The sequence below is a fragment of the Mauremys reevesii genome, linkage group 19, assembly GCF_016161935.1.
Source record: "Mauremys reevesii isolate NIE-2019 linkage group 19, ASM1616193v1, whole genome shotgun sequence".
Taxonomy (NCBI): Eukaryota; Metazoa; Chordata; order Testudines; family Geoemydidae; genus Mauremys; species Mauremys reevesii.
The window spans coordinates 5,845,763-5,906,710 of NC_052641.1; the positions used below are offsets into that span (position 1 = coordinate 5,845,763).

The 60,948-nt window shown below is 49.4% G+C and overlaps 1 protein-coding gene and 1 non-coding gene across 6 annotated transcripts; one reads left to right on the plus strand and one right to left on the minus strand.

The window, feature by feature from the left end:
- The first annotated feature begins 13,352 nt into the window (after nucleotides 1-13,352).
- TOR4A (torsin family 4 member A) lies at nucleotides 13,353-56,008 on the plus strand. 5 transcript variants are annotated; one of them, XM_039507164.1, is made up of 5 exons: nucleotides 13,353-13,436; nucleotides 13,908-14,092; nucleotides 17,182-17,282; nucleotides 26,185-26,250; nucleotides 51,799-56,008. In XM_039507164.1, exon 5 carries the CDS (start codon nucleotides 51,836-51,838, stop codon nucleotides 53,114-53,116), a length of 1,281 nt encoding a protein of 426 aa, XP_039363098.1. In that variant the 5' UTR covers nucleotides 13,353-13,436; nucleotides 13,908-14,092; nucleotides 17,182-17,282; nucleotides 26,185-26,250; nucleotides 51,799-51,835; the 3' UTR covers nucleotides 53,117-56,008. The 5 variants fall into 5 exon arrangements, with proteins under 5 accessions (XP_039363098.1, XP_039363097.1, XP_039363099.1 ...); XM_039507163.1 differs by lacking the exon at nucleotides 13,353-13,436 and having other exon boundaries at nucleotides 13,807-14,092; XM_039507165.1 differs by lacking the exons at nucleotides 13,353-13,436; nucleotides 26,185-26,250 and having other exon boundaries at nucleotides 13,807-14,092.
- On the minus strand, nucleotides 20,205-20,297 carry TRNAR-UCU. The gene is made up of 2 exons: nucleotides 20,261-20,297; nucleotides 20,205-20,240 (listed from the first exon to the last, which is right to left on the minus strand). It is a non-coding gene; the product is annotated as a tRNA-Arg (tRNA).
- Nucleotides 56,009-60,948: the final 4,940 nt, after the last annotated feature.

The window sequence follows — 60,948 nt, forward strand, 5'->3', positions numbered from 1 at the left end:
ATGAGAGAATGGAGGGCAGAGCTGTCCCTGGGGGGTGCAGGGCCCAGGACATAGCCGCTGAGTTTCTATCTGCCGGGGGGTGCTTCCCCTGGCTCCGCCCAGGCCCCATCCCCACGCCCCCCCAAGGCCCTGCCCCCATCCTATCTCTTCCCGCCCCTGCCCTGCCTCTTCCCTGCCCAGTTCCACCCCCTCCCCTGAGTGCGCTGGGCCCTCGCTCCTCTCCTCTCCCCCCAGCACCTCTGAGTCCAGAGGCAGTGAAACAGCTGATCAGCGGTAGGTGCTGGGAGGGAGGGGAAGGCGCTGAGCAGCGTGGGCTGCCAGTGGGCAGGAGGCAGTGGGGGGAGGTTGGTAAGGGGGCTCCTCCTTGGCCCTCCGCTCTCCCACCCCCTACCTCACAAAGTGCAGGGCCCAGGGTGGTGGCCCTGATTCGCTGTTCCCTAGGGACGGCTCTGATGGAGGGGACGCCGACTTTCAGCTAGTGGAGAGTCAGACATCAGTGCGTGGCTGGAGCCTCCCAATGCAGGGAGCAGAACTGTCATTTTGGATAGTTCTAGCAGACATCCAGTCTCAGTGAGCATGGCTCAGAGGAAAGATCCCTAGCTGGCCCTTGCAATCATCCTGTCTGAGCTCCTGCATAGCCCAGGCCAGAGAATCCCACCCAGGATCTCCAAAGGGAGCAGTTTGGGTTCATTTAAAAACCAAACGGCTGCTAACTGGCTTCCCCTGCACGCAGCCAGAGAAAATGGAGGCCTGGCCAAGGTGCCCCTGTGCTCCATTCCCAGCTGCTAGAACAGCCCCTGGGGGCTATCGGAAGCTGGGTGTAAGTTATGCCAGGGACCAGCCTGAGCTTCATCTGGCCTGGGACTCTGGAGGCTGCAGAAGTGATGTGCAGCCACCTTTGACCCACCCCACCCTCCCTAGCTGGGCTGGGTGCCATTGTTATGCAGCTACTCGTATGGGCCTGCAGCTCTAGCCCCCAAGGGTGTGAAGGAAACGTGGCACAGTGCTTGCCTGGCTGGAGCACACTGATGGAGCTGCCAGCGGCCAGAGCTCCCCAGGCCAGAAGGGACCATGGTGACCATCTAGTCTGACCCCCCGTGTGACACAGGCCCTAGAACCTCCCCAATAAATCCTGTTTGAACTAGCGTAGAACCTGGCCAGTTGTTTCAATGGTTAATTCCCCTCCCTGGGGCTTTGGCTACACTTACACTTCAAAGCACTGCCGCGGCAGCGCTTTGCGCGTATGTAGTCAGCGCGCCAGCGGCTGAGAAGCTCCAGCAGCTGTCACCTCCCCTCCTCCCTGGGGAATAACGGACAGCGCTGGAGCTTTGACCACACTGGCGCTTTTGGCGCTGCAATGCAGCGCGGCTGAGAGAGTGTTTTTTTCACTGCTGCAGCGCTGCAAATTTGTAAGTGTCTTATTTCTCAACTGAATTCGTCTAGCTTCAGCGACAGTTCATGTTTCTCTGAGAGCCCCAGCCTTGGAGCTGAGCGGCTGAGTCTCTCTCGCGCTCTCTCTCTTCTTGCTTTAATGGATGTGGAGAACCAGGGAAAGTGCTGCTCAAACCCCAGAAGGCAAAGGAAAAGAACCCAGCGTGATAGTTGGAGGCAGAGCCACCCAAAGGGGAGCGAAAGGGGCAGTTTACCCCAGGCCTCCCATTTGAGAGGGCCCCCAATCCGAGTGCTACTGGGACCTGGCTTGCACACCACTCAGGTTTGGCCTGGTGGCCTCTCCCTCATGATGCAGGGGCAGCTGGGTTAAACCTGAAAGGCGCTTCAACCCCAAACACCAGGTCCCAATGCCGGGAGTAGGACCCAGCACCTTCCTGTCCCCATGACAGGGGCTGCCGCTGCAGAGGGAGTGTGGGGGAAGGCTTGATCTCCTGGGCCTCCCCTCAGGGGTGAGTCTTTTGGACGGGTGGGGGGTCCTCAGTTTCAGATTTTGCCTCAGGCGCCTGAAAACCTCTGTGCAGCCCTGTCTGTGTCCTGACTCAGGTGTTTGAATGCTTGGCGTTGGCAATGCTGCAACTGATGCTTTTGCTGAACTGGTGGGCAGGGAAACGGGGGCAGTTTAGTTTTTCCGCGCTGAGGAGAGATTATTAAAATGTTGGGCTTCCCTTTTGCTGGGGAATACGAGGGGCAGCTGGAATCAGCCAGCACTCGGCAGAGCATCCCGCTGTTGACCACGAGGGGATGCTATTGCCTTTGCATAGCAAGCAGGCACCCAGCAGCCTGTGGAGCAGGAGAGCGTCATGCAGCCAAGGTGCGGGGAGCTGGCCAGGTGTGGCCCTAGGTCCCTCCTTTCATGCTGCTGGAGGGGGTTAGCACAGGGATCCTGCGGAGAAGAACGGGAAAGCCCAGGGGAGCAATATCCTTCCTGCTACCCCAGCCAGGTGGGGCTGGCAGCGATGCCCCGGGGCAGGAGGCTGCCACAGGGAGACGGGCTGCTAGGGGCTGCCCTGGAGAAGGGAAGCAGAACTGTGAGCCAAGGCCTGGTGTCTGCCGGCTGGTGGGAGAGCAGAGTGGGGCTGCCAGGGGCGGGGAGGGCTGCACCGCCCAGCTGTGCGTGCCAGGGAAGCAGCATCCAGAGGAGAGGGGAAGTGCCATCACCAGTGCCAGGCTAGTGACACACAGACGGAGGCGAAATGGGCACTCGCAACAGCAACAACTTCATTGTTTAAAAAAGGGGGGCGGGAGGTGGGGAACGTAGCCGGTGTCCAGCACTAGGTAAAGACAGGCTGCAGTACAGTGTTCGTCACACAGCACCCCCTAGTGATGACACGTTACAACGCAGCTTCACATCTTCTCTTCCCTTCACCCCCCCCGCCGATTTTGACAGTTTTAAAAACTATACAACTATTTTTTTTAAACTAACTTAAAATTCCCATGTGTCCATCTGTTACTTCTCCCTAAGTCATGCTGGTTTTTTAACTACACGGCTAGAATGGGTAACACCATGGTGGCTAGGTTGTCTTTTATTTGCATCAGCTCTCCTGGCAGGTTTAGAATCGGTGAATCGTCTTCCCCTGGTTCTGCACCTGCAATTTGTAGAGTTAGCTCAGTTGATTGAACAATTGCTGGAACAAACTGAAGATGGGGAAAGATTTGTGTTGAACATCCCACTATCGGGCTCACTAGCATATGATGAGCAGGGCATTGGTGGTTCAATGGCTGAAGTCTCATGCAGGTGTTCTGGGTTCAATTCCTGGCCAACGCAGCTGCTCTTTTCTAGGGGCCCCAGCAGTTCTGTTGTTGGCTCCTAACCTCTTAGCGATGGTCTAAATAATACTTAGTCCTGCCATGAGGGCAGGGGACTGGACTAGATGACCTCTCGAGGTCCCTTCCAGTTCTATGATCGGGCCATGCATTCTCTTTCTTTACAACAGCAGGGGTTCTCCATCCTTTTTCCTCCATCCAGTTTGATGCAAATGTGCTCAGTTAGATTCAGATCTGGCAATTCTTTGAGAGGAGTTAGTTATGAAAGTGTTCATGAGCTACTCTTCTCTGGTCTGGGCACTTTGGGGCTTGGTTCTTTTCTATTCTTGGAACAGTTGTTCTGAGTTGCCTTCCCATCAGGAGCTGAGCTGGGCTGTAGCTGGTAGCTACTAACAGTGTTGATTGGTGGTTCAGAAGAGCAAGGAATGGATCTTCCTGCTTCAATATTTTCTTAGCTGTCTGTACAGCCTGCTCAGACTCTCCCTTTCCTTGTGGGCAGTGGAGGCTGCTAGTGATGAACTCAACATCACATGTTATTTGGAATGACTTAAATTCAGTTGTGGTGAGTTGTAGTCTGTTGTCCATCAGTAGTGGTTCTGGGATACTTACAGAACACATTCACCTATTTCATTTCTCAATAACACTGCAACATGTTCTGTCTTTCAAATATATTATTTCAATATATCTAGAAACATAATTCACTACAACTAGGCAATGAGGTCCTCAGAATTCACATAAATCCACTGCTAGCCTCTTCCAGGGTCTGTCTGGTACAGGTGTTGTTATCAGAGGCTCTTTGCATTGTGTGGTCTGTTAGTTCTGTAATGTTTGCCTGAAGGGTCTTCATTCTTCATGCCCTTGTTGATGCCAGGCTACTGCCCTGAATAACTGGCCTTTTTGTGCTTGTGACAGGGTGCACGCACCCCGCACTGGATGGGGAAGGGTTAACTCCTCTCTGTGGGCTGTGGAAGCCATGCTCCCACGTCCCTGCTGGGCATGCTCCAGGTGCAGCAATAGTATGAGAGAGCAGCTGACCACCGAGGAGGAAGGATGCTCCTTGCTGGCTCCAGCCTGAGAACAGCGGGAACCCCTGACTGCGGAAGCCGGAGGTGCCGAGACGCAGACAGATGCCCAAGTACATGCGTATTCCCGAGAGGGACGAGAGTCACTGGGAACCGCATACGCAGAGAACCCTGGAGATCCCAATGACGGCTCAACGGCAACTCCAAGAGACATGGTATGAAGCGGCTCGTGGGGACTAGTTATAGTCCTGCGGGAAGCCGGAATGTTTCAGTTGGAGCCCCGCTGGCTCAGTAGTGATAAGGCCCTGGGCTGGGACCTGGTGGAGCAGGGTGGGCCTGGGTCCCCCTACCCCGGCCATCGCCCATTCCTAGGTGGTGGCCCACTTCCCCTATTGGCCGCTGGGCTGCTAATCCCTGAGAGAGGGGGTAGCCTTATTGGTTCTGACCACTAGGCCTTATAGCCCTGGGAGGAGAGACAACTCCATTGGCTCTGACCATTAGACCTTACAGTCTTGAGACCAAGGACCTTCTGGTGGACTTATTCACGGGGTGCACTCACCCCACACTGGATGGGGTACCCCCACCCTGTCACAGTGCTTCATGGATGAGGTCTGGTCCCTGCCCCTGACAGAGTTTGTACAGGGCCGCTGCCATTGAGTGGGCTCTGTGGAGATCATCGAGCACAAAACGCCTGGAGGAAGGCATTCTAGTCAGTTAGCATCAGGCTTCCTCATTCAAGCAGGAGAGCGTCCAATCCAATGCATCTCTCATCTTTAATGAGTCCTATTTTGGTGTGGTAGGACCAGGGAGATGGAGCAGAAACTGCAGTCAGCATTGGTTAAGAAACCCTCTGAATTTTTGGTGATCCCCATTAAAATGTTCTGGGAGGGGGACTGGTGGCCCCAGGTCTGGGTGCGTAGCCACAGTGTATGTCTGGAGTGCAGTGTTCTCGTTCTGTAGCTGGGTCACCTGCTCGCGTGGCAGTGGGTTATCTGCAGCGTACTGTTCCACTTGGGCCCACAGTGCCACGTTTTCATCATGGAGCTGGGCGCATTGCCTGTGCAGTGCTTGGTTCTCTGTTGCAAGCTGTAATACTTGGGCTCGCAGAGTGGGAGTAGTCAGCCTGTTCTGGCATCTCCACTATCATCTGGAGCACGCTGAGTAGGAAGCGGCCCATTGCCTCCATGTTCCCACAGGGTAGATCTTCACCCTGAGCTAGGGTGGTCCAGGCAAACTGTCAGAATCCTGGCAAAGGAAGAGTCAAACCTGAGGCTGAAGGAAATGGAGCAGAGTTTGTCACCAACTTCCAGGCAGGGATTGATCCCGAGGATCAGAGACTGAGTTGGGTTTTAAGAGCCAGGTCAGAAGGCGAGGTCCAAATCAAGCTGAGGTTGAAGACTGGAGTTCAAGAGTAAGAATGGTCAGGCACCTACAGAAAATCCATCCTGTTACCTAGACACTTCCTGGCAGGGGTCGGCACCATGTTGCCCGACGGACACTTGACAAAATTACTTAGTGACCGACATGGGAGCGGGGGGGGGGGGGCGTAATGTCATTCAGTCATTCAACGTTTCTTGAAAAATTACCACGGACCTCAAAATTTTTACCACGGACCCTTGTGTCCACGTACAGACACATTGCTGACCCCTGCTTCCTGGAACCACTTGGGTTTATGTAGGGCAAGGAGCCATGAGGCTACTGCCTCTCAGACCACTTGCAGTGGGACTTGTTGGGGTCTATGCCCGCAGTGGTGCAGTTGGTTGTATGTAGTGGAGCATAAACTGGCAGCTGCTGCTGGTTGGCAGCTTGGAGGTGTCGTCTGCCTGGCAGCTCTACAGGCCTAGGTTTGAAATCTACTGGGCTTTATAGTTAATGGGTCAAAACCTTGGAAGGAAGGGATTGTATTTTTAACTGTGTTTAACTGGTGCTCTGCAAGTCCATACAAAATGCAACGTCTAGGAGACATTCAGGATTTACAGACCTGGCAGAGTCTGCAGGGCAAGACTTTGCTGCTTTGACAGCAGAAGAGTCCCTTGTTCAGTATGTGTGTAATCCGGGGTTGAAGGAGCTCTCCCCTGACATCTAGTGATGAACTAAGGGAAAAGACCTCAGGAGCAGACTATTTGCATAGTCACAGCTACTCTGACCAGCAGACAGACCTGCTTTCCCGTAAGTGATCAATTTTGGTTGTTTTGGATTAAAATTTACTTTGGCATTGAACGCCAGGGTAATAGACGTTGTTGTTCTTATTGTATGAATAAAAGGCAGCAGACGTGTCCTTAGCATGCCCTTATTGAGGAGTCACCCTAACTTTAACCTCATTGATCACTAAAGCTGAAATCACTGATTTAGGGGTTGAGCCTTTGACATGGTACAGAGACAGGGTTTCAGTAAAAAGATGAGGTGGGACCAGAGAGGTTCCCCACCAGGTGAAGTGGTAGACCCTCGAACACAGCATTGCAGCAATGGCAAGCAGCAGCAGAGACACTGACAAGCAGTGGCAGAGACCGCAGTGACAGTGGAGAGCAGACGCAAAGGAGTCACTCAACTGCCCTTCGGGTCTGGAGAAGGACCAACCCTGGACTCTGGGTCATTGCTGACCTTGGACACCAAACTGTGAGTGTGGTACAGCAAAAGGAGAGGGGAGCGGCATGTTAGAGGAAAACTCATCCATTGGACTTTCACACCTCAAGGTGGGAAACAGGCCCAGGGCATTGCACAAGATACTCTGGGCCAGCTGTGCTACTTACTGTTTGTGTAACTTCAACTCATTGTTGCAGTGTTTCCCCAAATCCATGCTGTGGTTTCTTCTCATGATAAATCTTCTTTGGTTGTAGAGGGACTCTGTGTTTGCAATGGGGGGAGTACTGCCTCCTAGAGATGCCTGGGGGGGGTGTATGCGGGGGCTCGAGCCGTGTCTGTTTTATAATGTTAAGAGGGAACCCCTGGATATTGAACTGGGCCCTTGTTACTGCCGATTCCACCTGGCAGAAGGGTTCCACATGGAATTGTCGTGCTTTTGGGGCACGTTGACCTTCTGGTCCTTTCTGCTCTCGGAGTGCACCCACTTCAGGTGTTCGGCTCTTGCCGTTCCTTATCTTGGTGGGGAGTCACAGGATACTTCAGCTCTTAGACCGGCCCCTGGTGTGCACCAACCGCTTCTCACTCTGCAGGCCTGGCTGGGTCGAGGGCAGCCGTGCTTCCTCCCTTCAGGAACCCGGGCCAGTGACCAACAGCCTCCTTCCAACAAAGTGGTTTTATTTAGCAGTTGGAACAAAGCATCCGAGAAAAAGGGTTTTAGAACAATGAACTCCCACCATGCACATTCACTGCACGCTAAGTTAGACTGGCTTCCCTTTTATGTCACAGGGACAGAACAGTGCCCGTTTATATTCCCTGAGCCAGCCCCCCGAGCCTCCTGTGTGACTGTCTGCGTCTCTCGCTCTTCAGGCTGATTTCAGTGCCCCCCAAGGTGAAAGGGCTAGAGCCATGGGCAGCCTCCCCTGACCCCGGGTATAGCCCCGCCCATGTGGAGTCCCAAGGCCCTGCCCTCCCACTCTACCTGAAGGCCTGGCAGCAGCATGGGGCTGCGCAGGGTGGGGTGAGTGGCTCAGGGTGGGGGGTCCTCTGGCTGCAGGGGCTCCTCAGGGGGGCGCTCAGAGCTCTGGCAGGTAAGGGGGGTTCACCCACCACCCATGGCTAGAGCCAGCATTATCCCTAACAACCCTGCTAGGTGACTATTGGAAAGGGCCTCCTCCCTCTTTCCAGACACTGGGTAGATCCAGACACGGTATTAACGAGCACCCCCAGTAAAACTTGTCTGTGCCTGCAGGGTTCCTGTACATTGCATGTTGTATGTTCTCCTTTTACTCCGGTAACAACAACGTGGACGCTGAGTCAACAAAGACTGTATTGCAAACAGCTGTTGTGTAGCTCCCATCACTTGTCTCTCCTCAGCCTGCACCAGCACCTGTTCTCCAAGGCAGCTCCACTCGGCATCGCTCCATTCCGGGCTTGGGCATAGGCCTGCACAGATCACGGCAGAGTATGACTGCATCACAATTCCCAACTCCTTAGTCGGCTTCCCTCCTGCTTTTCCTGTTGTAATTTGTCTGCAGACCAGGATGACCCGTGTGGGTGGGGAAGTGGGAGGAGTTCTGCTGCAAGGTTGTGAACATGGAGGGGTTTATGAATATCAGAAAGTGCCCCTAGCTTCCCTCCAGGCCCCTTGGCAAGGGTTCACTCATTCTCCCTTTTGTTTCATGCTCGCTTCCTCTCCCCATTATTTTATCCGGCGTTCACGTCTGAGGTCTGTTTTCCCTTCTTACGCTTCCTTTCACCCTTTCTCGACACTTCTGTTTACAGCACGCTTAAGCTGTGGTTCAAACAAAGGAAGGGCTGCCTCATTGTGACACGGGGACTCAACATAAACCAAACTCTGTGTTTATAACGTCGGCGGTGATTCTCAGCCTTGTGTGCGCACTCGCTACGTGCCGCGCTGTGGAAGTGGGGCCAGGCAGACTGGAGCTGCTGTTGTATAGTTTGGGGCTGAGAATGAGGAAGTCCCTGAAGAAAGGCGGAGAGAGTGTGGCCTTCATAGATATAATGGACCTTTTTATAAAAACCACAAAAGCATTTTCAACTTCCCTGCCTCATACAGCACACACAGCATGTTGGAACTGCTCACGGCTCCTAGACAGGAAGACAGAAACAGTGACACTGCAGAAAGCAGCCTGGAAAACTCTGAGTAAAATGATTAGAAGCCCCAGATATTTGTTCATTTCTGAACGAAGCTATTGGAAAAAGGAAGCAGAAGTACTGGAAAAGGAAACAACTTTGCATTTACCTCAACCACTCTATAATCATCTTCCTGCATAGAGCTCGGTCCGATGGTTAGGTCTCAGTCCCTATCACTACCCAGCTGAGAAGGAACTAAGTGAGTTTCTAAAAATCATATTGCTTTTGCCCAGCACTAATGTGACCAGGGTCAAGTTGTGATACACAAGGTGTTGTCCCTCAGAGGCCAGAATAGCATTTGGGACATCTAGTTTCATCACAATTTGTGAATTTTGTGTAGGAGCGGGTTAGGGGTGTGACCATTTTATAATATTATTGATATCGCTATTACAAAACGGCAATGAATCTTACAAGATATGCCATGGAAGTGGAAAAGGTATGATTTGCTAAGTATGATAATCTGGTTTATATGTATGTGGCATCTTTGTATTGTGAGTTAGAAATCTGTATGATATCTCTGTATCTCAAACCTGTGCTGTGCTCCCGGGTGACACCCCCCAGGCAGATTGGCATCAGCACTATCCGGACTGCTTAATGGCCCATCAAGGGCAATCAGCTGTACAATGAACCCATTGAGAGAAGCCAGGGGGCTATGCCTATGCGTCAGCAGGACATGTAAGGACATGCCTGTGGACAGGGGACTCCAAGAACTTTTCCATGCCCATGTGCTTTGAGTTTGTATTTGGGACAAAGGAAATACAAGCCACATGGAAAAAGATATAAAAAAGGCAGCTGCATCTTCTCCATTTTTCTTCAGTTCTGCTTCTCTCACCTTTGGAGTAACTTCTCTACAAACTGAAGCTTTGAACAAAGGATTGATAGACATATCCAAGCTGTGGATATGTTCCAGAGGGACTTTACAAGCCAGCAAGCTCACCAATGCTGCTAAGAACCTGATATATGGACCCTGAAGTCATATGTATGTATCTGATTGCTTTGACCATTTAACAACTCTCTTCTCTTTCTTTTCTTTTCTTTTCTTTTCTTTTCTTTTCTTTTCTAAGAAAAGCTTTAGTTTTTAGATATTAAAGGATTGGCTGGCAGCATGGTATTTTTGTTCAGATCCATACTAGTATTGGTCTGGTAATGTGGCTGGCCCTTTGGGGAAGAGAAGAACATTTTGTAAAGTGAATAGAGTTTTAAATAACCTCTCACTTTACTGGACCTATTTGTTGATTGGGAGCCAGAGACTGACTACAATAAAGGGGGCTGTGTGATTTCTTTTTTTCAGCTTCTTGATAAGCAGTGTGGGGGACCAGGAGCAGTTTGGGACTGGGTTGGTGAATCCAACTACGGTTTTAACCACCAGTTTTTGGGAGAATCTGCTCTCCTTTTTGCAACCTGCTCTGACCTTGGCATTTTCAGTGTGGGTTACCCTAGGCACCTCAGGTCACAAGTGGTATTTCCTCTTTATAAGCATTAATGAGACCATTTCTGGAAGAGATTAATAGATGTTAAGACCAAAAGGGGCACTTATCTAGTCTCTCTGCCTGCATAACACAAGCCAGAGAAGCTCGCCCAGCAATTCCTGCATTGAGTCCATACATTCTGATTGAGCTAGAGCAGGGTTTTTAATCTTTTTGATATCAGGGATCGGCTTGCTGCCTTCCTAAACTGTGTCAGAGAGATCTCAGGGACTGGTGCCAGTCCACAGACTGGTGGTTGAGAAACTCTGAGCTAGAGCATATCTTTTAGAAATACAGCCAATCTTGACTTAAAAACGTCAAGGAATGGGGAATCCACCATCTTACAGAGAGGAACCACGAATGTAGGTCACAATTATAGTGGGGGGGGGGGGGGGCTGTAGTTTGGAAAGCAGTGACTCACAAAAGGTCGTTCGAGATCACGGTGCAAACCAACTCAATATGAGCTCGCAGTGCAGTGAGGTGTCTAAAACCCCCGAATGCTATTCTTTAGCTGTACGAGCAGAGCACTAGTGAGCGGCAGTAGCCCAGAGGCTCTTACTGGGAACTCTGTCCAGTTCTGTTGGCCACACTTCAGAAACAATGTTGATAAGTTGGAAAGAGTTTAGAGAAGAGCCCCAGGAATAATCAAGGTCTGGAAAACCTGCCTGGCTAAAGGATTCGGGTCTATTCAGCTTGTCAGAAAGGAGGCGAAGAGGTGACTTGGTCACAGCATATGTACCTGGTGTTGGGCTACCTGCACCTCTGCCTCTTTTCTTGTCTCTGGTGTTCAGCCTCTGGCCCTTACTGGTATCAGGGTGAAATCACATGATTCTTCCACCTTAGCCTAGGCCAGGGTCTAGTTACACTACGCGGTGGGTTCCAACTGTTAGTGCCCTGGAGGGCGGGCTGGTGACCTGCATTTCTTCCCTTCAGGACCCTGGGCCCAGTGACATAGTGACAAACAGCAAATGGAACAAAATACTAGAAGGAAAAAAAAACAAAACAGATTTTGAAACAAAGAAACAGACACATGGAGGCTCCTTTTTTTGTTTATCTTTAGCTAAAGTCCTACCTTTGCAACCTACAGAAGCTTAGATTCTCCAGACACGCTCAGTGGTTCCTGTGTTTTAGGTAGGGTGACCAGATGTCCCGTTTTTATAGGGACAGTCCCATTTTTTGGGACTTTTTCTTATATAGGTGCCTGTTACCCCCCTATCCCCTGTCCTGTTTTTTCACAGTTGCTATCTGGTCAGCCTGGTTTTAGGGCATAGCTACATGAGCAAATGCTTTGGACTTTGGGGAATGCCAGGGGTGTTAATTGACCAATTAGCTGTAATTCACCGCCAATTATCACACCTGGATTTCCCCTCTCCCACCCCGCCTCCCACCCGAAGTGTTTGATGGTGTGTATGCTGCCGCTGTGAACTGAGATCAGGTTAACTAGTCCTCTAAAAACTGGGATCACCACAATCCAGGGCCAAGAACCGGATGCACTTCAGCTGAGAGCCTGGTGGGCTCTGTTCCCGGTGGGGTGCCGGTAAGTGCTCCAACCCACAGCTGAAGGGCAGGAATCATTTCCTAGGCCTGGCGGTTAAGGAACGGTTGTAGATACCATGGGCAGTTACATAGCTAAAGATAGAGAAAGTCCCTAGCTTGGCCAGGTGGGGGCAGGCCAATAGATTGTCTCCTCAGGCCAAGTACCTGAGGCACCATTTCTAATTCATTCCTAGATATCTGACCGGTAGCTCTTCCTGGCCAGGGCTCAGCCCCACAGTCTGTGGCTCATTGCGGGCCCTCCTGGCTGCTGTATAGAGACTGTTGCGGGCTGATTTCCCATGAGGAAGATCAGGCTGTGAATTCCCAGGCCCTACAGTCACCCCTTTTGGAGCACAACTTCTGCCCCTTTCCTTTGAGCCGAAGACACAGTCAGATCACATGGGCACCTCTCCTGTCTCTGAGGCACCTGGGAGTTGTGCCCTGGCAGGGCTCCTGGATCTGAGAGTTTGTGTGTCTGAAAGCCGCATGGTCTACGCGGGCACCGCAGGGAGATGCATGTCTCGGCCTGTCACCGAGGGGAAGTGGGCTGTCTCATACGCTTCCTGCATCGCCTCCAAAGGCTTCTTTCTGTCTATGAGGCATTGCACTGCCCTCCTCACTCGGGCACTGAGGAAGCCGTCAAGGCAGCGAGAGGCAGAAACGGACTGACTCCAATGGCACCCATGGTCCTGGGAAGGACCTAGTGGGCCGCATGCCCAGAATGGTGGTGACCCTGGCAGGGCATGGCTAATGCATCATCCTTTCCAGGTTCCCATTCAGCTTCCCCGGGGTTCTGGGGTGAGCCTGTGCCGCTGGCTGATCTGCACCTCAGCGAGGCCAAGGGAGCCCTTCCTTGTCTCCTAGATTTGTTTGGAAAGTATTGGCCTGTCCTTTGTCTTTGAGCCAGGGGCAGCCTCACCCACCTCGTCCTCTCCCGCCGTTACTTTATCCGCTGCCCCCATGGCATGTGGGGTGTGGTGCTGCAGTGCATGGCTGGTACGCCTCCCATTGGGAGCTGCAAAACCCTGGATGCACCCGCCCCTTCCTCGCCCTTCTCCTGGGCCCCAGCTGCTGGGAGTTCCTTCTCACTGCCCAGCTGATCCTTTCTCCCTCGGTCTCCTACCCCCAGTGTGGAGTGGGGTTCCCAATGTGTGACGTGCAGAGTACCCTAACTTCCTCCCTCTGGCTGGGCTGTGCACCTGTGGCATGTGGGGAGCCTCCGCACTGCTGAATGTGCCAGTGGGGTGCCCAGCCCCCACCCTCAGGGTACTGAGGAACAGCTAAACTCCCCGAAAGCCGCAGGCTGCACCGCGCCCCTGCGGAAGCATGCAGAACACCACCTGCCAGTGGTATGGGGCTCTCTACCAAAGCGAACCCCTGCAATCAAAGAGGAAGCCAGCGATGTTCCTGGAGAACGGATGTTAATAGTCCCCCGGGGCTGAGTCCTTCGAACAGGCAGGTAGCCACGTTCTGCGAGAGCTCTAGCTTCCTGACTAGGACAAACACAGCACAGGGGGCCGTTCGCGCAGTGAGACGAGCAGCCCAGCTCAGCGGGAGGGGCAGGGGTGAGGAGACCAAGGCTGGGGCTGTTCCTGAGAGTCGGGCAGCCCTGGCACAGCCCGGCTGGCTGGTGCGTTCATATTTAGAGCAGAGGCCAAACTTTGAATCGGGTGCAGTTTCGTGCAGTCCCACAGCAGCCTGACCCGTCTGTCTGCAGAGAGCAGGATGTGGCCAGGGGTGCAGGCAGCAGCAAGCTCGTTGTGTTCAAATGCTGCAGAGTAAAGCGCAGCAGAAGCACCGGGGAGTAGAGCAGGGCCAGATACCCCACCTGGCCCCTTTCCCTGGCACAGCACAGGCTGGAGGTGCGTTTCCAGGAACTGGTCAGTGGAGATTTTTGTTTATGCACGATTTGCATTCTTTGCCTGCCTAGCGCTCCAGGAAGGGCAGGGGGACTTTATCTCACGCCCTCAGCAGAGCACTGCGGGGAGTAGTGGTTTCCTCTTCCCTGATGACTGAGCTCCCTGCTGCTCTGGTGTCACCCAGCTCGGGGACCCTGCTCCGCGGAGCCAAGGAACCGAGGGCTTGAAGACGTGCAGCTCGTCGGGATGCACTGAGGTGAGACCAACCGCGAGGGTTAGATTGGGGGCAGGTAGAGCCTGTGGCTTCCAACCTCTGTCCTCCAAGGCCACTCCATAGAAAACTGCCCTGAAAATGAGAGCGAGGAGCTTTAACCAGAGGAGGGGCAGGGGCTCCACAGAGAGGAAGAGATGAAGGATTCCGCCCCCCCATCCCAGCTGCTCACGGAGGGAGGAAGGAGAAAGGAGGAACTGCATTTTCCTCCCCTCCCCCTTGCTCTGAGCAGCTGGAAAGGCTGATACACAAGTCCCTCAGAGCTGCCTCTAGCTTGAGATAAAATGTAAAAGGTTGATACTGCAAGTAAGACGGCGCCCTGCTCTGCCACCCCTGCCACAGCACAGGCCCCCGGGCTCCGATCTGCCACCCCTGCCTGAAACACCGGTCCCGGGCCCTGCTCTGCCATCCCCGGCCATGGCACAGATCCCCGGGCTCCGATCCGCTGCCCCCAGCACAGGGCCCTGGGTCCCGCTCCGCTCTGCCGCCCCTGGCTGCAGCACAGGGCCTCGGGCCCCACTCTTCTCTGCTACCCCCAGATGCTGCACAGAGCCTCGGGCCCCACTTTGTTCCTCCGCCCCTGGCCATGGCATAGGGCCTCGGGGCCCCACTCCACCACCCCTGGCTGTAGGACAGAACAGGGGGCTTTTCTGTGCAGTTTTCAGGCCTCTCCTACCAAAGAAAAAGTCAATAACCCTCTGGCTGTGGCTGTTACATCAGCGTATGATAATGTTTCAGCACAAGGGTGCAATGTTGCAGGCTCCTAAGGGCATGTCCTAACCAGCCTCAGCAGTGCAAACATACATAGGAAATTCAGTGAAGGGGGAAGTAGAAACGATTGCTGGAAGCCTGGGGGTCAGTTCTGCTCTCCAGTGCCTGTGCGTGGCTACTGCCTCCCTCTCTCAGTGTCTGGCTGAAGGCAGGGGCAGCCCTGTGGCTGTATGAACAGGAATGATGGAGCGAACCCGAGCAGTGTAGTCATCAACCTGTTCCCTTAGTGTCCAGTCCAGGCCAGGGTTTAGCCAGACCATCCGCAGTGACAAGGTGCGAGCAAGTTGCTCCCTCTGCTGTTTGCAAGCTAGAAAAAAGGGAGCACAGAATCCATGTGTGGCAGCCCAGCGAATGAAGAGCCCCGTCCCATCAGAGCGGAAATAGGGCATCCTTGTTAACAGTGATGGGGAGGCTCCGTTGGAACAGCTCACCAAGGGCCACGGTGGGTTCTCTGTCGCTGGCAATTTTTAAATCCAGATTGGATGTGTCTAAAAGCTCGGCTCTAGTTCCAAAGGAATGAATTCAGGGCAGCGCTCTGGCCTGCAGTATACAGGAGTCAGGCTAGAGAGCACAGTGGTCCCTTGTGCCTTGGGATCTCTGTGTCTATGGACACGCTGCCCAAGTCCTGTTACTGCTCCAGCTGGAGAGCTGTCACTCATTTCAGGCACCAAATTCCCTGCCTTTCACACCGCTTTGTGTCTGTCTCTGTTATCGCCACTCATTACTGGCATCAGAAATAGACTTCATGCCACGAAGGTAACAGCTGGTCATTTATACAAAGGGGTGGGGGGCGGAGGGGCGTCCTCACAGCATTTCCAGTCTCCTGCATGTATGCTCCTTCGGGGTATCGATGTGGGTCTTTGTCCCACAGCCGGGCGGTGGCACATTGTGAGGTGGGTCGTGAGGGATATAACAGTTTGCAGCAGAGTGAGCGAGATCCTCCTCTGGACCAGTGCTGCCAGCCTGACTGCTTGGGCTTTTGGTGCCATAGAAAGCGCTGTCCTATGGCACCACCATTTCCTTTGCTTTCCAAATACGCAAACGAGCCAGGCTGGCAGGGTTTCCTGGTGCCTGTCTGCCAGCAGAATGGGTTTGCTCTCTCATGGCTGGGATACCAAGTCCTTGCAGACAACGTTAGACATCACTTTGAGTCTCAGGGACTTCCACGTAGGGTTCCCTGCCTGACAACAGCACTGGCCCTGCACCTGCACCATTCCTAACCATCTTTGTGGGCACTTCAGTGGGGTGTTCTGGGGCCTTATCCCCCAGCTCTCCAGACCCCTTTTACAATGGCCCCATGGTCCCTCTTCTCCCTCAGTCTACCAGTTTTACCTGTAAACCAAACAGGTTTATTTCACAACGCACAGTCAGCCTGTGGAACTCATTGCCACAGGATGCTGTGAAGGCCAAAACTGTAACAGGGCTCAAAAAAGGATTAGATCAGTTCATGGAGGATAGGTCAATCAATGGCTATTAGCTAAGATGGCCAGGGGCACAACCGCATGCTCTGGATGTCCCTAGCCTCTAACTGCCAGAAGCTGGGAGTGGGCGACAGGGGACTGATCACTCAATAACTGCCAGGTTCTGTTCATTCCCTCGGAAGCACCTGGCTTTGGCCACTATCAGAAGATGTAGCATTTGTCTGGCCCAGTAAGGACTTATGTTCATAACAAAGAATAGAGAGTGCCTAGAAGTGAGAGACAGTCAGGGGAAACAATTGGTTCCAGCTCAAAATAAAATCATAAAATGCAAACTTGGCTCTACACTGATCAGTAGTTACTGTTGCTATCTAATGAAGTCAGCTTTCCTCCCAAAGTCCAGTCCATGGCACAGCTGACTGGTTTCACAAGCATCAGGATCCCATTATTCATGAAAGGCCCACCCGCTCCTGGAGGTATTTCCTCAGTGAATGGATCCAGAATGCCTTTCCCTACGCTCTGTTACACTGAAACAATCTTTTGTCTTTATTCATGGCCAGAGCACTCTCCTGCCTGCTGTATGACTCCTGATGAGTTATGAGTTTTCTGTAGGTACCTTTACATGTTACTCTTTATGGATAAATATCCTATAAGACATGTTTGGTGTAGAGAGTTTGTCAGGTCTGAGAAAAGAGTTGTTTGCAAAGAACAGGGGACCATTGCCAAGGAATCCCTGTGTCATGCCTCCCCCTGGACATTGACACATTACGGTAGCCACTGGCTATTCCGCAGGCATCGTTCTGGGCTCGCTTTTCTGGACAGGACAATTACTACTATGTTTTCCTTCCCCTTGATGTTCACAATCTCCATCTCATTTTCCTGCAGCGCTATGCTCCAGCACCACAGCCTAGAGTTGGTACCTTTGGTCCTGTGCAACCACGCCAATGGAGAGGGAGCTGTTAACACCCTACATTTCTGCTGAACAGGTAACGTTTTCACTGTTTGCCTATCCACACAATCACACAGCACTCTACCTCTAGGCTGGATTAATTGTGTTCAGTGGTGGTCAATATTTTGCTTAAGAATGCAGTGAGGTTGCTCTCCCCTGCTCGTATCAGAACTGTCCCCACATCTGTTCACAGCTCAAACACTATTCAAATCAGGACTGGCCAGAACTGACTCTTTGGACAGGACCTTTTTGACAGGTCTCAGACCAAACCACTGTGGTTAGTTTATTCTTTTTACAGAGATCGGTGATAACTGATACGATATCACTAGAGCTTCTACAAATCCGTGATCCTAGTTTGGGGTATAGGCCAGTTAATAACAGATTCTGCTTTTAGGGGATCAGGATGAATTTGCATCCCCTGACCTAATGACCAAAATAAGGGACTTTAGCTGCTCCTATTTTGTATTTTGACACCTAAGCCAGCAAACCTGCAACTTCGAGTCTTTCCCCCACAATGCCCACGTGATTTTTGTGTCTTGCCAAGTGCTGATAAGAACGATGATATCATCTACATACGTGCGTGAGGTCCTGTAGGCCACAGAACATCTGGTTACTTTGCCAGTATCTCCTGGTAAGGTCCAAAAGCTCAGGAATTTTGCACGGCCTAATACGTCTAGCGTGTCCTCAGAGTCTGTGAGTCCTTGGCATAGGGTAAGGCGCAGGTACTGTGACAACATTAAGTTTTCTGTAGTCAATGCAGAATCTGATAGATCCATCCTTTGGGGGGGGCCATGACAACTGGGGATGCCCAGGGGCTGCTAGGCTCTATAAGTGCATGAAAACACCTGCTGGTCATGTTCCAACACAGCCATGATTTCCAACCTTTCCCTTGGGATTAACCCTTCACCTATATCACCGTTCTCCCCGTGGCTCTCCACCAACAAATCTATGAGAGAGGCCGGGCTGTCGTCTTCCTCTTTACAATGCATCATACTCCTACAGCCTCACAGGTGTGATAAGCTTTTAGTCTCTGGACACAGTCTACGGGGCAACCTCACTGAGGGGCTTCTGCACGTGATAAGTAACCTCATTAACCTGCCCCACAGCCTCCAAAAGTCCTTCCCAAGAATTTTGCATCTTGTGCTGCTTTACTGGGAATAACATCAGGACCAAGCCTCCCACATCAAATGCTCGTTCACAGGTGTTTCTGTTGTACCACTCTTCTTGTGAAGCCTGGATTTTGCTGTGCTACAGCCATCATGGATTTTAAAGCCTCTCTGAGCTTGGTTACGTATTCAGCTAGGGGCTCCCCACTCTGGTTCAGAGCCCTCCTCCTAGGAGTCCCTAACAATATCTAGGGGGCCTCTGCCCTGTCGTCCATAAAGGGAGTCAAACCCTGTGAGCTCTTGAGGTACTTCTCTGTAAGCAAATAATAGCTAAGGCAACAACTCATCCCAATCTCCAGCTGTTCTGTCCATGTACATTCTTAGCATTGGATTTAAGAGTCCTAGGGAACCTTTCCACTAGACTGTTTGTTGGGGGGGTGGTAAGGGGCAGACTAATTGTTTTACCCCACACTTCTTCCTCAGTTGACTAAATATTAGGGGTATAAAATTTGACCCTCTATCTGATAGGATTTCTTTTGCAAAACCCACTCTGCTGAATATAGCGACCAGTGCGTCTCCAATTGTCTCAGCTTCTACATTTGACAGCGCAACTGCCTCTGGATATCTGGTTGCAAAAATCAACCACTGCTAATTTTCCCATTTTTGGATGGCCTGGAAAATGGCCCTAGGATATCCTGGCAAGCCTGTGGAATGCTTCTTTAATCACAGGTAAAGGCTGGACTGGAGCCTTGTGGAGACAGTTGGGTTCCTTCCGCTTCTGATGTAAGTCACATGCCCTACAATACTCCTTTGCCTCATCAAGAATATGAGGCCAATAAATGTTTTTCTTAAGCCTTTCAAAAGTTCTTTCCCTCCCCAAATGGGCCATCGTGCGCTAACCTCAGTAGCCCTGCACGATACCTTTTGAGCACCAAAAGCTGTCTTCAGGGTGCTCCCAGACCCCTATTCTTGCCCACCCGGGCTTCCCTGGATAGCTGCCCTCCTGCATAAAGATCTTACCCCTGCTTTCCTAGTGGGCATCTCTGCCAATAGCCTCCCTTTGCCTCCCTTAGCCTCCAGCATCTCACTCTGTGGCAAACATTGCGGGGCTTGTGCTCAGACCCAGAGCTCTCACACAAAGAAGCTGATTTCTCAGCCCCCTCCTCTGAAGACATGGGTGTTCCTGCCTGCTGCTAAGGGAGCAGTGGTCGCCCTGCCCTCTACAGGGTCCATGGCTGGGGACTCAGGAGTTACACTTCTTCTTCCTGCGAGTTATAACATTAACAGCTTTACACAGAGACAAGAGATCAGTTCCATTTTATATCTGTTGGAACGCTATCCAGTATACCAGCAGTTCAATACGTTTTAAACCTTCCCACGCCAACTCTACTTGAACTCAGGGAACAGTGGTTTCAGATTTTCCCAATGCAAAGAATTTTACATTGTCCCTGGAGAGCATCACAATTTCCATAACCGCGTATTTTCTGACCAGTGAAATCTGGGCACCAGTATCCCTCCAACCTTAAGAACATAAGAACAGCCATACTGGGTCAGACCAAAGGTCCATCAAGCCCAGTATCCTGTCCTCTGACAATGGCCAATGGCAGGCACCCCAAAGGGAATGAACAGACAGGTTATCATCAAGTGATCCATCCCCTGTCACCCAATCCCAGCTTCTGGCAAACAGAGGCTAGGGACACCATTCCTGCCCATCCTGGCTAATAGCCATTGATGGCCCTATCTTCCATGAATCTATCTAGCTCCCTTTTCAACCCTGTTATAGTATTGGCCTTCACAACACCCTCTGGCAAGGAGTTCCAGAGGTTGACAGTGCATTGCGTGAAAAAAAAATATGACTCTGGTGGGACTTGAACCCACAGCCTTTGAATGGCTTCACCTGTCATTGATCTAGAAGTCCAATGCGCTATCCATTGCGCCACAGAGCCTACAGCTTGGTGTGCTTTGCCATTCACCTTAGCATCTTTGGTTGTCATAAACAGATAGTTAAGGGTTAAGGTCTCTTTTACTGTAAAGGGTTAACAAGCTCAGTAACCTGACGGACACCTGACCAGAGGACCAATCAAGGCACAAGATAATTTCAAATCTCTGTGGAGGGAAGTTTTTATCTGTGTTCTTTGTTTGGGGGTTGTTCTCTCGTTGGATCTAAGAGGGGCCAGACGTAATTCCAGGCTCTCCAGGTTTCCTGAAGTATTCTCTTCTATTCAGTATAGTGAGTATTAGAAAGGCGGATTAGTCTTCTAATTAATTTCTGTATTTGCAAATGTGTGTTTGCTGAAACCCTATTTTATTTTATTTTTTGGTTGCTGTATTTGTCTTGATGCTAGCTCCCTAGTTTCATAAGTTATACCCTGTAAACATTTCCATCTTGATTTTACAGAGATATTTTTACTTTTCTTTCTTTAATTAAAAGATCTTTTCTTTTAGAACCTGATTGATTTCTTCCCTTGTTTGGAATCTCAGGGGAAGGGAGGGGGGAAGGTGAGTCCCTCTTTGTTTTGATTCAAGGGGTTTGAATCAAGGTGATCTCTCCCGACGGCTAAGGGAGGGGGAGGTGGGGGAATGGGCTATTTCCCTTTGTGATAAGATCCAAGAAGCTTGGATCTGTGTTCCCCAGGGAAGGTTTTGGGGGAACAGGGAGTGTGCTAGACACTGGAATTTCTAACTGGTGGCAGCATAACCAGATCTAAACTAGGATTTAAGTTTAGAGGAGTCCATGCAGGTTCCCATCTTGTGGACGCTAAAGTTCAAAGTGGGGAATAAACCTATGACATGATAAACTCTTTATCAATCTCCAACAGGCCAGGCTGTACAACATTCACTAGGGTCCCTTCAGGCACCTCCATGTCAGTCTTCCACAGAATCATAGAAATGTCAGGCTGGAAGGGACCTTGACAGGTCATCTAGTCCATTCCCTGCACTAAGGCAGGACTGGGCATTATCTAGACCATCCTTGACAGGTGTTTGTTTAACCTCTTCTTAGGCACCTCCAAGGATGGAGATTCCACAATCTCCCTAGGCAATTTGTTCCAGTGCTTAACTACCCTGACAGTTGAGAAGTTTTTCCTAATGTCTAACTTAAATCTCCATTCCTGCAATTTAAGACCATTTGTTCTTGTTCTCTCCTCAGTGGTCAATGAGAACAATTTGTCACCCTCCTCTTTATAACAAACTTTTACATTCTTGAAGACTATTATCATGTCCCTTCCTCAGCCTTCTCTTCTCCAAATAAATAAACCCAATAAACTCAAATAAATAAATCCATTTTTTTCAGTCTTTCCTAGACCTTTAATAATTTTTGTTGCTCTCCTTTAGACTTTCTCCAATTTGTCCACATCTTTCCTGAAGTATCGTGCCCAGAACTGGACACAGTCCTCCAATTGAGGCCTTATCAGTGCTGAGTAGAGTGGAAGAATTATTTCTTGTGTCTTATTTACAACACTCCTGCTAATACATCCCAGACTGATGTTCACTTTTTCAACAACAGTATTACATTGTTGACTCACTTTAGGATTGTGATCATAACCCCCACATCCATTTCTGCAGTATTCCTTCTGACCTGAAGGAACTGACCTGAAGAAGAGTTTTGTGGTTTGAATCACAGAATCAAGGCATATTAGGGTTGGAAGAGACCTCAGGAGACTATCTAGTCCAATCCCCTGCCCAAAGCAGGACCAACACCAACCAAATCATCCCAGCCAGGGCTTTGTCAAGCCAGGCCTTAAAAACCTCTAAAGATGGACCTCTCTTGGTAACCCATTCCAGTGCTTTACCACCCTCCTAGTGAAATAGTGTTTCCTAATATCCAACCTAGATCTCCCCCACTGCAACTTGAGACCACTGCTTATTGTTCTGTCATCTACCACCACTGAGAACAGCTGAGTTCCATCCTCTTTGGAACCCCACTTCAAGTAGTTGAAGACTGCTATCAAATCCCCCCCTCACTCTTCTCTTCTGCAGACTAAATAACCCCAGTTCCCTCAGCCTCTCCTCATAAGTCATGTGCTCCAGCCCCCTAATAATTTTTGTTGCCCTCCGCTGAACTCTCTCCAATTTGTCCACATCCTTCTTGTAGTGTGGGGCCCAAAACTGGACACAGTACTCCAAATGAGGCCTCACCAGTGCCAAATAGAGGGGAATGATCATGTCCCTTGATCTGCTGGCAATGCTCCTACTAATGCAGCCCAATATGCCGCTAGCCTTCTTGGCAACAAGGGCACACTGCTGACTCATATCCAGCTTCTCATCCACTGTAATCTCCAGGTCCTTTTCTGCAGAACTGCTGCTTACGTAAATTAAGCTGTAATGGGATAAAAGGGAAGGTCCTTTCATGGATTGAGAACTGGTTAAAAGACAGGAAACAAAAGGTAGGAATAAATGGTAAATTCTCAGAGTGGAGAGGGGTAACTAGTGGTGTTCCCCAAGGGTCAGTCCTAGGACCAATCCTATTCAATTTATTCATAAATGATCTGGAGAAAGGGGTAAACAGTGAGGTGGCAAAGTTTGCAGATGATACTAAACTGCTCAAGATAGTTAAGACCAAAGCAGATTGTGAAGAACTTAAAAAAGATCTCACAAAACTAAGTGATTGGCCAACAAAATGGCAAATGAAATTTAATGTGGATAAATGTAAAGTAATGCACATTGGAAAAAATAACCCCAACTATACATACAATATGATGAGGGCTAATTTAGCTACAATGAGTAAGGAAAAAGATCTTGGAGTCATCGTGGATAGTTCTCTGAAGATGTCCACGCAGTGTGCAGAGGCGGTCAAAAAAGCAAACAGGATGTTAGGAATCATTAAAAAGGGGATAGAGAATAACACTGAGAATATATTATTGCCCTTATATAAATCCATGGTACGCCCACATCTCGAATACTGTGTACAGATGTGGTCTTCTCACCTCAAAAAAGATATTCTAGCACTAGAAAAGGTTCAGAAAAGGGCAACTATAAAATGATTAGGGGTTTGGAGAGGGTCCCATACGAGGAAAGATTAAAGAGGTTAGGACTCTTCAGCTTGGAAAAGAGGAGACTAAGGGGGGATATGATAGAGGTATATAAAATCATGCGTGATGTTGAGAAAGTGGATAAGGAAAAGTTATTTACTTATTCCCATAATACAAGAACTAGGGGTCACCAAATGAAATTAATAGGCAGCAGGTTTAAAACAAATAAAAGGAAGTTCTTCTTCACGCAGCGCACAGTCAACTTGTGGAACTCCTTACCTGAGGAGGTTGTGAAGGCTAGGACTATAACAATGTTTAAAAGGGAACTGGATAAATTCATGGTGGCTAAGTCCATAAATGGCTATTAGCCAGGATGGGTAAGAATGGTGTCCCTAGCCTCTGTTCGTCAGAGGATGGAGATGGATGGCAGGAGAGAGATCACTTGATCATTGCCTGTTAGGTTCACTCCCTCTGGGGCACCTGGCATTGGCCACTGTCAGTAGACAGATACCGGGCTAGGTGGACCTTTGGTCTGACCCAGTACTGCCATTCTTATGTTCTTACGTTCTTAGCCAGTCGGTCCCCAGCCTGTAGCGGTGCATGGGATTCTTCTGTCCTAAGTACAGGACTCTGCACTTGTCCTTGTTGAACCTCATCAGATTTCTTTTGGCCCAATCCTCCAGTTTGTCTAGGTCACTCTGGATCCTATCCCTACCTGCCAGCATATCTACCCCTCCCCCATTTTAGTGTAATCTGCGAATTTGCTGAGGATGCAATTAATCCCATCATCCAGATCATTAATAAAGATGACTGTTCTTGATCACCTTCCTCTCCTCCAAGTGCTTCAGAATGGATTCCTTGAAGACCTGCTCCATGATTTTGCCAGGAACTGAAGTGAGGTCTGTAGTTCCCCGGGTTCTTTTTCTTCCCTTATATTTGCCTTTTTCCAATTGTCCGGGACCTCCCCCGATCACCACGAATTTTCAAAGATAATGGCCAATGGCTCTGCAATCACATCAGCCAACTCTCTCAACACCCTTGGATGCATTAGATCTGGAAAGAAAGCTTCTCTCTCTTATCAATAGAAGCTGGTCTAATAAATGATATTACCTCACCCACCGTGTTTCACTAGTACTCCTTCCTAGGCAGTCATTTCCCATTTTGTATTTATGCAATTGATTATTCCTTCCTAAGAGTAGTACTTTGCATTTGTACTTATTGAATTTCATCCTGTTTATTTCAGACCATTTCTCCAGTTTAAGATTGTTTTGAATTCTAATCCTGTCCTCCAATGCGCTTGTGACCCCTCCTAGGGTGGTATTATCTGCAACATTTATAAGTATACTCTCTATGACATTAGCAAAATCATTATTATGAAGATATCGAATAGAATCAGACAAAGGGCAGATGCCTGTGGGACCCCACTCGCTATACCCTTCCAGCTTGATTGCGAACCATTGATAACTATTCTCTGATTAAGCTTTTCAAATCAGTTCTGCATCCACTTTATAGTAGGTTTGTGTAGACTATATGTCTTTAGTTTATTTATGAGAAGGTCATGTGAGACAGTACCAAAAGCCTTACTAAAGTCAAGATATACCACACCTACTGCTTCCCCCCCGTCCACAAGGCTAGTTACTCTGTCGAAGAAGATATTGGATTGGTTTGACTTGATTGGTTCTTGACAAATCCATGTTGGCTGTTTCTTGTCACCTTATTTTCTTCTAGGTGTTTGCAAGCTGATTGCTTGATTATTTGCTCCATTATCTTTCTGGAGACTGAAATTAAGATGACTGGTTTCTAATTCCCTGGGTTGTCCTTATTCCCCTTTTTATAGATAGGGACTGTATTTGCCCTTTTCCAGTCCTCTGGGATCTCTCCCATCCTCCATGTATTCTCAAAGATCACCACTAATGGCTCAGAGATTTCTTCAGCTAGTTCCTTAAGTATTCTAGGATGTATTTAATCAGGCCCAGCCTATTTGAAAATATCCAACTTGTCTAAGTAATTCTTAACTTGTTCTTTTCCTATTTTAGATCCTACCTCATTTACACCGATGTTCACTATGTTAGTCATCCAATCACTGCTAATTTTTGGGGGAAAATTGAAACAAAAAAGGCAAATAACATTTTGGCCATTGCTGCATTTTCTGTTATTGTATTTCCCTCCTCATTGAGTAATGGGGCCTACCCCATCTTCCTCTTGATTCTAAGGTGTTTGTAAAATGTTTTCTTGTTGCCCTTTAGTCCCTGGCTAGTTTAATCTCGTTTTGTGCCTTGGTCATTCTAATTTTGTCCCTACATGCTTGTGTTGTTTTTTATATTCATCCTTCATAATTTGACCTAGTTCCCACTTTTTGTATGACTTTTTTTGAGTTCAGATTGTTGAAGATCTCCTGGTTAAGCCAGAGTGGGCTCTTACCAAACTTCCTAGGCATCAAGATAGTTTGCTCCTGTGCACTTAATAATGTCTCTTTAAAAAACTGCCAACTCTCCTGAACTCTTTTTTTCCCTTAGACCTGCTTTCTATGGGATTCTACCTACCAATTCTCTGAGTCTTCTAATGTCTGCCTTCTTGACGTTCGTTGTCTTTACTCTTCAGTTTTTCTTCCTACCGTTCCTTAGAATCATGAGCTCCATCATTTGATGACCACTTTCACCCAAGCAGCCTTCCACTTTAAAATTCTCGGCTAGTTTTTCCCTGTTTGTCAGAATCAAATCTAGATACCTGGGAAGCTACTAGAGTAGTGTATAAAACATTCAGTTTGCAAACACCCGGAGGATGAAGGGGTGATCACTAGCAGCCAGCATGGATTTACCAAGAACAAATCATTCTAAACCAGCTGGATTTCCTTTTTTCACAGGGTAACTGGATTGGTGCACAGGGGGAATGCGGTGGACAAGGCTCTTGACACATGACGTTCTGATAGGTAAGCTGGAGAAATGCGGGCTCAGCAGAACTACCATTAAGTAGATACATTGGTTAAATAACCCCAAACAAAGAGTAACTATTAATGGAATGATGTTGGATTGGAGGGAGGTCTCAAGTGGGGTTCCACAGGGATCTGTTCTGGGTCTGGTGCTATTTAACATCTTTATTGATGACCTGGATGTAGGACTATAGAGCGTACTGATCAGATTGGCAGATGACTCAAAGCTAGGGGGGTTGCCAACACGTTGGAGGATAGAGCTACAATTCAGAGGGAACTTGCTAAACTGGAGAACTGGGCTATAGACAACAAAATGAAATTCAACAAAGACAAATGTAAGGTGCTGCACTTAGGGAAGAAAAACCAAATGCACAAATACAGAATGGGGGAGAACTGGCTTGGCAGCAGCACTGCTGAGAAGGCTCTGGGAGCTGTGGTGGATCACAACCTCAACATGAGTCAGCAATGCGATGCTGTTGCAAAAAAAGCAAATGCAATTTTAGGTTGCTTTAACAGAGGCATAGCTTGCAACTCACAGGAGATGATAGTATCACTCTATTTGTCACTGGTTAGGATTTTGGTTACCAATGTATAGAAAGGCTGTAGAGAAACTGGAAAGGATCCAGAGGCGAGCAACAAAGATGATCAGAGGGATGGAACACAAGCCATATGAGCAAAGGCTGAAGGAGCTGGGTATGTTTAGTTTCAAAAAGAGGAGATTAAGGGGGGACATGAGAGCAGTCTTCAAATACTTGAAAACCTGCCACAAAAAAGATGGAGAAAAGTTATTCTTTTTGTGCCACAGAGGGCAGGACTACAGCATAGCAAATTTAGATTAAATTTCAGGAAAAGCTTCATAACTGTAAGAACAGTAGGACAGTAGAACAGATGCCAAGGGAGGTTATGGAAGCTCCTTCACTGGAGGTTTTCAAAAGGAGACTGGAGCCATCTGCCTTGGATGGTTTATTCACAACAAATCCTGTATCTTGGCAGGGGGTTGGACTAGATGACCCTTGTGGTCGTTTCTAACCTTATGGTTCTATGATTCTAGAACAGCCGCTCCTCTAGTCGCTTTCTCCACCTTCTGTAATAAAAAAGTGGTCTCCAGTGCATTCCAAGAACTTGTTGGATGATCTGTGCCCTGCCATATTATTTTTCCAACAGATGTCTGGGTAACTCGTGTCCCCCATCACTACTGAGTCCTGTTTCTTGGATGATTTTATTAGTTTAAAAAAAGCCTCATCTGCCTCTTCTTCCTAGTTAGGTGGTTTATAGTAGAGCTACCTTGACATCACCCTTGGTTTTTTTACCCCTTTTATCCTTACCCAGACTTTCAGCAGGTCCATCTCCACTTCTATCTCAGCCTCAATGCAAGTGTAAACACCTTTGATATACAAGGCAACAAACGCCGCTTCCCTTTCCCCCCCTGCTGGTCTTCCTGAACAAGCTGTAGCCTTCTACACCAATATTCCAGTCGTGTGACTTATCCCACCAAATCTGTGATGCCCATTGTGTCATAATTGCCATTATTTACTAGTATTTCTAGTTCCTCCTGTTTATTCCCCTTTCTTCTTGCATTAGTATACAGACGTCTAGGATGTTTATTAGATTTCCCCCCTGTATTCCTTTGTCTCTGCTGTGATTGCCCATGTTCCGCCTAGATGCCAACCCTTCACCTAGTTCTTGGTTTTGGACTTCTCTGTGGGCTTTTGTCTGCTGCCCCATTGAACTTAGTTTGAAGCCTGCCTCACTAGGTTAGCCTGCCTGTGTCCGAAGATACTCTTCCCTTTCCTTGAGGGGTGGACCCCATCTCCACTCCGCAATCCTTCTTCTCGGAACAACAGCCCATGGTCAAGGAAGTGAAAGCCCTCCTGGTGACACCATCTGCACAGCTGTGCATTCACTTCCAGGGTGTTGGTCTCTACCTGGGCCCCTACCCTTGACCGGAAGGATGGATGAGAACATCACCTGCATCCCCAGCTCCTTCCCTCTTACACCCAGAGCCCAGTGGTCACATGATCTGCTCATAGTCATATCTCACAGTATCATTTAGTGCCTATGTCGATGGGCAGCATGGGGTAGTGGTCAGAGGGCCGATGATCCTCGGCAATCCTTCCGTAATGTCTGTGATATGGGCCCTGGGCAGGCAGCACACCTCCTGGGATGCCAGGTCAGGCCGGCAGATGAATGCTTCCATCCCCCTTAGAAGGGAGTCACCGACCACCACCACCCTGGTTTCCTCTTGGGTGGTGGTGGCCATGATCCTCCCAGCCTTGGGGATACATGGCTTTTTCTCCTCCGCTCAGCCCTCACTGCCAGGGGGGCACTCCAGTTTTTATCTCTGGATGGTGGGTTGGGAGCAGGGGTGGAACACTCCCTGCTGCCAGAAGTAACCAGCAACTAGCTTCCTCTCTGTGAAGGAGCCATTTCCTCCTGCCCTGGTAGTGCTACTGCAGTCCTCTCCAGCGGAATAGCTTCCTTGGAGGTCTCCATATGCATGCTTTCAATGAACACCTCGTGTGCACGGATGCTCCTCAGCCTGGCCGCCTCCTCCTGTAGCTCTCCCACCTGCTTCCAGGGAGACTCTACCAGCAGGCCCTTCTCACACTGGATGGTCTCCCCAGCCTAGCTCTTTATGATGGGGAAATGCAGGCCGCAGGCTCTGCAAATCTACCCCAGGACCTTGGCCGGGGTGTCCCAATCGGGTTCTGTCTGGACACAGGTGCAGTGGAAGGAGCCAGGAGCAGAGCTGGCACTGGCGATACGGCCTTTCCGAACCAGGCTGATTTTAATCTTTCTTCCTTCTACAGCCTCTCAGACTCCCTGTTTGCTGCCCCCTGTTCGCTAGTCCCTCTTGTCGCTTAGCATCTGACTTCTATGCTCTTCTCCCCTAGGTCAGCCCCGGCCCCTCGTTAACAACGGGGGAAGGGTGATCCCCAGGGTGATCAAAGGGCAGGAGACTCGAGCCTTGCTAGGGCCCACTCAGCTAGCGGCTAGTGGACGGTCACTCTTCATGGTTAAATGTCCTGCAAGACGTGTGTTTGGTGTACTGAATTTGTCAAGTCTGAGGTGAGAGTTGTTCCCAAAGAACAGGGCAGGGCTGCCCAGAGGGGGCAAGTGGGGCAATTTGCCCCGGGCCCCGCAGGGGCCCCCACAAGAATATAATATTCTATAGTTTTGCACCTTTTTTTATGAAAGGGGCCCCCAAAATTGCATTGCCCCAGGCCCCTTGAATCCTCTGGGTGGCCCTGGAACAGGGGACCCTTTGCCAAGATGCCTCTGTGTTACACCCTCCTATTCATCTGTGGTACATGATAGTCTAGTCTCCTTTGCCTGCCATACCTTCGTCTCATTTTGGTTGTTGGGTTTAATGTGTGGGTGCTTGTTGGTCTGTGTTTTACAGGAAGGCAGATTAGATTATCTCGTGCTCCCTTCTGGCCTTAAATGAGTATTTTTATGAGAATTCTATGAGTATTATCAGCCCGTGTTTAGGAAGGGGAAATGGAGACACAGGTAGATTATTTCCAAAATTAACGGCCACTGCCAAATATTCTGGGTTAAATTACTAGCCCAATGCTACAGGTGATTGTTCATTGCCTGAGGACCAGCCTTTCTCCTCCGGCAGGCTCCCTTTCCCATTCACTGCACAGAAATTCCATCGTGTGCAAGTATTTGGTAGGCAAATCCATCTGTATGACTCAGTGCTTTGCAGAGGTGGGCGTGCAGCAGGAGCTGCATTGTACAGAAGCCGTAGACAAGGCTGGAAATTTGATCTAGCCTTTCTGAGCAGCAGCGGGGCTAAGCATTGGTCTTGTTGTAGGAGGATTTCACTCTTAGGCCCACTTCTGCCTGCTGTGACCTTTTGGAGCCTCTCTGGCAGGGCCGGCTCCAGGCACCAGCCCAGCAAGCAGCTGCTTGGGGCGGCCAACGGTAAGGGGCGGCACGTCTGGGTCTTCAGCGGCAATTCGGCGACGGGTCCCTCACTCCCTCTTGGACCCGCCGCCGAATTGCCGCCGAAGACTGAAGCGGCGGCAGCAGAGCTGCAGATCGCAATCGCGGCTTTTTTTTTTCTTTTTTCTTTTTGCTGCTTGGGGTGGCAAAAACCCTGGAGCCGGCCCTGCTCTCTGGTATGTCTACACTGCAATTAAATACCCAGGGCTGGCCCAGGCCAGCTGACTCGGGTTTGTGGGGCTCAGGCTGAGGGGCTGTTTAACTGCAGGCGCAGGCTGGAGTCAGTGACTGGCCAGCCAGGGGTGTCGAATTGCAGTGTGGACAGACCCTATCAGGCCTCACGCAACCACTTTTCCAGCTGATTTGATTGTTTTGTATATTGTAGAGAGGATGCAAATCTGGTTTTAGCAGAAACTCAGCTGCACAACCTTAACTCAGCAAAACCTGTGCGATTTGGAGCTGGAATCACCTCCAGCTAGTTCCACAGCGGGGTTTAAACAAGGGGCCTTCAGGTGCCCATCATAGCCCTCTCGCCCACAAGCTTCACCCACTTTGCCAGTGGGATACAGCATTGCTAGACATCTGTGGGATTTGGGGAATCGGGGTTTCGGGGTTCTGGCTCTGGCTCTAAGATCAGTGGTTCGGTTGCAGACAGTCTAAGTGAGCACATAGACTGGGCCTATTAGTGGCAAAACAGATGAGAGTTGGGTCTTTTCTGTTGGCTGTCTGGGCTCTATTCCCAGCTCTGCCAGGAAAGGGACTGTGCAAGTCTCCCAGTTATCTTTGCTGCAAGCTGGGGGAATGATAGCTGCTACCTCCAGGCCAGGGTGCACAATATGGGTTGTGAACTGCAGAGAAATACTAACAATGATCGGTGACAGATGTTAGTCCAGAGCTCTTGGATCACAGCCCAGTGCACCTTCATCCGGTCTGAAGGGGATTTTGCTGGGGAGTGCTCCCTGGCTCACAATGCCCATGTCACTGAGTTTGGGGGAGACAAGGCCCTGCACCCCCGGCTTCCTGCGATTCACCATGACCCTCAGCCAGCCAGTAAAACAGAAGGTTTATTTAGACGACAGGAACACTGTCCGAGACAGGTCTTGCAGGTACAGACAACAGGACCCCCTCACTCAGGTCCATCTTGAGGGGCCAGGGGAGGTCAGGAGATCTGTCTGGCCTCCCCTCCATTTTTCCAGTCAGCTCCAAACTGAAACTCTCCAGCCCCTCTTCTCTGGCCTTTGTCTCTTTCCCAGGCCAGGAGGTCACCTGATCTCTGTTCTCCAACAAAGGGGCCCAGGTGATTAGTTGCCAGGAGACAGAGTGTCAGCCATTCTCTGTGCAGACCGTATCACAGGGGCTTCCTTGGGCTCTGCAACAATCACACACCCTGATCCCCCCAACTAAGAACTACACAGGGGAAACTGAGGCACCCACACAGTATTCAGAGAAAACATTAAGAACATTCCCACTTCGTCACAGCCAGTCATCTATTAATAGTTACCTACCCCGGAGCTGCACCACTCCATATTTCAAAAATATGGTCTGCTAACTTTTTACTATTTCAACTGTTAGACCTTGGTTTGGTACCATATGCTACCTCTCACGGAGGGCATTCCAGGAATATAAGCCTCCAGAAATATAACTACTTCTTGCCCTCTGTTTTTTCCCTATCTAAAAGTAATTGATGACTTTAAAGTCTTTGACAACAACTCACTTTTGGGATGCTATATCTTGGGCACCCCTTGACTAGATGGCCTTGAATTCCACTTCTCCTCCCCCCACAAAAAAAAGTCTACCCTAGTCCGTGACCTGGCCTATCAAATTTCAAACCAACCTAATATCTATGTGAATTTCAGAGAAGATGCAAAATAGAGCAGTAAACAAAACTTCAGCTGCAGCCGCCATTGGTGTAGTATTTTCTCCCTGCCCAAGGGGATTGGTCCTGCTTTGAGCAGGGGGTGGGACTAGATACCTCCTGAGGTCCCTTCCAACCCTGAGAGTCTATGATTCTATGTATTCCAGAACAGAAATAACAATAAAACACCTCTCACATTCTCACTTTCTCTTCCAACCTAGCTCATCGGAGCTTGATTGTCTGTGGCAGGGAGGTTGGGGTTATATTTGTATGTGTGAGTGTGTTGTTGATCTTTGTGTGTGGGTGAGTGAATGGGCATGTGGTGGACCTAGGGGTGTGTGCGAGTGCACAGGTGTTTTGAGTCTGTGGGTGGGAGTGGGGTTTGTTGTTGTGATGTGTGTGTGCGTGCGTGCGGCTGTGGACGTGTGCGTGTGGAGAGGCAAAACCGAGCTGAAGAGCTGAGTGTTTCAGTTAGTTCTGAGCATTGTGGGGCCCGTAGTCTCGTCTCTCTGGCAGGATCAGAGTGCAGGTCCTGTTCCCCCTGGGAAAGTTCTGTTTCCTGCACTCACCAACTTATCTCTGCAGCGGATCCCAGCCAAGAGGAAGGGGGCAGGGTTACTGTGGAAGGGGATGGGGTTGCTCCAGAGAGTTTCACTGCTGGAGGCCCCTTGGATAAGGAGCTGTCAGATTTTTCTGACCTGCAATGGCCCTCAGGACTGAGAGGTGAACAGGCCACTTAGCAGGTTCCAGCTTCTTCCCCTGCCATTTCCCAGGCCAAGCTCAGCCACAGGCCGCTGTTAAATACCTTCCACCCTGAGCACTCCTGGGAGGATGGACATGACTCAGTTGATTTGATTAGGTGAGGGGAGAGGGGACTGACTCTCCCATGTGGCACATACCTCTGCCCTTGTTTCACAGCACGGTCTGATTTGCGTGGCATCTGCTCCACAGCTCTGGCCTGAAGTGAGAACCAGCTGACTCTGGCCGGACAAAACTCAGCTGACTCTGAGGCAGAACAACTAGGGGCAGGGGAGGCACTGCCTGGAGCTCCCCTCACCGGGACAGAGCGGCAGGGAGCCAGGGGCACTATATGGAGCTGAGCTCACTAGATTACAGTGGCAGGGAGCCAGGGGGGCTGTGTGGGGCTGAGCTCACTGGGTCATGGAGCTGTATAGAGCGGCAGGGGATAAGGGGGAGGGGGTCATGCTATTTTTCCTTCTGACAAGAGACGGTTGCCAGAGCTTGTAGTTTTCTGCAGCAGCGATGCTCAGAGTTGCTTTCTGTGTTATTTTTGCATTAACTCTTTTATTTTTTTAATCTTGCAAAATTTTTGGCCTCTGCAACATCCTGTGGCAATGAGTTCTACTGGCTAACTACACATTGTGTAAAAAGACCTGTTTTGTATTGATTTTGAAGCACAGGGGCCCATTATATCATCTCCTCTGAACTGTATATTACAGACAGTGAGAATTTCATTCAGTTACTCGTGTATTGAGGCCAGCAACATATGTGTGGCTAAAACACCTTCCACAAGGGCATCCAGTCTTAATCTGAAGACTTAAAGATATGGCGAATTCACCACTTTCAGTGGCAGTCTGTTTCAGTGGTTAATCACCCTCCGTGTTAAAAGTTTGTGCCTAATTTCTAATTTGAATTAGTCTAACTTTAGCTTACAGCCATTGGTTCTTGTTACATCTGTTTCCACTAGATTAAAGACAACTTTACTACCTGGCATTTTCGCCCCATGATGCTCCTCTGCGTTTTCATTCAATTATCTCTTGATCATCTTTTCGATAAGCTAAACAGGCCAAACTTTTGAAGTCTCTCACTGTTAGGCATTTTTCCATCATTCAAATATTTCTTGTGGTTCTTCTCCGGACTCTTGTCAATGTTTTCACATCCTTTTAAAAATGTGGTCACCGGAACTGGACAGAGTAGTCTAGTATCAGTCTCACCAATGCTCAGTTCAGAGGTAAAATCACTTCCCTGCTCCTATTTGGGAGTGCCCTGTCTCATAACACAAGAGCAAGGGAACACTCCATGAAATTACTCTTCCATGAAAATCCCCCCCGCCCTCACTCTGACAGCCTCTGTGCTGTTGAGGAAGGTTAAAGTCTTGGGGAAGGAGAACATCAAGCTGGAGTGTAGAGAAATGATCCCATAGTTAGGACCCTCCTTCCAGATGGTGTCAAGGTGTCCTCTTGTACTGAGGATGGGAATACTTCTCCGGTGGAGGGAAACCCAGTTATTAGAAAGAGCCAGGTAATAGTAATGGGGGATTCAATCATTGGAAATATTGATAGCGGGGTTTGTGATGACCGGGAGAACTGCATGATGAATTGCCTGCTGGGTGCAACGGTTGCAGACCTCTCGAAACATATAGATAGCTGTATGTTCAGTGCTAGGGAGAAACTGGTGGTTGTGGTACATGTAGGTGCCAGTGACATAGGAAAAGGTAGGAGAGAGGTCCTGGAGGCCAAATTTCAGTTGCTAGGTAAGAGATTAAAGTCCAGGACCTCCATGGTAGCATTCTCTGAAATGCTTCCAGTTCCACGCGCGGGCCAGTTAGACAGGCAGAACTTCAAGGTTTTAATGTGTGGACAAGACAATGGTGTTGGGAGGTGGGATTCAGGTTTCTTAGGAACTGGGGAGCCTTTGGGGAAAGGACGAGCCTATTCAGTAAGGATTGGCTCCACCTTAAACCAAAATTTAACCAGATTTCTGGCATGTAAAATTAAAAAGGTCATAGAAGAGTTTTTCAACTAAGGGCTGGGAGAAAGCTGACGGGGCGGAGAAGTACATGGTTCAGACAGACACAGCCTTTAGGGGAAGATTTATTGAGGGGGATAATCTATATCCTAGTAAAGAGCAGGCGATAGAAGTTAAAAAAGTACAGGTAGAAACTGAAGAGAAACAGCCAAATTTGGTGGAACAATGATAATCAATGGAACACAATAATACCAGGGTACAAAATACATAGGAATGACAGAGTAGGTTGTGCTGGTGCATTATATGTGAAAGAAAGCATGGAACCAAATATAGTAAACATTTTAAATGAATCGAACAGTTTCATGGAATCTCTATGGATGGAAATTCCATGCTTGAATAATAAGAGTATAGCAGTAGGGAATATACTACTGACCACCTGACCAGGATGGTGACAGTGACTGTGAAATACTCATGGAGATTACAAAGGCTACAAAAACAGAAAACCTAGTAATAATGGGGGATTTCAACTATACCCACGAACTGGGAACATGTCACCTCAGGATAGGATCTAGAGATAACATTTCTAGACACCATCAATGACTGCTTCACCATCAATGACTGCTTCACCCACAAGGGGAGAGGCAATTCTTGATTTAGTCCTGAGTGGAGCACAGGATCTGGTTTAAGAGATGAACATGCTTGAACTGCTTGGTAATAGCGACCGTAATGTAATTAAATTTAACATCCTTGCAGGGAGGGAAATTCTGAAGAAATCCACCACAGTAGCATTTAAGGTCAAAAAGGGGAACTACACAAACTTGAGGAAGCTAGTTCAACGGAAGTTAAAAGGAACCGTCACAAGGGTGAAATCCTTTCAAGCTGCATGAAAACTATTTAAAAACACCATAATAGAGGCTCAAACCAAATGTGTATCTCAAATAAAAAACAAACACACAGTAAGAGGACCAAAAAAAATGCCACCATGGCTAAACAGCAGAGTGTTAGAGGCAAAAAGGCATCCCTGGAAAACTGAAAGTTAAGTCCTACTGAGGAAAATAGAAAAGAAAAAAGCTTTGGCAAGTCAAGGGTAAAAGTATAATTAGGCAGACAAAAAGAATGTGAAGAGCAACTAGCAAAAGACACATCAGAAAAAGGCAGGCTAATAAACAGGGACAAGTTTTTAAAGTGCTTGTACACAAATGCCAGAAGTCTAAATAATAAGATGGGTGAACTAGAGAGTGCCTGAGGAAGGAGGATATATATATAATAGGCATCACAGAAACCTGGGTGGTGAGAGAGAAGAAAAAATGGGACACAATTTCAATTCAAAAAATATATATAGGACAGAACAGGTCGGGGAGGAGAGGGGAGGCATTATATGAAATAAAAAAAAATAAATGTAAAAATGAAGTAAAATCAAAGGCTCCATCCACAGGTTCCATAGAGTCTGTCTCTATGGATAGAAAAATAAAAAAATAGTAAAATCTTAATGATCTATCCACCACCCCAGGACAGTAGTAGTAGTGATGGATGAAAATGAATGCTAAAATTAGAGGCTATCAAAAAAAATAATAATAATGGAATTAGTAGGGATTTCCATTTATTATTGACTTGGACTTCTGGGATTCAAATTCAGAGATAAAGAAAAATAATATAAATGATTTAAAATTTAAGCTCATGGTGCTCTGAACCAGGGGAGGCAGATCTAGAGGCAAGGAGGAGTTTAATCCTGAGAGCGAGCTGAGCGTAGAGGTAGAGGTAACTATAGCAGGACATAATATATGATAATACAACAATAGCATTCATAGCATTCAACATCCCTGTGGAAGAACTGCCCAACACTGCCCAACAATTTCATTTAACACTAAACAAAAAAACAAAATAAAAAGACAAGTTAAAAAAAAAAAAAAGTTAAGTGAAACAAAAGTGAAAAGAAGTGAAATGCAAGCAAAATAAAATAAAATACACCAATATATACTTAAACTTCAATGTATATAAAAAAAAAAAAAAAAAAGAAAAAAAAAAAAAAAAAAAAAAAAAAAGAACTGAAAATAAAAAAAATGTAAAAAGAAGAGAAAAAAAAAAAAAGAAAAAAAAGAAAGTGAAAAAGAGTGAAACAAAAAAAACAAAGCACAACAATGCAAGAGAAAGAAGAAGAGTGTAATATAGAAAGAAAAGCCAAAAAAAAAAGAAAGGTAAACCAAAAAAACTTTTTAACAAATCAAAAGCAAAGAAAGTAAAAAAGAAGCAGAAGCCTGCTAAACAACCAGTGGGAAAAGGAATCAAATAAAGGAGAAGGAAAAAGAAGGAAAAAAAAGGAAGAGAGGCTAAACTAAATGAGAAACTGAGGATGTCAGGTTGAGGATGTTTCTGAGCTGAGATTTTGTAGGTGAGTGACTGAGGGAACTGTCAAGGATTGACTGTCAGGAGAAAGAGGACAATGAATTGATAAATAATACATTTTTAAATCAAACATTAACAACTCAATTCACCTGGAACACACACTGGGACAAGAAAACAAAAAAGAAAACTATTAACTAAACTAAAAAATAAACTAACTACTCGTAACTAAAGTTTTCATTACTGTCCTTTAAATAAGTTAATTTAACTTATGAAAATTAAAAAAAAGTCTAGGGCATATCCCGGGTGTGATATTTCTAGGTAATGCAATTGTAGACCGCAAAGAGTAAAAAAATAAAATTGCAAGAATAAAATTAACACATACAGGAAAAAAATAGAGGGACATGATTGGCAAACATGTGGGAGGGTGTGGAGGGGAGTTCAAGGGCCGAGGAGGAGTTCAGGGGCGAGGGCCAAAATGGATTGGTGGGCCAAAAAAAAATGGGGAGAAAATTTGAACCAGCATTCCTTTCAGGGTTAGGAGATCTTCTAGGAGATTCCTATTATAGGAGATTTGTATATTATCCAATTATTACTTTTATTATTTAAAATCGGGTTAAATAAACTCATAGAGTTCTTTAAAGGGGCCGAAGGGGTCTTGGAAACATGGGGATTTCTGGACATAGGGACAATGGTGGTCCAGAAACCCAGAAACCCTTTGACAGGTACTTCTTTGACAACCAAAGGACAAGGTCCCTCAAAAAAAAGGAAGGGTTTCATTAAGGGAGGAAACTGAAAGGGAAGGAAGGTTAAAGGATTGGAAACAAAGGAAGGGAAGGAAGTGGTAATTTGGTAAAATGGGGTGTTCAAGGAGGTGAATCTAGGGGAATTCCTTTCAATCAATCCTATCAATGATCTATTCAATTTATTCATAAATGAATTGGAATAATGTGACTAAGGGACTAAAGAGTTTTGCAGATGATACAAAATGAGAAAAGAGTAAAGAAACTAAGAAAAATGAAAAAACTAAAAAAAAACAAAAAAAAAAAGAAATGATGCAACAATGAAATGGCAAATTGGAAATAAAAATGGAAAATGTAACAAAAATAATGCAAATTGGAAAAATAACAATACAACTAACAACATACAACGTGGGAGATATGATGGTCCTGAAGAGATCTTGAAAAGTGTGATCTTGGAGTCTGAAAAGCCTCAGATGTGGAAAATCAGAAAAAAGGGGATAGAATAAAAAAGAAAAAAGATATTAAATAGAAGTATAATAAGGATATAGAATATATAACAGAATATATACAATATATATTATTGTCATGTGTACACTCAAACTCTCCTCCTCGTATAAAGATGTAAAAAAACAAAGAAAACCTCAAAAAAAATAGAAAAGGGATAGAAAAGGACTAGAAAAAAGAGAGGAAAGATTAAAGGGGCTAGGAAGAGAAAGATTAGAGAGGAGAGGACTGAGGGAAAAAGAAAAGAAGCTTGGAAAAGTGTATGGAAGAGGAGTATATATTTAAGAGATAATAAGAATTTATAAAAATACAAAATAAAATGGTCATTAAAAGATAATTAATATAAAGCAGGTTAAAAATAAATAAAAAGATTAGCTTCAATATAAAATAAAAACTCTTCTTCTTCTTCTCTTAGAAGGTTAGGAAGGCTGGGACTGTGGAACTGTTTAAAGAGGGATGGGATATATAAGTGGCTATAATAAAAAAAGGGGCTATGGGAAGGGATGTGTCAGAAGCTGGGATCCAGCCTGGTGGCTTGATGAGGGGGAGAGATATGGCCAGAGTGAGAGATGATCATTGATGGAGCTGGACTTCCCTCTGGGGGAGATGGATATTGGATGTTGTTGGCCTCTTTGGCACCTCTGGATGGCCCTTTTGGTGGCCTCTTGGGCCTTAGACATGGACCTATGTTCAAAAACGATCGGCAATTAATTTTTTTACAGCACATCAGAAGCAGGAAACCTGCCTAACAATCAGTGGGGCCACTGGATGATTGAGGTGGTAGAAAAGCACTGAAGGAAGACAAGGCCATTGCAGAGACGCCAACATGATTCTTTGCATCAGTCTTCACTGCAGAGGATGTGAGGGAGAGTCCCACACCTGAGCCATTCTCTTTAGGTGACAAATCAGTGGAACTGTCCCAGATTCAGGTGTCTATAGAGGAGGTTTTGGAACTTGTTGCCAGGGGATGTTGTGAAGACCAAAAGTATAAGAGGGTTCAAAAAAGAATTAGGTAAGTCCATGGAAGATTGCACTCTTGATAAATTGTATAGTGAGTTGCTTGACCACACTTTGGTTCATTATAAAATTTACTCCAGAGACCAAATAACCTGTCAGTCGGGTTTATTAACATGGCACAGGAAAAAGGTTCCGTATGCTTCCCGTGTCTGAGGAGCTGTCCTTTGCAGCGATGTTACTATCACTTATGCAGAAGGTTTGCGCTCCAAAGTTACTTCTAAAGCCATAGTTTTATACCCTACATGCTTACCAGTAAAAGGTACCGTATGCGTCATTTGAAACTTGATTCAACCAATTAGCTTTGTATCTTATTTCTCTGGTACCACGGTGGACTGCTTATCTTTGTTCTGAACCCAGCATGCACCACGGCACACTCTTATCTTTGTGCTGGGTACATGCATTCCAGATACTAAGGGGCATGAAGACACTTCCTAGGCCTGTACCAATATAAATAGATTTGTGAGAGTAACTCCCTTTCTGTTGCTATAAGGAAACAACTGTATGTCCTGATACTGACAGTTTCCCTATCTACTGAAGCCAAAGCTTACCTCAGCTAACGCTAGGTGTTATGGGATACTTAGCATATGTGAACAGGATTATAACAAAGGTACAGGCTAATTCGTGCTATATAACTGCTATAATGACACTTAATGCTTAAAATATATAGACTAGAATCTCAGGAGGTCATCTAGGCCAACCCCCTGCTCAAAGCAGGACTAATCTCCAGACAGATTTTTGCCCCAGATCCCTCAATGGTCCCCTCAAGGATTGAACTCACAACGCTGGGTTTAGCAGGCCAATGCTCAAACCACTAAGCAATCCCTCCCCTAGCTGTCATTTCAAAAAGGGATTGGGCAGTTCTCTGACTCACGAGACTACCCAGCTTTGTCATAGTTCATGCTAACAAGTTTTGGAGGTGTTATTAAACCTCATGCTTCTTGCCTTAAACCAACCTCTACCTATGTGGGATTAGGAGGTGCCCTAAAGTGAGCAGAGAGATCATCCTGTATCTGACTGGTGCCAGATTCCTTACACTTTCCTCTGGCGTATCCGGTACTGCCACTGCTGGAGACAGGATACATGGCCCATGGGGCTGATGCAGTCTGGCATTACTATGTGCTCTGTCTGGCTTCCCCTACTTGCCCCTTTCCCCTCAGGCTGTGCTCAGGGCAGGTAATTTTTAATGTTCTGCGGCAGCTGCCCCATTTCCCCACGCTCTGCTGTGCTAGGCAGGCCCAGGCCCGCCCTGCTGCTGTGCTTTCCGGATGGCTGCCTACCTGAAAGTGGCTTCGGAGGCACCTGGCTGCCCGGAACGTTGTGCCGCTGCAGCAGCAGCAGAGCTGAACTTGGAAGCATTTGTTCTTGTTTATTTTCCAGTGCCTCTAGATGGAGGCAATAATGTTGCCTGTCTCTTGCCCCCACTCCCCGTTCGCACGCTGCTCTGCGTCATGGCTGCATCTCTCCTGGTACCCGTGAGGGGACACTGCTAGCGACAGGCTATTTCTGACCTGCTTCCGAACAGCTCAGAGAACAGGAGTAAAACACGGTGCAGCCTGTCTGCAGCCGTCAGCATGGGACTACGCTGTCCATGCTGCAGAGAACGGGAGCAGGCCAGCAGCAAACACAGCTGCAGAATAGGGTATAGATAAGGTCTCGGTGCAACGGGGAGAAGGAAGCGCTGGAGATAGGGGCCACTCCCTCTTGTCATTTCCTTTTTTCTCCCTGGCCAAGTCTTTTTAGACAGCTGTGTTAGTACGAAGGGGACAGCCGGCAAGTCTGCGGCTACAGAGTCCCTTGCTTACCCGGCCTGTGCTGCTGCTGCTGCTCCATTGGCTTGCAGGCAGGGACCAGGAGTGAAGTTCTCCCAGTGAGACCCAGAGAAAAAGCTCCCTGGTAACTGTTCTCCCCACCCCTTCCTGCTCGCTCTCGGAGTTGCCTTTTTCTTTTCCAAGGGCCCCCAACGAGTGCTCTGGGCCCAGGGCCAGCTGGTGTCTCGCTCTCCCCAGACTGCTGCGCTCACTGTGTGGGGCCACATTCTTCCAACTTTGTCCCCGCAGGGCCAGTTCTGCTCCTTGCCAGGGACCGAAACGGCAGCTTAACCCCCAGTGGCCAAACTCTGTGATTGTAACGGTGTCTTTGCACTGGCCTGCTGGGCTATTTCCTGCTCTAGGGAGGAGATGCAGTGGGGCTAGGAGGCCCCGTGGCTGACAGACCTTTGCAGCATTTCAGTTCACAGCTGGGCAGGAAGCAAAGCTGGTGCCACCAGAGCCAGAGTGTAGAGATGTTCGGCTGTCAGAGGGATGGGACACATCTAGATGCTTGGAAGGTTCGGTCTGACTGGTAGCTGGGGGAGGGGCCCGGCTCTTGTCCCCATTTGGTGGGGAAAGGGGAGGATCCTCCTTGTTCAGTTGGGGAAGGGATAACTTTGTTTGGGTTTGGGGGAGCATCAGCCTCCCACCCTGGTTCACTGGGCCCTGAGGGTCACTGTCCTACACCTACCAGTGCCATCTCTTATTCGCTCTCCCATCACCCCCGTCTTTGCCCACCATTTGGCTGACCTTCAGTCTTGACGAGACACAGTCTGACTTTCCTCCACCCCCTCCTCACCTCTTACCCCGTCTCCCCTGCCAATGACTCTGAGCACACCTGCCTACGGTCGGTCCCCTCCAGCTGTCTCCTCAGCCCCGTCCATCCCTGCTGCTGACTCCCCTTTCTTCTCTTCCCCCTTGCTCAGTCATGCTCCCCCACTCTCTTCCTCTGACTCCTTTCCCCAAAAGACCAAGCCAGCTCTAGTGTCCCCCATATGAGAAAAACTGCCTTTACCGCAGCTGTCTCCAACTCCCGCCTCCCCTCCCTCCTCTCCGTCACTCTAAGCCAAGGGTGGGCAGCCTATGGCACGCATGCCAAAGGCGGCACGCAAGCTGATTTTCAGTGGCACTCACACTGCCCGGGTCTGGGGAGCTCTGCATTTTAATTTAATTTTAAATGAAGCTTCTTAAACATTTTAAAAACCTTATTTACTTTACTTACAACAATAGTTTAGTTATATATTATAGACTTATAGAAAGAGACCTTCTAAAAACATTAAAATGTCTGACTGGCACGCGAAACCTTAAATCAGAGTGACTAAAGGAAGACTCGGCACAGCACTTCTGAAAGGTGCCGACCCCTGCTCTAAGCTCACAGAGGAAGCTATTGGCAACTGCTGCCTGATTGTACTCTCCTCTCCTTCAGCCCTGGATGGCCTCCCATCTGGCTCTGCTCTCCCTTCTGCCACCCTGGAATCAGCTGCCGATTTGTTCTAATTCTGATCGTTGCTAATATTTGCATTAGTGTTTGCATTGCGTGAAAAATGCCGACTTTTCCTTGAAAAACCAAACATCCAAAAACTGCAAAAGTGTTGGCCCAAACCGGAAACTTTCCATCTGGAAAGATCAAGACATTTTACGTAGACCGGTCTGAGCGAACCAAACGATTCCAACATTCCCGAATCAAAATGGTGCATTTCGGCTGATGCTAAACCATGTCCTCCCGAACGGCCACAGAGCCTCATGGGAGCTGTACTTTGGGAGCCTCGTGCCCATTCTCTGCTCTGGGCCAGACTCCCTGGCCTGACTACAACTCCCATGAGGCTCAGTGGCAGTTCAGGAGGACGTTGAGGCACCACAGACATGTGACTTCCATGATGTTCTGCAACATGTCCTCAGAATGATGGTACATCGAGGGAAATGGGAGCCCAGCCCAGATAGCTGAATGGGAGCAGGAGGCATCCAAATGACACTGCCCATGTCAATGCAGGCAGACACACTTCATTGTCAAATTGCCTTGAAATAAAATGTTTGAGTTCAGTTCAATAAACTGAAACATTTTGATTCGAGTTGTCCTGATATGAAACTTAATATTTTGTTTAGATTTTCCCAGACTTTTGGTTTTCAGTCAAAGGCTCTCAATTTTTTGAGTTTTCAACAAGTTCCATGTTCCAGCCAGCTCTACCAACCACTGTTTTTTCCCTAGAATGGCCAGTATAGTCTCATTTTGGGATCGAATTCTGCATTTTCCTGAAGACATCCTTGGAAAACTGTTCATTTCCGTTTCGGCAGGTTTAGTTAACATGATGATAAAAATGCAAGAAGCAGAGACGGTGCTGTCCACCCTGGGGCTCTCCTGAGCGCTACCACTGCTTCAGCTGAACTGATGATAGCACTTTCCGAAAATCCCCGGTGCCGACAGTCACATAATAGCTCCTTTTCTAGTGTGAAGTCATAACCTCCATTCCCTTCTCCGTTGCTTTCACTGACAGAGAAGTGAGCAGTTTTCTACATAGGTTAATTTCGGAAACATTTCATTATCCTGCCTGTTGACAGGGTTGCCAACTTTGTAATATTTAAAAATGGACACTTCAGCAGACGTGCCTGAACCTCCCCCGTCCCGCCTCTTCCCCCCTGAGACCCCACCCCTTCCCCGCCTCTTCCTCCTGAGGCCCTGCCTCTGCCCCACTTCTTTCCCCAAGGCACTGCCCCCATTTGCTTCTTTTTTTCCCCTCCTCCAATCACTTGCTGCTTTTCCACCCTGAACCTGGGTCAGGAGAGACTCACCCGCAGAGCCGGGGCTGGGAGCTGCAACTGCCCGACGCAGGTAGGAGGCAGCCCTGTCTGAGTAGGGGCTGGCGTGGGTGATGATCCGGCACCTCCCCCACCCGCAGTAGCTGGACTTTGGGTGTCTGGTCAGTAGTACTCACCGGATGCTGTCAGGTCCCCTTTTCGACTGGACTTTCTAGGCACCTGGCCACTTTACCTGTTGAAGGAGCCAATGTCCAAATTTACCTACGTATGGATGTTTGTTGTGCTAGGTGGCTTTGTTTGGCAGATATAGGGTGACAGAAAAATGCAAATGAATAAAAATATTGCAAAGGAGCTGTTTTAACGTAAAAATTGCAAGAGTCTGGAGCCAGATTCACAAAGGTGTTTAGGCACCGAAAGAGGCAGATAGGTGCCTAGTGGGATTTTCAAAAGTACCTAACTCCCATTGACTTTCCCTGGCCTGTTTGTTACTCAACTGTCTGTTGTGTCTTGTTCTGAACTTGTAGCCGCTGGGAGGCAGGGACTGATGTTTACTACACATTTGGATAGTGCCTCATTCAATGAAATGACTGAGGCCGTAGAGCATGACACCGATATTAATAACAGCATGTTTAGTAATAGCAAAGCTCCATAATGGATTGTCAGTGCAGTTCCACGGGGATTGTAACGGAGGAGCTGCAATGGAGGTAGAGCTCATGCAGTTTTGTCACAGTGTCTAATTTAACTTCTCCGACGCAGAGTATGGCTAACTGGCATAGTTTAAAAACTATAGAGTGACAGAACTTTTATCATCACTTTGATCACAGAGCTACTCTGATAGGAGATTTCTGGTTTGCTTTGCGTACTTATGACTGCAGTTTTCTTTGCAGAGCATGTGTCAAAGCTACGATTGATTGCGTGGTGGTTGGTTTTGCTTGCTAGGCTCATTATTTATTAGTGAATTCAGTACAACGTTGGGGAAAATTTTATTGAAATGTTGAGTTTTGACATTAAAACCAATTAAGTAGTGAAGTATAAGAACAAACTAGCTGTAGCAATGCTGGGTAATTTGTACTGAGTTCCTGGCTTATTTAGTGTTAGTTTTACTATGAATTTGTTTAGAAATGTCTATCATAGAATAATTTGGGCACTATTATCAATTGTGTTTATGACGGTAGTACCGATGGGCGACCTCAGAATGGGGTCCCATTGTGCTATCATCCTTTTCACCCTCATGGCAAATCCCACATGGGGACATAGTATCCTTGCAGATCAAGCACCCCCCGATCAATCTCTGTGCTGTACAAATACAGAGCAGTAAACGGCCTCTGCCCTGAAGAGCCTCCAGTCTAAATAGACCAGACAGACCCAGGGCAGGGAAAGGGGTAGAACACACCAGCAGAGGGATGGTAGCAAATGGCATGGTAGTGCCATGTTTTTTTTGTGGGGGGTGTTACTTAGGCTAGGTCTACCCTTGGGGGTGGAGTTGACCTACGATATGCAACTTAGCTACGCGAATAGCGTAGCTGGAGTCGGCGTATCTTAGGTCGATTTACCTGGCCCTAAGGACGGCGGTGAGTCGACTGCTGCCGCTCCCCCGTCGACTCCGCTTCCGCCTCTCGCCGCAGTGGAGTTCTGGAGTCGACGGCAGAGCGATTGGGGATTGATTTTATCGCATCTACACTAGACACGATAAATCGATCCCCGATAGATCGATCACTACCCGCCAATCCGGCGGGTAGTGTAAACATACCCTTAGGAAGAGAACATTTCCCCCAGTCCCGTACAGTTAACTTTGTGATTCCCCAGCTGTAAGGCAGGAGCAGAAACCATTTCTTTATGCAAGAGAAGCATATTGCATCCAAGTCAGGTCTACCTCTGTCTCCATGAAAATCTCCCTCTCTAGGATGCTGACATCTGTTTATGGACCATGGCCTGCAAATGCACACAAGCCACACGCCCAGCACTACAGCCGTTACCCCTGGCCATGGCATACTCCTCTTAACTCAGCCAGCCAGGTAAGGGCAGCGCCAGGTCTCTGCTAACAGAAAGTGCAAAGCGAATGGGACACAGCGACACAGGATGGCAGACTAATGGTGAGATCCAAGGCCCAGCACCTCCAGGTAGTGCGATCCGCTCTTCACCCCCCTCTCAAGGCCTGACGGGGAGCCATGCTGTGGAGGACCGGGGGCTCTCCAGGCTCTCCCTGTACCATTGAGTTCCTGGTGAAACACGGCAAGACAGTCTGAGATTCTCTGGCTGGAGCCTTAGTGATGGAGCTTGTCCCCTCCCCTGCACGCTTGCTCACGGGGAGCCATCCAAACCCAAAGCTTGTGAGATGGGGAGGAAAGAGTGAAGCTGAGCTGAAAGGTCCCTGTGCCCGCGCAGGGAAGCCTCCATTTCTAGGCATCTCTAGGAGCCTGCGCACGCCCAATAGGATCTTTCCGGACCACTTAGCTTTAATAACTTTCACTTCCTGGCTTGTCCCATGGCGTTTCCCTGGTTACTCATCGGCATCTGACCTAACGGGTTCTGCTACTTCTGGCAAAGTCCTAAAGGTGACATTATCCAACACAAGTTCCATAGACTCGCTTTCATGGTAATAAATATTCAGTGTTGCCAACTCTTGTGATTTTGTCCTGAGTCTCATGGTAATTATTGTTTCCTTAAAGCCCCAGCTCCTGGAGTCAAGTGGGATATGCAATTATTTCAGCCTTCAGTCTTAGAGAAAAAGTTAGTTTCCAGCCCTCCTGGATGTGGAGAAAGCGTCAAAATGTGACTCCGACGCCCCCTAAAGGCTCAAAAAGGCAAATGAAAAGAACACCACGGCTATTATTTGCACATACTCTCCATGATTTTAAAGCCACCCCTGGGATTTTTGGTAGACCTAAGTCATGATTTTTGAACATTTGGGGCTGGCAATATAAGTGCCTCCTACAGGTCTGTGTGACATGGTTCCTCAGACTCCCTCGGGCACAGAGTTTGCAGGATCTCAGCTGTAGTGACGAAGGGCTAACAAAGTTCGTGTTACGGTGACACATCTAACAGTCAGAACTATCCAGGGAATAATTAGGAACTCTCAACTATTCGAAAAGCAGAGTACTCCACACAGAAGGAAAGGGGGAGAATGAATTCACTCCCCCGGCTTGCTTAAGCTGTATTTAACCTGTGTGATGTCTAGGCCTGAAGAAAGTAGAGGAGTAACTGGAGCGAGGCCAGCTGGAAGCAGAGAACTGGGCAGAATTACTCATTGCTTACTGTCCCTACGTGCAGTTTTGTTGCCTTTTAATTTGTTTTGTGGTGAATGACTCATGATTTACTCTCACGATAGCGAAACGAAAACCTCGTGAATAAATCGTTTACCAAGAGGTGGCTTAGATGTTTCCGGCTTCTACAAACGAAATGGAAAGACGGCAAAAAGCAAACGTACTTGCTGCCCTGGCAAAGCGCTTGTGGGGGACCAGCAGGCTGAGTGAGAGGGTGGAGATGCGTAATGGAGACTCTCTTTTCCACCATTCATTGGCCTCTGGGGTCTGTGTCTACAAGGTCATCACGAGTGGCACTAACTGGCCCCTTTTGTGGCAGCCTCAGCTTAGGCCAAGAACTGACAAGGGGGTGGAGAGTTAAATACCCTCCCTGTGGAGTTACTTCCTCCAGGTGCATGGTCTGGGAAGGGGGAAGAAACATCTGCTGCTCGGTGAGTGAAGGGGTCAGATGAGGAGGGGGAGCCCCTGGCCACCCACTACTTGGGCCAAGGTTCTCGTGGCTGATCTGCCCAGTCTCCTCGCTCTCCCTCCCTCTGGGGCCCATCTTCCCTTCTAGGGTTCTGCTCCCCACTCTGCTGCTTCCAGTGGGGCTGGAGCCAGGTTCCCCTGCCCCACTTCCCCTGGCTGCTGCACCTGCCCGTCACCCCAGGACACTCTCTGGCAGTTCGCCTGCTCCCCTGCACACGCTGCGGCTGCTGCTCCTCCCATGGGGCGCCCCTCAGCAGTTCTCCATCCCAGGGCGCTCCCCAGGCCTTCAGGTGCGTCTGCCACCCCTGCGCTGAACTGGGCTCCAGGGCTCCCACAGGGGAACCAGGCCAAGGGTGGAGATGGCCAGCCAAGGCCAGCGCTCGGGCTGCTGGTGCAGTGAGGCCCCCTGGGCTGGGCAGGAGCCGAGGCGGGGGAGGCTGGCGGCCTGGCAGTCCCCGCAGGCTGGGCTGGGCGGACGGTGGCCCAGGCAGCCTCCATGCAACCTCCGTCAGTACCACCCCGCCAGGCTCTCCTCTGGCAGTGCAGCCTCGGCAGGCCCTGGCTGCGGGCCCTTCCCAGGCAGTGCAGGAGCTCCCCGCCGTGCCTGGCTGCTGGCTCTGCGCTGCCCGGTGAGCTCCTCGCCGTGCCTGGCTGCTGGCTCTGCGCTGCCCGGTGAGCTCCCTGCTGGCCCGTGGGCGCCACTGGAAACCACCGGCCACTAGATGGTGCAGCCGGGCAGCATTTTCCTAGGCCCCACTGCTTCCCGCAGGTGCACGTGTGCTAGGCCTGGGTGACCTGCAGCCTGCAGGGGGCAGCGGGCGTGGCGCCTGGCTGGGGGGCTGGGAGAGACTGGCCTGCAGGGGAGCAGCGGGTGTGGCACCTGGCTGGGGGGCAGGGGGTGCAGTGCCTGGCTGGGGGGCGGGGGCGAGTGGCCTGCAGGGGAGCAGCGGGTGCGGCGCCTGGCTGGGGGGCTGGGGGCGAGTGGCCTGCAGGGGAGCAGCGGGTGTGGTGCCTGGCTGGGGGGCAGGGGGTGCAGTGCCTGGCGGGGGGGCAGGGGGCGAGAGGCCTGCAGGGGAGCAGCGGGTGTGGTGCCTGGCTGGGGGGGCAGGGGGCGAGTGGCCTGCAGGGGAGCGGCGGGTGCGGCGCCTGGCTGGGGGGCGGGGGGCGCGTGGCCGGCAGGGGGGCGGCGGGCGCGGGGCCAGGCTGGGGGCTGGGGCGAGTGGCCTGCAGGGAGAAGTGGGTGTGGTGCCTGGCTGGGGGGGCCGGGGGCGAGTGGCCTGCAGGGGAGCGGCGGGTGCAGTGCCTGGCTGGGGGGCCGGGGGCGAGTGGCCTGCAGGGAGCGGTGGGCGGCGCCTGGCTGGGGGCAGGGGCGAGTGGCCTGCAGGGGCGGCGGTGCAGCGCCTGGCTGGGGCGGGGCGAGTGGCCTGCAGGGGGGCGGCGGGCGCGGTGCCTGGCTGGGGGCAGGGGGCGAGTGACCTGCCGCCTGCCCGGGCAAGGTTCGTGCCACAGGCGAAGCTAAGCCCCATGTATTTTATCTGTGCTGAGGGCGTAGGGCTCAGGCAGGGCCCAGGGCGCTCATGCCTTGGAGGTGAAGGCCAGGGATAGGGAGCAGATTATGATGAAACGTCCCAGCAAAGCCCTTGTCTCCTGTGGGCGTTTTGAGGCCTGTGGCTCTCGCATCTCGGCTGTTTCTCAGCAGAGGCAGTTGCACTTTACCCAGCTACATTCCCACCATAGTACCTGTGGGAGGTTAGTCCTCACCCCCGGATGGGAGCAAACGAGAATTGGTGTAGGGTGGCTGCTGCAATCTCATCCCAGCGGTGGTTGCATGTCAGTGGTGGGTGAAGGAGCCCCGACAGCCTGGGAATCCTGCTGGGTGAAAGGTGATCACTTGAATTTGATGTACTGTACAAGTGATGCCTGTCAGAGCTCAATAGGAGACACCCCCGATGGCTGCCTATTAGCTGGGGAATGATGCCCTGCCTCCATTTGTCATCCCTGTCCACTCCTAATCCACTGGCAGGTCACTGCGTAGGGCAACGCTGGCTCTGGTCTCCCACGGTCAGGTGAGGATTTTCCTAGCTGCTTTTTGCTCGGACATCTTTTCAGTTCCTGAGAGCTTGTTATTTACCACTCCCCCAATTGTTGTGTCATCTACAAATGTTATCAGTGATCACTTCGTGTTTTCTTCCAGGGCATTGATAAAAATGTTAAACAGCGCAGGGCCAAGAACCGATCCCTGCGAGACCCCCCTAGACTGGATGATGATTGCCAGTTTACAATTACATCTTGAGATTTATCAGTTAGCCAGTTTTTAATCCATTTAATGTGTTAATTTTATATCATTCTAATCTATTAATCAAGGTGTCAAGTGTCATGTGGGATCAAGTCAAATGCCTTACCGAAGTCTGTGTATTACATCAATACTATTACCTTTATAAACCAATGTTGTAATCTTACCAAAAAAAGATATAAGGTTAGTTTGACAGGATCTGGTTTCCATAATCCCATGTTCATTGGCATTCATTATATTATGCTCTTTGAATTGTTAATATTATTTGAGTCCCATACCAGCTGCTCCATTAGTTTGTCCAGGATCGGCGTCAGGCTGACAGGCCTGTAATTACCTGGATCATCCCATTTCCCCTTTTAAAATATTTGCACAACTTTAGCTTTCTTCCAGTCTTCTGGAACCTACTTAGTGTTCCCAGACTTATAGAAAATCCACTTTCACAGTCCAGAGGACTCCTTGGCCAGCTCTTTAAAAATTCTTGGATATAAATTTTCTGGACCTACTCATTAAAAAATTTTAAAACCTCTATTTTTGTAACTCCTGTTTAACATCCTCCTGAGTTGCTGCTGGAAAGGAAAGTGTATCACTGTGGAGAGGTCTGTGGATTGTCCAGGGCAGGGATCTGGGCAGTGTAAAGTGTTCCTGTGTTTGGATTGATCTTCCCAGTGACTCATATATTGGTGTTTAAGGTGTGGTCTAATGTTACGAGTTAATATCCCGAGCTATCTGCAGTGCACAACGACAAGTTTTATTGATCCTGCAAAATCCAGGACCTGTTCTACATATTGCTGAGTACCATCTACTGGCACCTTAGCTGTCAACTAGCTTTCACAGCTCCAACATTTATAAGCTTCTCTCTGTATGTCCAACAGCTTCTATTTGTATGTGTGTGTGTGTCTGTCTGTCTGCACGCACACGCATGTGGGTTCGTACATCTAGATGTTTCTCCCTTTCAGTGTGTGGAGTATGTTTGCTTGTGTATGTCCTGCGTTTTCTTTCTTTGTGTGTGTGTATGGTTGTATCTAGCCGAGGAATGGTGGAACTCAGGTGATCTGGACACAGTTGGTAGTTCTACCACAGATTTCCCGTGTGACCTTGGGTGAGTTACACGGAGTCCAGTTTTCAAGTGCTCAGCATCTATCACTGGAGCCAAGTTTTCAGAACAGCTCAGCACCCAGCATGCTCAGGTCTTCTGAAAATCTGGCCATTTACTTCAGGCACTAAATGGGCAGTGAGCTCTTCTGTACAACTGGCCATGATAGTGGGTGCTGAGCTCATTGCAAACTATGGTCCTTAATCTCTCTGGGCCTCAGTTCCCCATCCGTACAATGGGGATAATAGCACTTCCCTACTCACAGGGTGTTGTGAGGACAAGTTCAGTAATGCCTGATGGGTGCTCAGAGTGACGGGGGCCATAACGTTACCTAGATTGATACACGGCCGCTGAGCGGGTGCACCTCTAACAGCTTCTCTCTCTCAATATCCACAGTCTTTCAGGCCAGACAGGACTATTAGTCCATCTAGCCTGAGCTCAACAGCCATAGAATTTCACCCTGTTGCCTCTGTATTGAGCCCGATTACTTGTGTGTGGCTAAAGCATCTTCATGAAAGAGACGGAGAATCCACCACTGCCCCTGGTGGATAGTTCCAGTGGTTAATCACCCGCACTGCTAAACACGTGTGCCTTCTTTCTGATTTGAATTTGTTGGGTTTTAACTTCCAGCCATTGGTTCTTGTTCTGCCTTGCTCTGCTAGATAAAAGAGCCTAGTATTTATGCACCATGATCAAGTCACCTCTTGCTCTTCTGTACATTTATTTTCGCACTGTCTTTGTGTTTTTTAGAGAGGACACTTTGAATGGTTTATAAGAAGAAAGCAAGATGGACGGAAGTCAGCCCCACACCGAGACGCCCACGGCTCCCAAGAGGATCTCTCTGCTTTCCTCTCCCATGCGGGCAGTCGTCCGTCTGCGACGAAAAGTCCAGTTCCTGAAGAAAAGTCGCCTACATCTGAACCTTCCCAGAGAACAATCTCCAGAGCTGGTCCAAACTAGGCTTCTTCAAAGGCAGATTTCCTTGAGCCGAACAAACCTGTATAACCCTTCGATGTCCCTCTTTAATCAAGCCACTTTTGACAATTCTCAGTACTTCACCTTTGACACTTCTGTGGACCAGTCAATGGTGAATAAATACAAACGGAAGAAGACCCGCAGGAAGTCCAGGGTGGTGTTGTATCCAGAAAGCTCCAAAAAGTACCTTCCAACAGAGCAAAAGAGTAAAGCAAAGCGCTGCCTTCTCTTGCTCATTGGCATCATCTGCTTCCAAATACTAAATGCTATTGAGAATCTGGATGACAACCTTCAGAAGTATGACCTAGATGGGCTGGAGAAAACCTTGCACCGGGAAGTATTTGGGCAGAAGGTGGCTGTGGACAGAATTATGGAATTGTTGAAAGACTACCTGGCCACCCACATACACAACAAGCCATTAGTGATCTCCTTCAATGGCCCACCTGGGGTCGGAAAGAGCCATGTTGGATGGCTGCTGGCTAAACACTTCCGTTCAGTCATGGACAATGACTTTGTGCTTCAGTACTTTGTGATGCACCACTGTCCAAACAAGGAGGCTACTCCTGCTTGCCAATCGGATTTGTCTGAAAAGATTTCTGAGATGGTCACCAGAGCAGAGATAGAAGAGAAGATACCTTTGTTTATTCTGGATGAGGTTGAGCTCATGTCTCCAGTCCTGTTGGATACGCTCAGCAGATTCTTCCAACCGAACCAGACCAACGAGTTCCTCAATGCCATCTACATTCTAATAAGCAACGTAGGGGGCAGTGAAATCACGTCGTTTGCCCTCCAGAATGTTTCCAGTGACCTTCTGCACCAGCAAAGAAAAACAGAAGAACTGCTGTACATTATCCAGCCTATTCTGACCCACTTCCACCCTCTTTGGAAGTCTGCTGACATCATCCCATTTGGTCTGCTGGAGAAGAGTCATGTCATAAACTGCATCTTGGAGGAGATGATGCGGGAAGGGCTGTATCCCGATCAGAGCCATATTGAGAATTTAGCTAGCCAGCTCAGCTATTACACTACAGGAGGCAGGGAGTATGCCATAACTGGCTGCAAGCAGGTCGGAGCCAAAGTCAATCTGCTGTAGCAGCAACCATAAATAAGAGGCCAAATCCTGTTCTCGGCACTTTGCACTCAGTGGAGATAGCCTGGCTCTACGCTGGCATGACTGACAGCAGATTTTGGCCCAAGATGCATTTCTTCAAGGGGACAGATACGAAGCTGTCCCAGTGACCACGTTATAAGAGGGTTCCAGGAGGCAGGACAGCAGCTGTCACCTCTTCTAAGATGAGCTCTGTTCTCCTATTGATTTATCGGACTTGAGTCACTGAACTCCCACTGTCCTGCAAATAATCCCCTGTTGACTAAGGCCAGGAGCTCTCCCTGAGGATATGTCTGCAAAGCAATTTAAGGCCGGGTCTGAGCCCGGGCACAAGCCAAAGCCCCTTGTGTCCACACTGTAAATGTGCTAGCCTAGGCTCCAGATCCAAGGACCTAGGACCCTGCAGGGCTGGAGGATCCGAGCCCTATTGCTTTCCTGTGTGTACGCGGCCCCAACCTGATTGGGGTCCGGAAGTCCTCTGGGTGTATCCCAGAGTTCCCGGCGGCATCATTCCTGCCTGGCAGAGCGCGCTCCCTGTTCCTGCTCCTCCTCGCTGCTGCGCGGAGTGTGCCTGGAGCAGGGAGCAAAGCTGACAGGTGGGAGGTGGCTCCTGGGGGTCATCCCTCTGCCGACCGTGCTGAGCCGAAAGCTCTGCCACTCGCCCTCTGTGCAGCTCGGTCCTGCTCCGCTCTCTGTGCCTTGCTCCTGGCCCTCCCTGGGCACCTGGGCTGTGTGCACTGTCAGGGTGGTGAGTAGGCACCAGCCCCCAAACTTCCCCACAGCCTCCTGGGGATCCCTTATCCCTGCCTCCTGCGGTGAGGCAGGAGCCAGGGTAAGGGGATTGCTGGGAGGTGCTGGAGCATGCTTCACCCCAAGCCCTGGCCATGCACTTTACCGCCCTGCAGCCAGCAGCAGCCGGGCAGGGTTGGGTGGGGGTGTGTTTTTCCTCTAAAACCAGCAAAGTGCATCCGACGAAGTGGGGATTCACCCACGAAAGCTCATGCTCCAAAACGTCTGTTAGTCTGTAAGGTGCCACAGGATTCTTTGCTGCTTTTACAGATCCAGACTAACACGGCCGCCCCTCTGATACATGTTTTTCCTCTGATACCTTCATTTTAGGTCGAAGTTCTGGGCACTGCAGTGTGGATGCCAGAGCCCTAGGTTTGAGCACGGGTCAGAAAATCCTTAACCTAGGGTTAAAATGCAACGTAGACACTCAAGCCCAGTGTTCCCTGACACAGGTCAGCTGACTCGAGCCCTACTAACCCGAGGCTTACATTGCTGTGTAGACAGCCTCCAGTCGTATTGCGTCCCTCATACACACGTACCTAGCAGTTCATTCATTGGTGATGAGTCAGCAAGTCTAGGAGATGAGACTAAATCCCCCAGTATATGTACACGGCAGAAGGGATTTAATGCGGGGGAGATGGGGAGACATTTGGGGTGACAGACTCATCAGCATGCTTAGCTGGGTCTCACTTTGTCTTCACATTCGGAATAGGCAATCTCTGCCTTTCCAGGGTCTGGCTGGACCTGCGATGAAGGGTAACTGGCTGAGGATCAGTCTAGCCAGGCTGGAGATGATGCTGGCAGGTAAGGGAAACATTTGGAATAGCGGGTGCAGACTGTGACTGTTACCCACCGACCCTTGGTGTCAGAATGATACATTCTTGGGTTCTTTTTCTCCACGGCTGCTCTTGGATTCCCAGGCAACAGCAGTCTCCTGGAATACGTTCTACCATCTCTGGTTGCCTTAGAAGTTGTAGCCCTTTATACCTGAGGCAGACTGTGCCTTTGTCACTTCCAGGCTAGATTCCTGCAATGCACTTTTCTTGGGACTACCCTTGAAGACTACTCAGAAGCATCAGCTAGAGGAGAATGCAGCTGCCTGCTTGTTAAGGTTTTCCACATGTGACCTTTGGTATAAGTGCTGCTGCTTGTTTGTTTCTGAGTACGATTTACAGCACTGATTATCTAGAGAGCCCTTACATGGGAATTCACAGATGCAAGGTAATGTGCATTTTGAACTGTTCGTGCACATTGCTGGGTTCGAAAACGACGCCAGAACAGGCGCTGGGCATCATGGGAACAGCTCTGTGAAACCCGTACTCACTGGGCAGCAGCCATCAAAAACAAAAATATTAAGTTGCAGGAGGAACAGGAGAGGAAACAGCACTGAAAAATATGATAATGCCATTGTTATGGAGCAACAGTCACCTCTCTGCTGGTAAAGGTTGCAACCAGTTTCCATTATAAAACCCTGTTCTAGCCCTGCTGTAACCCTAGCTTGGAAAGCTGGTACATGCAAAGTTTCAACGAAATGTACACCTTGGCATTCCAGGTTTTATAATATTCCCCCAATTAGAAATACTGTCTGTTGTCTAAGCTTTCTGCGTCTCCGTCTAGCTCAAAATCAGTTTGTTGTCTTCTCACTTCCTGTACCGTTAACTCTCCTTGAACATTCATGTGCAGTGGAAGAATTGATGAAAATAGCATGTAATTAAGCAAAGGTGTTGGTGACTTTTTTATAGGCCAATCCTGTTTGTACTGATTTAATTGGAATTATGTGAATAATGGATTTTTTTGTGTGGACATTCTGAAATATGTATCAAAATATGGTTTGGATCCTTTTTTTTTTTTTTTAAATTTTCTAAGTAAATTTCAAAAAGAAAAGTCATTTTGAATCAAACCCCCAAAATATTTCATTTGGAAAATGTCAAAACAAGATGCTTTCATTTTTCTTCCAGGGAGGGAGGGACTTTTCAACAAAACAGTTTAGTCAATTTGACACAAATTCACAAAATGTTTCAGTTGATGCAAATCTGCAGCTATCAGCAAAACAAAGAAACAAAAAAGTTTCCAACCAAAAGTTTTACCCAGCTGTACGTTTCAATGGAAGTTCTGGGTCTGATCCTGTCCCTTTGATTTCAACAAGAGGGATTTTTTCTCATTGGCTCCAGTGAATGAGCATGAGACATGGTGTGTGTCTGTTGTCCGGAAGCACCTTACAAAGAGGCTGGCTCTGGCTAAGGACTGACCGCCAGGGCTGCTTTTAGCTCAAGTGTTGGGATTCACGAGGAGCTGGTCACCTCTCCATGGTGAAAGATGCAGCCCAGCTGCCCTTCCAAGACTGATACTCACTCGCCGGCACTCGGAAATCACCATGCAGGGTTTGGAATTTTTAGGGCTCACTCTCTGGCAGCTGTTCTGTAAATCTGGAGCAAGCACAGTAGGAACTTTCTGAGATTCAACCATAATAATAACTCCCTTTAAAGAAAAAAAGTCAGTGGTTCGTGTGTCTGTCTCCATCAGCCCTGACAGGACAACAAGCTATTGCCGCCTGTAGGAGGCATCCCCCCAACACACTGCTCCCTCTGCAACTTCACTCCATGTCTGTTTTGCCCTATGGCTTCCCCCTGCTGCCTCCCGATGCTCCCCCAGACCTCACCCCTACTGCCCACTACTACACCCCTATTGCCTCATCTCCCCCCCCACACACACAGTCCCAACCCCCAGCCGCCTCAGCCTTCCCTCCATCTGGTACCCGACTCCCTTCCCTGCCCCCGCTACCCCACTCCACTGTCTCACTCCTTGAGAGAACCCCCTGCTACATTCGCCACCTCAGTGCCTGGCCCCGGCTACCCTTGGCCCATGCTTGGACTGCTACCCCGAGCCCACACAGCACTCTCAGACACACTGCTACCTTCTCACATTTCCTGGTTCTTCCCCTCGCCCATCCCCTCTGCTGCCCCAGCAGCCCCATCCCCCATCACTGCTCCCTCCAATTCCCTCATCTGCCACCACTGCTTCTCCGCTGATCTCTCTGCTGCCTCAGTTTCCCCACTGCTCTGCTCCACCCACCACTGCCACCCTAGCCTGTGGCCTCAGCATGGTATTCTTACTGTTACACACTCCATTGGGACAACTCCACTCCCTCACTGCTCTTCTCTGTCTCCTCCACATACACCTAGCACACCACCCCATCGTTCTTCCCTCTGTTGGAACCCCGGCCCCTCTTCTCCCCTGGGCTCTGGCACGAGCTGACCAGCCAGGCCTGCATGCAGAATGCAGTGCAGCCAAGGTTCACATTGTAGATGGAGCGTCATTCGGCATTTTTCATTTGAATGGTGGATTTCTTTGTCTTTGTGCAGTTAAGCCCAGATCCCAGGTTTTTTGGTGAATGCCTTGACCAGTATACAATTGGTCTCTTCCCTGCCTCACTTTCCCATTAGGTGATTAGAGGGAGAGCATGAGTGGCTGGAGCACTGTGAATCAGGCAACCCCTGTTCTTGTTTAGGTTCTACACAGGGGTAGGAAAACTACGGCCTGCGGGCTCCATCCAGCCCATCTGACGTTTTAATCTGGCCCTTGAGCTTCTGCTGGGGAGCAGGGTTGGGGGCCTGCCCCGCTCCGCATGAGCTGTGCCTCTGCATGGCTCCTGGAAGTAGCGGCATGCTCCCGCTCTGGCTCCTATGCATAGGGGCAGCCAGGGGGCTCTGCACACTCACCCACACCATTGGTGGGAACCGCGGCCAATGGGAGCTGCAGGAGTGGTGCCTACGGACAGGGAAACACACAGAACCACCTGGCTGGCGCCATGCCTCTGCCTAGGAGCTGGAGTGGGGACATGCTGCTGCTTCCGGGAGCTGCAGGGGGGGGTGTCTGCGAATGGGGCAGCGTGCAGAGCCGCCTGGCTGCGGCTCCGTGTAGGAGCCGGAGGGGGGACATGCTGCTGTCCAGGAGCTGCTTGAGGTAAGTGCTGCCCAGAGCCTGCACGCCCTGACCTCCTCCTGTGCCCCAACCCCCTGCCCCAGCCCTGATCCCCCTCCCACCCTCTGAACCCCTCAGTCCCAGCCCAGGGCACCCTCATGCACCTCAGCCCTACCCCAAAGCCTGCACCCCCAGCTGGAGCCCTCAGCCCCACCCCCAATTTCATGAGCATTCATGGCCTGCCATACAATTTCCATAACCAGATGTGGCCCTCAGGCCAAAAAGTTTGCCCACCCCTGTTCTACCATGAACACGTTGTGTGACCTTGAGTAAGTCACTGCCTGTCTCAGAGCCTCAGCTTCCCTTCTGTAAAATGGGGATAATGGTACAGCCGCAGCTCAGAGGCATTAATGTTTGTAAATCACACTGTGGTTCCCCGATGGAAGGCACTATAGGAGTGCGGAGCACTGGTTGTTATTTAGTCACCATGAGTAAAGTGCTACAGTAGAACCTCGGGGTTACAGACACCAGAGTTACAAACTAATGGTCAGCCACACACCTCCTTTGGAACTGGAAGTGCGCAATGAGGCAGCAGCAAGACAAAAAAAAGCAAATACAGTACAGTGTTGGGTTAAACATAAACTAATACAAAAATAAAGGGAAAATTTTAAGAAAACAACTTGACAAGGTAAGCAGGCTATTTCTCTGCTTGTTTCATTTAAATTACGATGGTTAAAAGCAGCATTTTTCCTTCTACATAGTAAAGTTTCAAAACTGTATTAAGTCAATGTTCATTTGTAAACTTTTGAAAGAACCGTACCGTTTTGTTCAGCGTTACGAACAACCACCATTCCCGAGGTGTTCAGAACACTGAGCTTCGACTGTTGTACAGGTGAAAACGCTGGGCCCTCACTAAGCCTCCTCTCTGCTTTTCCTTTCCGGCGGTCACTGAGCTGCCTGTGTGCATTCAGCTGGGAGTTCATCCATTAGACCCCGGGCTGAGATAACTGACCGGTTATGTGCAGGTCACTGAGGAACAGGGTGACCATACGGCCCATTTTGGCCAGGCCAGGTCCTTTCCCCGGCCTGCCTGACTCTTTTGGCAAAGGTGGGCACTTGTCCTGTTTGCTCGTGATCAGCTGGCAAGTGGCAATGGCAGCCTCATTGGGGGGAGACCGGGCTCAGGCAGGGGGCACACAGGGCTTGAGCAAGCAGCGACACCAGCCCCAGCCTTTGGGGAATATGGTCACCCGATCCAGTATGTGCATCCCTGCTAGCCCGAGCCCGGCCTGCCCCACGCAGGGCGGGGGCTCGGGGAGTGGCTTGGACCAGCCCCGGGGGGGAGGGCTCGGTCGCCCTGTTGAGGAATGACTTGTACAGCCCAGCTACGGGCACATGGTATTACTGCAGCTGCGGTTCGAACGGATGGGCCTGGTTTCACTCCTTTGCTTTCAGGGCAGAATCTGACCAGGACGCACTTTACTGGCCAGTGGAAATGTTGCCTGGTGTGGAGGGAGGATGGTTAAAGGTTCAGCTCGAGCTTTTCAAGATCTGGATTCTTTCTCCAGTTGCAAGTCACTGGATCACTTGGCTCCTGCTGGCTCCCCATTTCCCACTGCATCAATTTCAGGAGACTTGTTCTCACCTTCATAACACGCCTGCTGCCTGCTTCCTTCTTCCATCTATTAGCACATTACTCAGCCCATCCCTCCATTTCACCCACTTGGTCTCCCACAAACAGCTCCATACACTCGTCCCCGCGACCCCCTACACACAAACTAACCCATAACCCTCTTTCAGACCCACTTGTGCTCCGACGTCAGCCTCTGGCTGCTGGCTAGGTTGAGTGGCAGTGGAGAATAGCTGCTATTTAGGTACATATTTATTTATAACACAATATAAACATACTTCCGGTCCGGATGAGTCAGCCCCACCAAGCTATGTGCGTCGTTAGCCCATTAACCTCAGGAGCTCATTATCAATCTCTGTTCTTAATGGTGGTGCAAAAGGACCAAGACCAGGGCCCGTTGTGCTAGGCGCTGTTCAGAAATGGAGTAGCCAATGGTCCCTGCCCTGAAGCGCTGACAATCTAACCAGCTCAGACGGACACAGGGCAGGGGAAGGGTGGAATGCACCAGCAGGGTGAACAGTGGGTGGCAGCAAAGGAAACCTGCCCCTTCCCTAGCAAACAGCAGCACAATGTTTGCTGGGGGGAAGGTTTACTTAGGCGGGGATCAGCTCCATGGAAAGACAAGTGAAGGGAAGGGTGGAGAAGGGGACAGGGCTGGGAAGGAAGGAGAAGGAGGGGCAGGTGTGTGTGTATGTGGCGGGGTGAGTTGGAGCAAACAGCCAATCAGTGTAGGGTGGAGAAAGTCCAGTCTACACTGCAGACAGTTCTCTGAGTGGCTGAAGGTCGCTGCTTCGGCTACTGCTGCGCTGGCCACTGGCTGGCTCCTCGGCGGTTTGCCACCCAGGCCCTGGCAGTGGGCGGGGTGGCACCACCCGGGGCTACGGTTTGTGAGTTTGAAAAACGACAACATTCCCTGGTTATTTCTTCTCTTGGGTAGCTGGTCAGCGCGTACAGCCTCCGCCAGCTCACAGGCGTCTCGCCTGGGGCGCCAGCGTAATGATACCGACGCAGGGGTGGTCAGGGCAGGACTTTCTTTCTCGCGCTAGTGGCAAATCTGTGGGCTTGGGCCTTGCCTCTGCAGCGCAGCCAAACCCTTTTGTTCCACAAGGTGCATCCGGGGCAGGACAACTGGAGACCAAGGGCAGCAGCCAGGGTAGGTGTAGAGAAGCCAGAGCCAGACAGTCCCATAAGGCAACGCTCTGTGTGACTCCAGAGCCGTGCGGAAGAAAGGACGGGCTGGAACAGGTTCAGCGGGAGCCCAGCCCTGGAGCCTCACCTTTCCCAGTGGACTTTCACTTCTCCTCCAGCCCTGCCTCCCACAGGATCTCCAGGTTCCTCCGGCCTGCACCTTGGGATGCTCCGCGAAGGCTTTAACTTGAGACAGGACAATTCCTGAGCTAGACGCTATGCCAGGGGAGGAGGCAGCCAGCCTTCCAGGCGGCAGGTTGATGATTCACATGGGCTGAGTAATCAGAAA

Bases quoted from the DNA above. Each gene is read 5' to 3' on its own strand.
- TOR4A (XM_039507164.1), top strand. From the start codon at position 51,836: ATGGACGGAAGTCAGCCCCACACCGAGACGCCCACGGCTCCCAAGAGG.